The sequence below is a fragment of the Phoenix dactylifera genome, chromosome 1 (genome assembly GCF_009389715.1).
Source record: "Phoenix dactylifera cultivar Barhee BC4 chromosome 1, palm_55x_up_171113_PBpolish2nd_filt_p, whole genome shotgun sequence".
NCBI lineage: Eukaryota > Viridiplantae > Streptophyta > Magnoliopsida > Arecales > Arecaceae > Phoenix > Phoenix dactylifera.
Window position 1 is genome coordinate 20,124,282 of NC_052392.1, and position 67,809 is coordinate 20,192,090.

A 67,809-nucleotide genomic window follows, 5' to 3' on the forward strand; every position below is an offset into this window, starting at 1 on the left:
ATTTCCTTACTCCCTCTTCTCTATTATTCACATTTTAGGTGATGGGCTTGATTCTCTTTTTCTTTTTTGTTGTTTTTGTGGGGCGACAGAGACACACACCAAGAGAAAAAGAGAGATCTCAACGTCTTTGGATGTTAATTTTTTAGACAATTAATTAGCCAATTATCGATGGAAGCTTAGAAGAGTCCAAAGAAGTGCTGATTCAGCTCTGCATTAGCCGACAAATTAACATTGGATGTCAGTATTAGATGGCATGATCACAAAAATGACATGCTCTTGCCGGCATTATCAGATGTAAGTCACATGGAAAACGCTGGTGACCTAACTGGTTAATTTTACGCACAAACCAGCTTGCCATGTTATCCTCCATATCATGTCATGTAGTGCGTGTCATCTATGTTGTTGATGATGCATGCCATACTCAGGAAAAGTTATGTTGGCCCGGTTTGCAAATCCATACTAATGTTGGACCAATCAATGAATTACAATTTTAGGTGAGGAAGGACACATGAACGCCTAAGTCAGAATAGATGATGGAGGTGTGCCCGAATGATTTTGTCGTCGTCATGAGGCGTCCCTAGGTTGGTCCCAATGCCATATCTGCCTGTGTTTCTTGCAAGGATCCGTGATAAGATTTGGTGCGCTAGCCATAACTATACTATATCCTGGTCCAAGAGAAAAAAGAGACAATGTAACTTTCCACTATGCCACGTGAGGACCATTTGAGGTTGTGTTCGACACGCAGAGAGAACAATGAAACAAGAAGAAAAACAAAAAAAAAAAACAATAGCACATAATATTTATGTGATTTAGTCTATTGATCTATGTTTACAGGCAGAGGCAATGCAAAATTTCACTATAAAAGTGGAAGATTATAGAGCATTAGATTTTTTTCAAAAACCCTAGTCCCTTAATACACCCGATATCTAGAACACTCAATTGCTCTCTCTCTCTCTCTCTCTCTCTCTCTCTCTTTCTCTCTCTCTCTTGAGGATTACAAGATATATATATATATATGTGTGAGATCCATGCGGGCGTGTGTTTAGTCCCACATTGGTTATTCGCTGGATAGATCTTGGGTATTTATACAGGATCAAGGAACCCAAATAGTAACTTTCGGCTAGCCTTTTTGGGTGAGATCCTGGATTGTTACAAATGGTATCAGAGCGGACCCGGCCGATAATCTATGTGGACTAGGGGACACTGCAGCACGGATCCATTGGGGCTAACCATGAGCCGATGGTATTTGTGATTAGATTTGAATGGATTTAAACCTTTAGCCTGACGAGGACGTCAGGGTTTGAATGGGGGGAGTATGTGAGGATCCGTGCGGGCGTGTGTTTAGTCTCACATCGGTTATTCGCTGGATAGATCTTGGGTATTTATACAGGATCAAGAAACCTAAATAGTAACTTCCGGCTAGTCTTTTTGGGTGAGATCCTGGATTGTTACAATATGTATAATAGAGTAAGTACATTTCAACTCGAATTAGTATCCTACAATAACTAGCTTCACTTGCTCCACTTTGCTCCAAAAAAAAGATTTCTTTTTGCCTCTCTAAAGCTTGTAAACTTAAGGTATACTCAACAATTGTTCTATTGCCCACATAAGTACATGGAAGTTAATATAGAGAAAGCTAGGGCCTCACATGAAAGGACTCCTATGTTTTAATCAGAATTTTGATGAGTTTTGCAATTTTTACATATAATTTTTTGAAAAATAGTATATTATCATGTCAAGATGTAATGTATCTTTTGTGAAGCATTGAATATATTAAATGTTTGGCATAAGCATGATTTAAATTAGAACCCCAGTTTTTAAAGGAAAAATTAGAATCTCTATTATCTTATAATTAGAGAAAGAATTGCATGCCGATCACCATGCATTTATAACTAGTTAACTGCTGTCCGCTAGTGTTGGACATATGCAATACCCCTGACTTTGAAAAGAGTTGGAGACAATGAGGAAAGTGTGAATGGTAGCCTTTCCATTTTGCGAAAATATAATTAAATATTAATAGATAGAATCAAGGCTTGGAGATATATATAAAAAAGAAGAAGTTTTCATTATAATAGCAAGATAATTGGAGAGATTTAAGTAGTTCCTGATCATGTTTCAATTACAATCAAAGTTAGTTCCTGATCCCAAATGCTGGTCTTCAGAGATTTAAGTAGAAGTTGGTGGCAGTTAGTAAAAGAATCCAGATGGGTCATGGGCAGAGTGCACTGCACCAATTTCGCAGTGGTTGGTACTGTGGGAAATGGAGGTCACAACACTTGGTCTGCCCGGCAAACGCAGTGTCCCGTTGACTTTCGTTCAATTGAGCGGTTGCTTTCTATGCTTTTTTTTTTTTTTTTTTGGGGTGCAATAATACTATTGAAAGCACGGGAGAGAAGCAAATGGTGTGACATTATTAATCGGGAAAGTCAATGGGTGGGAAGCTCCTCTTCTTCTATTGGAGGCTCTGTTGCTGGTAACGAAATGGCACGTCTCAAACAAATCGGCCACCTGCCACGTAAGGACATTTAGATATAATTACAAAGTTTAGACAAAAAATTAGAGTGCAGTACCTCTCTTTCACCTCCTAGATTCCATGTAGCGATGGGGAAAAGCTCCACAGAGTAGAAGATGATTAGACTCATGAACTACTTTATCTATATAAAAATATTGGAATACTCCCTATTGTTGATTGGTCTCATATATAGCCTTTTATCCTTTAATTCTTTTTAGCTGAATCAAGTTCACTACTGAGCTCGTAGATTAGTCCAATTGAAAAGCAATACAGACAAAATGACCCCATGTTCTTTTCTTTTTAATTCGTGTTTAATCATGCTGCCTTCTGGTTGGACTGGTTTACCAGCTCGGCAGTGAATTTAATCCAACTAAAATAATTTCACCATACTCGGTGGTATTGGTCGGACTACTGAGGCCCAATCGATGAATAAATGAATGCAACATAGTTTCTAATATTGCCGACCCTGTTTGCAAGGTTTTAGTGATTTCTATTTTCCTCTTTTGGGGTGTAATCTCCCTATCACCCCTTGTTGTCCACTTCAAATTTGCTATGGAAGTCCATTAAAAAAGGGAACCTTCTTTTTCAACAAAGGAGAGGTTATATTCGGTGGAACTCGCAGGGAGGTTCCACCAAGCGTACGCGGGGTGGCCGCGGAGGATCAAAATGCTGTTCGGTTCTGTGCTCCCCCTTTTCTTTGTCAAAGGAATTTGGGATGGCTTGCATTTATGCTAACAGAATATGGAGATTAATCTGCATTCATTTATTTGTTCTTTTTTTTTCCTCTGCTTGTCTTGGCCACGACAAATACAGAATAGTCGCTGTGAAGGTGAAGGGTGATTGGATTCGATAATGACCGGTATAACTTCCTCCTAAACTTAGCTTGCACGGCTCCACTTCCCACTAAGGAGCTCCTTTTTGCACAAGATTTGCCGTGGTATTACTATATTCTCCTCCTTTATCCGTTAAATTCCCTCTAAGGGAAGCAAAGATTACATCCTTAATCCTGGGTTTTACGAGTCTGTTTATATACGCAGCATTCAAAAATCCAAAATCACTGAGGTGAGGACCAAGAGGTGAAGTTGAACCTCGTAAAGTTTGTAAAGTCCAGAGCCTGGTGATTTGAGATCATGACTCTAGGTTGATTACGGCAGGCGGAAGACGCATTTGTAATATAGCCGCTATTGGAATAGAATTCAGAGTAGCATGGAAGGAAGTTATCTATGCGAGAAGAATCTTCGGAACAGACTGCATCATCTTGAAGGGCCACCCTCTACTTAGGGACATCTAGAGCCTGGTGGTTGGTTACAGCTCATTTCAGGTTGTCCATGCGTTTCGAGAGGCGAACACGGCATCAGGCTAGGTCAACTTCTTTGCTGCTAATCACTCGGAAGAAATTTTATAGACAAAGACTGATTATCCCCTACCTTTATGTACTCTTTTTTTTTTTGACGCTGATGGTAGAACTCACATCAGATTGACGTGAGCTTCCATAGTACAAAAAAAAAAAAAAAAAAGTTTGGGAAGTCCCAAGTCAAACTCTGAGCGCACGGTATTAGATTTGTCATAGGTTTGTAAATTGCAACTCTTGCATGTATACATAGAACTTGTGCTCTCCTGTGCGTATTTCTCTTATATCTTGATCCTTGAATTTTGTAACATATTTCTTCCCTTTGTGATCATGTCTGTGTGCCCAATTATTTGATTAGGGTAGTGGGCTACGTCTTTTTCAGTACTATGGACAAGCTTATACATATATAAGGAAATAAATCAAAGTATGGAAGCCTAGTCGTGTCATGGCCCACATGTAAGTGTTTATCAAGTTATTCTAGCTATATTTCATACATATATCAGCATCATTATTTCTTTGCGTGCGCGCTTATGTTGTCCTCAACATCAACCAGGCCAGACCAAACTTGCTAAAAATGTCTAATCAAGAAGATGGAAAAATCCTAATATAGCATCAGGATCTAGGTGCATCGATACAATATCACTCCTATTTCTAGCTTTAATCTAGTGATATAACTTAAAAAAATCGTAGATTATCTAACATTCATTACTACTCAGTTCGACATGAGAATTCGTGTGGATATGTGTTTAGTCCCATATTAATTTTCACTAGAAAGATTTTGAGTATTTATACGAGACTAAAAAATCCAAAAAAATATCTTTTGGCTAGCCATTTTGGATGGGTCCTAAATTGTTAAAGATGGTATCAGAGTGGATTTGGCTTATAACTCATATGAACTAGAAGATACTGTAGCACATGCTTATTAAGACTAACTACAAACCGATCGTGGTGTTTGTGATTGGATTTGAATCGTTAGCCCAATAAAAATGTTAGGGTTTAAATAAGAAAAGTATGTGAGAATTCGTGCGGGCGTGTGTTTAGTCCTACATCGATTACTCGCTGGGAAGATCTTGAGTAGTTATGTAGAACTAAAGAACTTAAAAAATATCTTTTGACTGGCCATTTTGGATAAGATAAGTGGAGATCCATTTTGAATGAGATATTAAGTTATTATAGTAGAGATCAGTGATTGGTTGAGTACAGGTGGTGCCTGACTAACACCACCACTGAACCCACCGTGACACCACCGATCAATCGTGACATATCGGATAAACTAGAAATTGATCAGATGATTAGAACTCTTCCACTCGCTAGTCACTCAAGGTAAATTAAAGATTTCCTTGTTATGTTATGGTAAATTGGAATTTCACCGCCAATCAAATTTATCTTAATCAGTTGGCCCTTTTCTTAGCTTAGAAGTTACCGTGTTCGGCTCATGACGATGGCATTTTCATTTTATTTATTAATTTTTTCTTAAAAAAAAAACTCCAACCCAAGTTCCGTCAACTCTATGGCCACGCGTCATATGCATGTATTTACCTAATCTTCTGACTTTCGCAACGACTGCCTCCTATCAGATAAGTCCACCCTGTAATTTATTTTACCCACGCCACTCACTGCGGTTGGGATTATCTCTCGAGTCCACCCACGTACTCTCGCGAGTTCAAATTTAGCAGGAACTTAATTTCAGGTACCATTTCCTCCCTTCCTACGATAGCCATCGGATTGTAATCGGATGGCCTGGGCATTGAGCCAACGGCCCCACCATGAGCTTCCCCAGAAACAAGGACGTCAGCTGTCGGCGAAGGACGCTTATGTGGGTCGCTGTTTGCGTTTCCCGTGGGTCAACGTTGTCCCCCAACGTGGCAGCATCTCAATGACCCAAAACCCCCTCCTACTGTACGAATTCCTCGCTACCTACCTCCTCGTGATCGGCTGCACTGATCTCGACAACAATTTCACCATATTATGCGGGGAGAACCGCATTACATGAGTTTTGATTCAAGCATCTGCGCATGTGTACCGAAACTGGTTCTCGAGAAGCTGTATGCTGTGCAGTGCCCTACGGTGGATCGAATGCTACGGCATCAAGATAACGGAGTTCTTTATTGCCCGTATTTATAGGGAACCATGTGATCTCGTAAACGGCAACTGCATGATGTCAAAAGATGTCCTTTTAATTTAAAAAATATTTTACCCCCCCATTCCGATCTAATTTCATACCAATTCCTATGCAGTTTTAACAACAAATAAATTATAATTTTTAGTTTTAAAATTTATTTTTAGAAAAAAAAACTTTTCAAAATAACTAAAACAACAGCCATCTAAGAATATAAACAAATATATATTATCTTTTTACCGATCAAAACTAATTTCAACAAATTAATTTTATTAATATTGTTAATTTAATTAGATATAAGTATAGATTTATAAAATATTGGATATAAATACAACAGAGATGAATCTCAAAAAATATAGGTACAATATGTAGATCCAGAGGTAAATTACTAGCGAGCTGGATATGGTTGATTAGTCCTAGAAGAGCATCCTCAGGGAAAAAAAAAACAAGAGAAAACAAAATTGAGTGCATTTTTCTTCCAAGCTATAGCTTCGCAGGATGCCAAACTCCAAGGAGGCCCACGTATTGTATAATAAGCGTACTGGCTTTGGCGCTTACAGACACGTCCCCCACCGCTTATCCGTACACTGTTTTTATTCGGCAAGTATTCGATGCTCCTGGACACAAACTTTGCGGCACATGTACTGATGATCACAGAGAGGGACCAGCCCAAATAGATCATGTTTGCTTCCGTCTCAGACTCTTATATGATGGTTGAGATGCCAAGAAATCGACTTACATATCTTGATGTTCAGAATTAGTAGGAAAAATATATAAAAATTTATTGAAATTGTATTGTTCAACATGTTAAGATAATGCCAATCAATTAAAATATATTGGTATTGAGCACGCGCCATTGTTTGAAAACAACTTCCTCTTAATCTTTTGATTCCAACAGCAGGAGGTTAATTTTGTTCTTTTTTTATTATTATTTTTGACCCGGCATGCGGGTTGTGGATGTTTTGATGATTCCATCATTTTGATTGATTTGATTGATCTATGTGAATTAATACTTAATAATATATTTAGATTTTTTATTATGTTTACAGCATAAGATTTGATTATCATTTTCGATTTTTATCATCGCTATCATAATCTAGATAAAAAACAATTACTATGCATGCTCTCTAAAAACACCTCCTACGTCTTGGTATGTGATAGATAGGTTTCATCTTACATGACATAATCATCCATGTGCTCAAGGCAATTTTTGTTAATGAGAACAAAAGGGACTGAGGTGGCAATATTTGACTTGCAACAAATCTATGGATGATCTATGAGACATGGAAACTGAGGCTCTCAAATAGTAATTTTTAATTATACATTAAGTAGGATATATATCATCTCTATGAAAATCTGTGGGAGTGAAGATTAACAACAAAAAGCTTAATTGAAATTCCATCTTGATCAATTTTGGACTTGTTTGGTTTGTGGGAATAGGAGGGGGAAAAGTATGGTCAACGAGAACCTAGAGAAATGCCTCATATTTGATTAGATTTCAATGAAGAGAAATGAAAAAATAGCTTCCTCATGGAAATAAGGTTTTTCATATTTTATTTAGAAGAAAATTCTATATGAGACATGAGAAAGTCTTTCTCATAGGTTGGAAATTTGAATCTTATTCTAAAAATGCCCTTAAATTTTTAAATAGAATGGGGTAAGGTTTTTTTCTTTATTAAGAACATGATATGTATTTTATACAATTTTTTAGCCTCAACCAAATATGTACAACTTTAAAATATGCTGTTGTTTCACGTCTAATCAAATATACAAAAACTACTTTTTCAAGCATTAGTTTTGTACGAAATTTTTTTTTGTGAGTTAATTCTTGCGAACTAAATGAATTTATATATTGCTTATATTTGGACCTGGTCCGGATCCCAAAAAATGGTCCGATAAAGTGAAATCCATTTCTCCCTAATGCTAATCTTAACTAAAACATAAGGGTAATTTTTTTTTTCTTTTTCTTCTCTTCGTTATCTTTTCAATTCTATCTTCACACGGATCCCGCTGGATAATCCGGATTCCTTATCTCACGACAGTTACCCGACAGCCCGGTGTGGCCTACCGTCCCCCCTCCATATGTTTTTAACTCCGCCCGCCCTCCGAGAGTTAGCCTCCGAGATCAACCGCCTCTCGGCCGAGGGCACTTTCGTCACTCCGCCAAAAATCTCCCATTATAAAACCCCGTCCCCTCCCGTCCAATGAACTTTAGCCGCGAAGCCCTCCACGATAAAAGATAGAACTCGAGAGAGAATCTCTCTCCGATTCCGGCCACCATATCCCCTCCTAATCCCTAGCGCTCTCGGCGCTATTTCCCGTCTTATTTTCTTCGTCGCCGGCTTCTGAGGTTACCACCGGCACACCTCCTCGCCGGAGGTGAGGGTTCGTTGGGTTGGCTTCTCTCCCCCACCCTTCTCCTGGTGCTTGATGGGATTTTCTCTCTTCCCGATGAAGACGTCGACGCGACTCCTGTGGAGTACCAGCTTCTTTCGCCACAAGACCGTGGTGTTCTTCTAAAACAGCCCGATCGATCGAAGAGAAGACTATATATAGCTTGATATATATTACAAGAAGATAAATCAGTGTGTACGTAGTACAGGGGGAGAGGGAGGTCCCTCCGGCGATCGTTCAGATCTGAGAATCAGACATGGATTCCGGCCGTCTGATCTTTGATTCCCCTTCTTCTCATCATGGTCAGATGCTTTTTCTGGGCGGCGGCAATCCGATCTTTCGAGGTACCAGTTTCCCTTCCGATCTAAATTACCTACAAATCTACTTGATCTAGTCCTGATCTATAACGGATTAAACGTTATTGATGGGGTTTATGATTTGGGGAGTGATGAAGGGGCGAGATCGGTGCTGGGGATGGATGAGGGGGCGAACAAGCGGCGGCCCTTCTTCACCTCCCCCGACGAGCTCCTGGAAGAAGAGTACTACGACGAGCAGCTGCCGGAGAAGAAGCGCCGCCTCACCCCCGAGCAGGTAAGCCTTCCATCCGATCCCCACCGTCCACCGTTCTCTTGGATTCTCGATCTCATATCGCTAGAGAAAGAAAACAAAGCTAAAAAACTATTCTCATCATCTGCAACGAACTCCTTTTTAGATCTACTACTGCTACTACTACTTTCAGTTTAAGGCAATTATTTTTGGACGCTCTTGAAACCTCAGCCGTCTGATCTCGTGTGCTGTCGCCCACGTGATAATTGCCGTCTCAGCGTGACACGTGTCCGCATAGAAATTATAAAATGCAATCCGAGCCGCATCCCTCGGTGCCATCTACGTGCTATTCTTCGTAGAATTTGCCGGTCCGCCGTGGATCACTTCCTGCTGGCATCAGCGCACGAACCAGGGCCGGCGTGGGCGGTGACGCTGCCAGAAAATTACATTTAATATTTCTATTTTCGAGTCAGTCGTGTTGACTTTAGAAATACTTATTATTTATAAAATAATGAAAATAAGTGCAATCTTATTTACGTTTCATTTAATTATTGCCTCTTTTTTTTCCTCGTGAATAATGGTTTGCTAATTATGATGATAAAAATAACAATGTTTTGGACGGTGGTGTGGGGAAAACGATAAAAACATTAACAGGTGCACCTGTTGGAGAGGAGCTTCGAGGCGGAGAACAAGCTGGAGCCGGAGCGGAAGAGCGAGCTGGCGCGGAAGCTGGGCCTGCAGCCCAGGCAGGTGGCGGTGTGGTTCCAGAACCGCCGCGCCCGCTGGAAGACCAAGCAGCTCGAGCGCGACTTCGACCGTCTCAAATCCTCCTACGATTCCCTCCTTGCCGACCACGACTCTCTCCTCAAAGACAACGACCGCCTCCGTTCCCAGGTATATCCATCTCTCTTCTTCTCGGCTCCCTGCGTCTCTCTTGGCGGTAACTATACCGTTCTCACTTATGATCACCCCTTCCCTCCTTATCGTTTCTTCCTACCAATAAAATACCATGTCCTATGTTTTAATTTATTTACATTTATTAATAAAATAAGACCCACCACAGCCGACCATCACGGCACCGCACGAGGTCCACCACTCCGCAGGGTTATTTCCGTTATTCCTCCTAACGTGATGGTACTTATTGCGTGCCGCTGTAACAATCCCGCATCTCCATCGCCGTCATGGCGGATGTTCAAAATGACTCATATGCCCTTTACTACTTACCATGCGTGGAAAGTGATGGGAGCGGAATTGGGACTTGAGCCGCCCGTTTTGCCTTCTTTTTGGGAAAACTGAAGGCATTTGTTCTTACCGCACTATAAGAAAGCGACCGTTAAAAGGGAATAGCAGTCTCGTACCGTACACGGGCTCTCTCCGAGATCCCATCACCCCCCGGTGAGCAAGACCTAGCTGACCAATTAGCCGTGCAGGTGATCTCGCTGACGGAGAAGCTCCAGGCGAAGGAGCTGGAGGCCGCGGGGGCAGCCGCGGGGCTGAAGCCGGACGATCAGGCGGCGTCCAGCGCGGATCACGCGGCCCTGAACGTCCATCAGCTGAAGTCGGAGGACCGGCTTAGCACGGGGAGCAGGGGGAGTGCAGTGGTGGACGGGGACGGGCCCCCGCACCTGGTCGACAGCAGCGGCGAGTCCTTCTTCCCCGAGAGCTACCCCTGCGTGGGACCCGTCGACGGCAGCGTCCAGTCAGAGGAGGACGACGGCAGTGACGAAGGCTGCAACTACTATCCCGACGGCATGTTCGCGGAGCACCGCCACCCCGACGAGGAGGCGGCCCAGCTCGACTGGTGGGTTTGGGGCTGAACGGGAACAACAATTGGAGATGGCCCCCCGTCTTCTTCTTGTTTCCTCTCTCCTTCTTCTCGCTGCTATCATCGTCGCCGCCGCCACTATCCAGTATTATTAAGCGTCGTCTATATGAGTTAGTATTACTGCTGGATGTGAAAGTTATTGTCCAACTATGATGGTACGTTATGTATATCATAAGTGAATGGCTGGAATAGTGACTGAATAAAAGTGCTTAAGGAACGACCTATGCATTTTGATTTTAATTTGTTTTTGGAATGATGTGATTGTCGATGGAATTATGATTTGTCTCCTGGGATGTTGGATATACATTGCTTCTTTTTCTTTCGTAGGTCTGATTGATAAATACATGACAAGAAAGAAGAAAAATCAGATAGCTAATCTTCTTAGTTTCATATACTGAGGTAAATTGACTGTGTAATTCTCTTTATTGAGATTTCTATTTCAATAAAGTATTTCCCTAGATGTTCTGCTAAACTGCCATTCGGAGAAAGGTTGCTATTTTGTTGAGGGGATGATCACGATGCTTGTTGATTGGGTTATTAGTTGATCTCGCACCAATTTGATGTTGGCCTGTCTTCTCTAATATCATAATTAGTGAATATTTGATTGTTTTTTAATTTCATCCTTTCATATCGTCTTGATGGACTGATTCTATAGCATGTTCTTCATTTGTTAAGAAAAGCCTTCTTGAAATTTCTTGCTATCAATTATTTCCCGTGCATTTTTTGTACAAGTTATTATTAACAACTTGCATTTGTCTCTTCAAAAAATCTAAAATGTTATGCTTCCAACAAAAGTGGGCAAACTAATTGGCGACCAGTCGAAGAAATTAACTAGTATAGACCTAAAAATCCATATATTTTGTAATTTACATGCATGTGAATTCTTCTATTAGTTCATGGTGTGAGATAAAGCTTATTTTCATGTCTCAAGGCAATCAGCTTCAACGAAAAGTAATGGATGTAACTTTTCTCTTGCATCTCAATCTAGCAGATTGTACATTATTAGTGCAAGAGAAAGTAATAAGAATTAAGTATTAAATGCGCAGCTTATCTGCTGCTTCAGTTCTCTTAATGAAGGTGATTAGGCAATCATTTTTCAACAAAATTGTTTTTGTGTTATACGAAGCACTTCTCATTTTCAGAACACTAGATCCCAGATGATTTGGTCTGGATCGTATCTAAATTTATATTTGACAAGTTGGACATTGCCCTAGATGGATTTAAATTTAATTTTACCACACATACAATAAATAATAATGGGCGGCAAAGGTCAAGGTTTAGGCTTAGGCCCCTTGTACCATGCGTGCGTGGAGCGACGGGCACATCCACGAGGCTTCAGCTGATAGGTCGGAAGTGGATGGCTTTTGATAGTGGGATAAGCACAATTTGGCCTATATAGTTCCAACGGGCTTCCCCTCCTTTAGCGATGGTGACATTTGACGCTGGTTCGTGTGGATCTACTCTTTTGTTTTTTGTTTTTTTGTTTTTGGATAAGATGTGGTTTTACTGCTGGTGATCAGCTCGTGATGGTGGGTTTCCTTTTAGTGGCTTTTCGTGAGCTTAATTATATTGTTGGATAAGATCAAACACCTCAGTGTTTTAGCTTCTGGAGATGGTTCGCAAGGGGAGGAAGCGTGATTGGAGATGAAGACAGAGGGAGATGGATGGGTCCATGGCCCATGGGGCATCGAGGAGGCGCCGTGGTGGTTGGGAGGGCTATTATTTCCAATCCGGAAGGGGAACCGGTCTGCATGAACGTAGGGCCTGACGGAGGACAACATGGCCATCTACCGAAAGAGACATCACAACTAGGATGAGGTATCAAAAAATATTTAAGACCCTCAAGAAATAGCTGATGGTTCTCCCATATTTCGTTCTTTTCAAAAAAAAAAAAAAAAAAAAAACTTACCATATCCTTCTCCTTGATACTTTGTAATAAAAATTATAAAATGAGTTTTGTTTCATACCTTTCTTTCTTTCTTTCTTTTTTCTTTTTTTTGCCTACCTTTCTCTCTGGTAAATTAGGAAAAGCAAGGTAGTGTCTAGTTAATCTTAAAAAATAAAGAATTCTATCATATACTTCAATAGAACGGTAATCATGCCATTCTGGATAAGTAGTTAATCTGCTAAACTGGTAAACTGCATGGAGTTACCATTTTAACTCATTTGAACCGTTTTGATTGTCATTAATTTATTTCTCTTTACCTAGGTAAAAAACTTTAGGTATTTAATCGATCTAGAGCTAGGAAAGAAGTAGAAATAGTTCGGCATAAAATAAAGAGTTTTTTTTGGCATGAGTATCCTTCTAAAAATTTAAATTTGCATGAATACCTTTTTAAAAGTTATATACCTTCATAAAACATTATTTTTGCACAAATGCACCTAGTATAGCAGTTCTTTTAACACCGTTAATAAAAAAACCATATTTATTTTTATTGAAAATAAAATAAAAAATTAAATTTAATTTTTTGTCCTCCACTGCGATCGCCTTATAAATATTTTTTTTGCATATTTATTCATTAAAGGTATTTTAGTCGTTTTAATTTGAAACCGCTAATTTTTTAACGACATTAGCTGGCGTGGGCACATATGCAAAAATAAGGATAAAAAAGGCTAGAATAACAAAACAAATATTTTACGAGGGTATACATGCAAATATCAATTTTAGGAGGATATTTATGTAAAATCCAATATTTAGGAGGGTATTCATGCAAAAAAAATCTAAAATAAATCGGTCAAAATATTATTGTGGAATCCCATCCAATGGACGCTTGAGTTGCCACAAGAAGCATGTGGTGCAAGTGCCGACGTAAGTAGAGCATATCTCACCGTGCCTTCCAAGCCATTATAAGCCTCAATTTTGTATTTGAATGTACAAAAAATAATCCTTGGCAGTGCACTTCGCCGATCATTTTCACGACCTTTTCCTTGCAAGAACCCTTGTGGAAATATTGCCATTAAAAATGTCAAATGGGGTAGGGGTGAGTAGAGCATATACAAGAAATGGGCAGACATGAGCTTGACACATTCACTAAGAATAGTTAGGCCTCAGCATACACAAAAATGGTGTAGGGTTGTGTGCACCGCGTGCAGCATGAACATGTTGGACAAATTCTTGGTGAAGTGCTTCATCGGGTGCTTAAGGAAAGGGACTAGGGCTTTCGTACGAATCCACTGTTGGATCGCACATCTGCTTTGAGATTTATGCAGATGGTGAAAGAAAGAGTTCAGATTGCTTTGAGATCTATGAGGAACATGATCTAACGGTCAGCGTCGCGAAAGAAGATCAATCATTTTTTTGCGTAAAAGATATAACCCGAACCTAAGGAGAAGCAGGTCAAAGCTCTGCTGGCTTTGGTCTAATACTGCTAGGTCCTTGAAACGAGCTCCCCATACTATTCTCTAATAAACAATGTCGTCAGTTGCCATGCGTGGAGTCAGTTGGCCATGTTGGATTTTGAATGAGTTTTAAAGTTTTAAAAAGTTATTAATAAAAAAGATTTGTAACCTACAAAGTTTTAAAAGAATTGTTGTAATCTCTAGGTGTTTCAAATTCCATTTGGAAGTTTTAAAACTTTTCATTATGTCTTGTTATGACCTTAATGAGGCCATAAGTAGCCAACCATTGTGGTTGGGTTACAAAAAGTCTATATATATATATATAGGAGTCATTCCTTGCACCAAAAAAAAAAAAAGGAATACACACTAAGTCTTCTTCTTGCTCTCATATTCTCTCTCTACCACCATTTCCTCTTATACAATTACATATATTATTTTATATTTTGGGCAACCGATATAGACTAGGTAATTTGTCTACCATATGCGTGCAATATAGATTAGGTCTGCTATGAGCTGTACGAGTTGTATCTTGGAGTCGTGCTGACTGCCAATACATGCACGTGGGAAGGCAACAACAGCTTTAGAACAGTGCATCTGTTGGCGTGCCTCTCAAACCTCACATGCCAGATAATTTCTTACTACTATTTTATTACAATTGTTAAATTTTTTTTAATGTAATTTAAATATTGTATTAAGCACCTTACTAGATTAACATGCCACACATGGGCGAGTGTTTCTTTGGTCTCTGGTTAGAGGGACGATGCTGGCTCTCCAAACAGGAAGTTGTAAGCCGGGTCAGGCCCTTCAGGTTTGACAAATTTTCACAAACACATGATACGTAGAGGAGAAACTGTGGTAAGATTTCATAGCCGCTGGTCCGTTCAGTTTTCGGTCTTCTTGGGCTCGACTGTTTCTAACTCTGATTGCCGTTCGATCAGTTCATCGCGGTTGCACACGAGTGTAGCGCTTTTGGGCACGTCCTCAACTTTTCTTTAATTCGCATGCCCTCTTTCGTCTCGTCGAGCATTCGAAAATTTTGTACAATTATTTTTAAACCAGTGGGCAAACAATATCGAAAGCATCTGCAACTTTTCTTATAAGACCATTTTATCTAGATGTTGGAGTTAGTTTTCCACAATATTTGTGCCCATGAAACGTGAGAGTACACCAACTTGCATGTACGCTAACATGATAGAAACCAAGGCTTTAAATCTTAATGTATCATCTATCATATCTCGGCTGATATGATAAATAGAATAAATAAAATCGTAAAACTATCTTTTTCTACGTTATCAAAACAACCATCTCAATTATCTCTTTGGAATGTCAAACAAACGGCTTGTGAATATCTATCATACGAATAGAACCTTATACAAAGACCGAGTCAAATCAAAGGTTCTATACTTGTCTCGTTGAAGTCGACTCCAAGCTAGATAGAAACAGGAAGTAAACCCTTCTATAACTTGGAAAATAGCATGAGACTTGTAACAACCCAAAATCTCATCCAAAATGGCTAACCGGAAGATATTATTTGAATTTCTTGATCCTATATAAGTACCCAAGATTTATCCAACGAATAACCGATGTGAGACTAAACATACGCCTGCACGAGTTTTCACATACTCCTCCCGTTCAAGCCCTGACGTCCTCGTCACGCTAAGGGTTCAAGTCCATTCAAATCTGATTACAAATACCATGATCAGCTCGTGGTCAGTCCCAATGGATCCGTGTTGCAGTGTCCCTTAATCCACATAGATTATGGGCTAGGTCCGCTCTGATATCATTTGTAACAATCTAAAACCTCACCCAAAATGGCTAGTCGAAAGTTATTATTTGGATTCCTTAAGCCGGCATAAGTACCTAAGATCTACCAGCAAATAACCGATATAGGACTAAACACGCACCCGCACGAATCGTCGCAGGACTCCTGAAGCATCACCATCGAAATGAATGGAAATCGAGTTGATACGCAAAAGACTAACGAGGAAATTAGTGTCCACCCACCCCCGAATTACATATGCCTGCGATGTGATAGACCAAGCTGCTCATTACGCTTTAGTTTTGTAAACAGCTTAAGGAGCCGGGCGAAACGAGATCACGCAGATAATTTGCCGTCCGGGGGGCAGATCCATGGCTGTTAGCACCATGATTAGCAGTTCTACCTACTGGGTGGTTTGCCCAGTAGGTCAAACTTTGAAGCAAGAGAGGTTCAAGGAGTTCTAAATATCCAATAATGAGGGATGGTAGCTGGATCAGCTAGGCCTCCACCATTGCGTGGGAATGAAGATGTCTTTCATCATGACCTCTGATTCTGAATTTGTCATGGCTTTATTTGCCTAGGCCTAGCTTGAACATATAATTGAAAGTTGTAGTATAACTTCTTCTAGTTCTCAATAAAAATAACAATATATATGTACATCAAAATAAGGCTGAGTATGTCTTAATTTGTGTTTCACTAAAGTATTCTTAATCTTTTTTCGAGCAGAAGTACGCTTAATCCTATCTCTATCTCATAACTACATAATACCATACCATGGTTCATTTGACAAAATTTTGATTAATTAACTAGAAGATAAATATATTCTTTGTCCTATTTAATTACTTTATTAATCCGGTCCAATTCCTTTTAAGCTAGAGGGGATAAAAAAGATAAGATTGCCATTATTTATTTATTTTTCCTTCCTTTCACTTAGATTTCTTCTATTGTGCCTATTTTTTCCTAAACTCTCCGTTCTTTCAAATAAAGGAAAGGGTGATCCTTGTTAGATCTCTCCTGTTTCTATTTAATCTTCTTTTTCTTCCTTATTTTCTCTTTTTTTCTTCTATTCATGAAGTTTTCTTTCCATCTTAGTGATAACATACGATGGTGTTCTATCTAAATAAGATAAAAAAAGAGAAGGCTAAAAATTCGAGCTATAAAATTTTCCAATTCTAACATAAGATTTTTGTTATATCAAATAATTCTGTAGGAAATAAAAAAAAATACATTTTGAAGTAAGATAATTATTGGATGAGGTCTAACCCATATTAGATGTACATACGTATGATAGATTGATATGCATATCATAAGCTATCTTATAATAGAACCAATTATTCTCATGATTGAATTCATTATCTTCATGCATAAGAATAACAAATTATCCGATAGAAATTTTTTTTTTTTTAAAAAGGGTAAATAGCAACCCTTATAGTATATATACAACTACAAGAGTCTGAGCTCAAAATATCCTGAAACCATTCAAAAATAGGAGAAATAAAATTCTAAAATATTATTCTCAAATGATCAGCACTCGAGATTCCAGAATGAACGAGAAGCACCACTTTCCAGAATCATCATAGGGGTCCAGGTTCATGTTTATCTAAGAAATTGCTTCTCTCTCTGGTCATCGGAAATTAGGCCACGGGAAAGCTGCACTCGAGCACCCAATGTTGACTCGCCTGAAATAGGCTCGAACAAGCGACTTATCCCGGGTATGTTTCATTTCCAAACTTTTTCCCCGTAGTAGTTTTTACGGGAACAAAAATGCTACGTAATTTGCAAACCGATCCTTCTACAGTTTTTTTTTTTTTTTCCCCCCTTAAGAAGCAGCCAAATACTGGCAGGAGAAGAGGCATTAATGGCTTGCGATCCCATCCCTTTCTCAGCTGCTTCGCCATTTCTTCCTTCCTACTCACAGAATTTCCTTTCCCCACCACCATTCACCACCCACTCCTCGCGCTCACCCACCCCCCTTCATCACTCCATTCATCAATTTGGCCATCCTTCCCCGATCCACCCACACCCTCTTAGGTGGTCATCAATCGCCTCCTCTGGATCCTCCATTAGATAGTCCTTCCAATTCTCCTCAGAGAAGAATCTTGTCTGAATTGCTCCTTTGTGTCTCCTGAAATCCTTCTGCTCAAAGTATTGTCTTATACGTGCATGCCGAGCAGAACCCAGTGGGAATTTGGATGGATTTGGGAGGAGAGAAGGGATGTCTTGCTGCGCCCAATCCTGTCTAGGAGCGGGAGCCTTTTCTTTCTGGGATGAAATTACGGAAGGCGGGTGGATAGAAGAAAGCCGGCTGGAATGACTAATAAGCTTCTCGCCATCGCGACGCAGATCATGGTGATAGCGATCGTGGTCTCCGTCGTGCTGCTCTTCGTCGGCGTCGGAATTCTGGTGCTGATCCACGCCTGCATCGTCGGGAGGGCCTTCCGAGGCCTCAGCGCCGCTGCAAGACCCGACCGGAGCGACGCCGCGGGCAATGGCCTGTCGGCCGACGACTTGGAGAAGCTGCCTTGCTATGATTTCGAGCCCGGGGAGAAGGGGTGCAGCCCAATTGAATGCGCCGTGTGTTTGGAGAGCTTCAAGATGGGAGATAGGTGTAGGTTGTTACCTGTTTGTAAGCATAGCTTTCATGCCCAGTGTGTGGATTCTTGGCTGTTGAGGTCCCCAATCTGTCCGATGTGCCGGACCAGTGCTGATCGCCGGAAGGGCTGCGTCGACACAAGAGAGGGCGCAGTGGCAATGGTGGGGATTTCGGTGAGTGCTGATCCATTGCCTGTTCATGCTTCAACTTCAGAATAGATGTTTGGGAGTTTTATGTGAATGCTCTAAGTCCGAAAGCTGGTTGATGGATGATGATGATTAATAATTTCTTGGTTTTTTGTACTTAATTAGCAGAGGGTTTGATTCCTGATTACATGCATAGCAAATTGTAGATTCACGCATAGTCTTTTGAAAGCATATCACTTGCTTGCTAGTTTTCCACAATTGTCTTATACGATCATGTGTTTGTAACTAATCCTTTATTGAATTCTGTTCTGAGTTATGCATTGGATTTCTTTTGTCCTGGTTGCTGGAAACTTTACTGACTGGTTCTCTATGGATGTTTTCTTCTCTTAACTCATGTATTCATTATCTTGACATTAAAGGAGGGTCTATGGCCTATGTTTTCATTAAAATGCTCCAACAGATGTGAATTTATTCTAGGATTTCGCTGTTCTCGTGCAATTGCTTGGAAGATTGCATGCATTCCATTTTGTTCAGGATAGGAAATTTATGTGCATACATTTTATGTAAAATCAACCAGTTGAAAACAGCACACTATTATCTTCTCAAAATAAAAATAAAAAAGAAAGCACCATGCTTTTATTTGCTCATTTGCTTGTAATTCAAGCTAAAGGTTGAGCAAGATGTTGACAATTTTTCAAGCACATGCCTCTTTTGGATTCCCTGATCTTTTCAGGAAAGTCCGGCTGAGTTTATACAGTACGTTGTTGGGGAATTATGTATCTTTCTGCCGCGGTAGTCTACTGTTGCTTGAGTGTATATTCTGTTCTCGTATCATTTTTTCCCTTTTTTTGGTCAGAGTAGTCTTATCAGTTTAAGTTGTAACATGAATTGACTCTCTCTTAACACTCTGGCTTTCTATTCTCAGTTGATTGTCAGCTGATTACAGTGTTATCTACTTGAACTTACAAATGGGTCATATCTCCTGTGCCAGAATATTTTTAATTTTTTTTCATATCCCTCTATGCTTACATCAGTTCCCGTCCCTTTTTATTTTTGTCGAGCGGCTATCAGTTTAGACATAAGTTAAAACATTTGATGTTGGTAAACCATTATACATATGGAACATCAATTTCCCAAATTATAATAAAAATATATCCTTGATATATGGCAGGTAATGCCACAGTTTACCATGTAGACTTTTGGGTTCTACACTGGACCATTCAGAATGATATTCTGAAATATAAGAATCAAGCAGCCAAACTGTAGGGCTGACGTTTTATTTTATTTTATTTTTTTAAAAGAAAGATACTATAGCTATGTTATTCGAGTAATCCAACTCTCTTTTATTATGATTTGTATCTATACATTTTGTGGCAATCGAATATTCCCATTCTCATCCTTATATTCCTAGTATGCTGCTCTTATTTTCAGAACTTGTATATTGCATATAAATTTATCAATTGTGGGAACTGAGAATATCCTCAAGCAAGAAACGCTATTGGCTATCTAGTGTGCTTCTATTTTTGTTTTGGTACATATCTAGAGTGCTTCTATGGATAGGCAAAGGACTTGAGGGGTAATTTGGGGTTTAAGAAAGGTATGTATTTTATCCATGATATACAGACTTTGTGCTTGTCAGTGAGTCATGAATTAGCTAAAGTTCTTCGACAGCTTACCCTAATATGGACACCGTGCTTATTCCAATGTGATAAACTCATTAAATTTCAAAGAGAAGATTGGATTGATTGGAGTTGAAAATGGATAGGTATTCCTCTGGTGTCATTTTGAGGCCGAGAGATGCAAATGGACCAAAGGATCTGTATTTGATCATTGAAGACCATGATGCCCAATGGGATTTTACTTGGGTTAGGACATAATTCAGATTATGGAGACTTGGAAGATAGAATAGGTTTGGCGTCAAAGGATCAAGGTCATTTATTCTACTACACTTCTGAAATGCAGAGGAAAGCGGTCATTTTTAGATGGCATGACATAAGAACCCTTGCCTAGAATGTTAGTGCACTGGAGATGGGAAAAATATACAAGTGGTGAAGGAATGGTGGTCTTAAGAATTTGGCTAGAATTTTGGACTTGTAGGCAAGAATACTATGTTTTCCCCACATTCACCACTTATTCTTTTGGCAAAGTTTGTTCCCTCTACTGGTGATATTTATCTTAAATAATCTTTCTACAAGTTTATATAATCTATTGCATCTGAGTGACATAAGAAACTAGCATTGTCCCAATTTGGGGTGGCTACGGTATATATGGTCCACAAATGTTATTAGTTATAACTTTGTTCCGTTAATTTGATAGGATTTTCTGATTAGAAAAAGAGGACACAAAGTGAGAATTGAACCCTATGGAAACAGGAGGGAAAAAAGAACTGCAAAGCATGGCTTGATAACCGAAATATTGGGCTCCATAGGGTTGCTGAACCTCAAAAGGCTGTCATGGAACAGAACAGGGGAAAACTGTGGGTGCACTCATGGATTTATTGTAGCCATTCTTTAAAAGGAAGAACCACTCTATTACGAAGCCATAAAAATGCGACAATAATTACTTATCACATTCCTTATGTTATGTACTATGATTAAATATATTACATCATTTTGTTTATTATTTAAAACAATAAGTTGAGGCAATCGAATGCATTACTGGTATGGTTGCATGATGAAAGGTAAATAACTTGTATAGAAGAAGAGGAAATGGCACAGAGCATGTGATTCTTCACAAGTAATGATACAATAGTCTTGACATATGAGATACTTGTATTTTGATTAATTCATCGATATATATCATATAACCCTACCCATGTTGGTTACCAAGAGTTGTGGAACATATCACAGAGTCCCCTCAAAAGGGATAAAATTTACCTGCTTTTCAGTTTTCTAGTTGAATCTTAGTTAGATGTCTTCTGAGTTGCCCTTGAATTGTTTGTTCATTTGTGTATGCATGTCTGTGATACTGTACTCTTATTTAAGCAAACTTTTTTTTTCTACTCTTTATTTTTTGAAGTTCTATGGAACTCTTGAGAGGTGGTGAAAACCATCTTCAAGAAACAAAGCAATTGGTTGTGACAAAAAGTTTTGAGTTTGAAAAGAGAGACTGGAAGAGTCATTGCCATGTGCATTTAAGGTAACATCCAAGATCAGTATTTATGTCAACGTATATGCTTATCTTATTGTTCCACATGGAGCATTTTCTGATTACATCCTGTTGATGTATAATTATCTCAATCTCTTGGAAGTATTAAACATTCTTGTTGAATTGATCTTACCATTGAGCTCTAGATTTAACACACAGTTAGACAAGCTGGCTTCAATCATGTGATTCAAATCATTGATGGTAGTGTAATGTATGCCAAACCAAATTTTATGTGCAGTCAGATTCCTACAAAATTAACCCACAAACAGGTTTGAACTGACCATGAAATGACATATCCCAAATCAAAATAAATGTGTATCGCCTGATTCTGGATTCAAATAACCTCATCGGTTCTGTCATTGGTCAAATCTGATTCTGGTTTTCCATAAGTAAACCATTCTTAAATGAAACAAATATCTACCCAATCCTCAGTTGTAAGGTCTTTTAGTTGTTCTCATTTCCAAGTACCCATGCAATGACCAAATGAGTTCCTATGATCTGCAACATGGTAAGTTCTAATATTGTCAGATGTAACTGAATAATAATATGATAAATTTTTGGAAGAATACGATATTAACTGCCATGCCTTCTCAAAGTGCATTTTTTCACCATGATTAAATCTTTTTTGGTTGTTACTTTGTAGCTAATTCTAAAACTGAACATCAGTAGTTGCTTCATAATGCATGAGTTGCAGCTGCAGTTTTAAAGATTCTTTCTTGTTCAGTCACATGTGGTTCATATTCACATAGTTGGCAAGAGCTTTCTCATGAGAACAGAAGTATTTATAACAACTTTGCCGAGCTTGAATCTTAAGAATTTGATTAGTTGCCAATGGGAAAATAAGTTCAAGAGTACACCAGAAAATTGGCGTTGCACTCTGTTATTGGTATTTTTGGTTTATTGCTTTATCTGCATCATTACTTATCCTAAGATGCCATTATGTCTTTTTATCTCTGATTCATCAAAAAAATGATCCCAGTGGTGAAAGTAAATCCATGGAAGCACAGCATAATTGTCTAACAATCTATTCATGAAATTTTTTTGTGGGGCAATTATGTGGAATAAGACTCAAGTAGCCAACCGTAGCCATCCAATTGATACTGTAACCATATAATAACCGATACCCTAATTTTTGGGCTGTGCGGGTCTGGCCATAATTCGCTAATTTTGACAGCTTTTTTGTTTCAGTTAGAGATATATCTATCTATGCAACCTCATTGTGGTTAAAACTTTACAGTCTGATATGTTGGTTCTCTTCTTAACATCCTCTTTTGTTAGATAAAGGATGCTAGTATCATATTATTACCTGCTACAATAAGTTCTGACCGCAACATTTTAGTTGAAATCTGATATCAGGCATCCCTCGAAGGATAAATGTAATTTGGATAATTATGAATCTGAAATACTACTGCAGTTTTCATAAAACTGAAATAGGCGCGTAGAAGTAGCTGAGGATCGATGTACATTATGTCCTCTTACTTTCACCGGCATGTTTGCAGAAAACAGGTTCTACATTCTTACATCTGACAAAGAACTAAAGAAGTCAGGTAATTAAAGCTTAGTGGCTCAAAACATCTTCCTTGAACTAATGAAGTATTTTATGCTTTGCATTTTTTAGTAGATGGTTCTGAGACATGATAGCATTATGAAATGATCTTCCAACCCAATGGTGCAATCCTAATTTTGTTTGCATCTAGATTGACATCTTCATGCAACTCCTGCATTCCTCTACTTGTGTCTTTTCTAGGAGAAGCTAGGTCAGCTCAAAGTTGGTGCCACTTAAATGAGTTTTTTTTTTTTAAGAAAAAAGCAAAATCATCACGCAATTAAGGTAATGAAATGGGGAACAAGGTGCAACCTGATTTAACTCTATGGTGCAATCCTTTTTTTTTTTTTTTTTTTTGCATTGAGATGGACATCTTCAAGCAATTCTTGCATCTCTCTACTTGCTTCTTTTCTAGCTAAAGCTAGGTCACCCCAAAGTTGATGCCGCTTAAATAAGTTTTTTTTTTTTTTTTTCCATCAAGGAAATGACATGGGGAGCAAGGCTGGGAGTAAGCCACCATAGAAGGAATAATAGTCGGTGCTTTCAGGCGCCCTTCAGAGAGGAAGCAGTCATGTTCTCCAACCGATCCCCGTTTCCTCAAATTATCGACGGCGAGCGACTTATTCCGCATTAACTACCAGAGAAAAATCCTGACTTTGAGCTACAAATGCTTGGCATCTGTTAAAAAATCTAAACAAAGAGTTCATGGATAAGAACGGTTTCGATTCCCATTTCCAATAGCATAATAGAATGGGTCCTAGGCAAAACAAAATGCTGTGCAGGTCAAGAACCTGATTTCTATAAGAAATTCAGTCTAATTCTGCTGAAATTTCCAAACAGACTCTTAATGAGTTTCATTTGAAACTACCATTTGGGTAGCGGAAGCTCCCCATTCTTTCTTCTTCTTTTTTTCTTTTTTATTGTCTTTTTTTAATCCCTTCCCTTCATCAGTTTTGGCAGCAGATTTGCAATGGTTCTAGTGGATGTTTTGGTTCAAGAGCTCTGGTGACTTGCCGGTTCCTTTTGTGCATTAAAGATCCGAAACCTTTCTGTTTCAAAAAAAAAAAAAAAAAAATCTGAATCCTTTACCGTGTCATAGCAAGTGCAGTCAAATGATCATCTACGCTCACTTTCTAATCAAATCGAGCCTTGTACAAACGGTTTCAAGGGGGAAGAAAAACATTTCAGTAATTTTCACTTTTCCCCTTACTAAGAAATATAATTGTAGTAATTTAGCTTACGCGCAATAATCTTGTCACCGGGTGCCATCTTAGCCGCTTGGATCCCTTTCCCAGGTGCACAGGACTATGGTTTGAAACTCGGTTATGGGCACGCCCACTGTATTCCTAAAGAAAAAAGAGAGAAGGGAGGGGCAGGGGCTTGGTTGGTCAGTTTTGCCTAGGAATAAAGAAATTGCTGGTTCACACAATACACCCCCAACCGCTAGCTACCACCTTAATTTCTTTGTTGGAGAGCCAAACAGCAGATTGATTGTACTCCCTAAAAACATGCAAAATATGAATAGATTCATGAGTAATTAGTAGCATTTGTAGCAAAATTGGATGCATGATAGAAGTTATTTGTCCATTTTCCCATGCAAGTGATAAAGGTTCGTGGATCGCCCTCAATGAACAAGTGACTAGAATGGCATGTTTGTATTACCAGTACTCTTTGACTCTCTCTCATGCTGCCGTTAGCTTTGATATGTTGGTAGATTAGGTTTGAAGGAGCTTAACACGAGAATGACGGGGACTAAAAGGACTTTTGGTCCATGAGATAAAACCATCTGTACCTTTAACATTCTTTAGATCATGAGGACCATCGAGAAAGTGAGGATTTGGAGTGACCCATTTGAGGAGGAGAAAAGGAAGAAGGGCAAGGTGCCTTGTGATGCCTCAAGTCGGCTATCCTTTGAAGCTCATGCGCAGGAACAGCAGCTTAACGGAGGGTGTCGAAGCACTCCTTGGAGATTCTAACCATCACTCAGAAAAGGCTAACCATTAAGAATTAAGTTGTTAAGAACAATTCAAATCAAAGGATCCCATGGAAGACATTTGGTGGAGATTTAACACCCATAGCTGGTGACAGAGCACATGGAAGGAAGCGCGGATGGTGGTCATTAATTTCCCAAGCATATGTGCCTCCATTTCCTTATAGTGGACTCCCCTGCTGAAGCTTTCCAATCAGATACAGTGAATTGTGGCATCAACTCTGAGGCAGGTAAACTTCAGCCTTTCTGATAGCACACACTTCATCAATCATCTGCTTCAGCTCTTGCCAAGATGATCCACCTTCCATCGCCATCCTAGCCGCCTGTGCCAAGCTCTTCACGTTCTCCGCTGCCTCCTTGCCTTTCTCTCCGAGCATCAACTCCCTCACCATCCGCTCCACATCCTCCCTCCTCACCAACCCATCACGAGTGCCGTCGCTCGCCCGAATCCTCAATCCAATCCTCAGCTCATCCGCCACAAACTTGGCATTGGTGGGTTGCTCGGCTATCATGGGCCACGCCAAGAGGGGCACGCCGGCACTAATCCCCTCGATCACCGAGTTCCACCCGCAGTGGCTCACGAACCCTCTGACGCTCTCGATCTCGTGCCTCAGAATCTCCAGTTGGTCCGCCCACTCCCTCACCACCCTCCCCCTCTCGGCCACCCTCTCCTCCAACCCCTCCCCCAGATCCACCCCCTTGGCCCGAACCACCCACAAGAAGTCCAGACCGGACCGCTCCAACCCGGCCGCGATCTCCTTCAACTGTGGCACCGAGATCTCCGCCTGCGACCCGAACGCGACGAACACCACCGGCCGGTTCATGGCCGATCTGGAGTCCAGCCATTCCATCCACTCGGAGCGCCGCTCGGCGGGTTCGGCCTTCGGCCGGGCCAGGCAGAGCGGTCCGACGCACCAGACTTTGGGTCCGATGTTGTCGTTCCAGTGGTCAACGTAGGCCGGCTCCAGTTCATAGAAGCTGTTCGCAACCATTCCATAGCTCTCGTTTGTGGCTTTCGTTACTTCTACGTCAAACACGTACATAGGATGCTGCGGGTTGGGGTCATCGAAGGGCTTGCCGACGTCCGCTTTGGTGAGTCGGAGGTGCGGGAAGCCGGGGACCATGAAGGGCTGGCGATCGTTGTCGAGACCTGTTTGCAGTATGCCTCGGGCACAGATGGTTTTGATGAGAATGGCAAAGTTAGCACACCCATAGAACGAGATCCTTGGAATCCCAAATTTTAATGCAGACTCGTTGGTCCATGGGAGAAAGGGACCGGAGATCAGGAGGCTGATAGCTGGAAGAAGGTTCCCGAGGGCTTGCTCGAAGTGCGACTTGAGTAGTCTCTGACAGGGGCGGCCCAATACATTTGGAGGCCTAAGGCGAATCCAATAGATGAGGCCTTTTTTTTAATAATAAAATTTTAAATAAGTATAAAATATTTTTTAAAAATGATATAAAAATAGATAGTAATCAAGTATAATATTTCAATAAAGATACACGAATCTAATAAAAATAGATAAGAAGTCTTTTCAATTTAATATAATTTTTGAATAAAAATATAGAAAAATAATTAACCTAAAAAAAGAGCCATGAAACTGATTAAATAACTGAGATAATGCTTAATAATACTTTTATTCTGTCAAGTAAGAGCAGAATAGGAAAAGATCATCCTATGGCACTCTTTATGGGAATTATGGTAAAGCAAGAGCAGAATTTGTCCAGGCCTTTTTTAAAAAAGAAAGTAGGGGCATTATGGAAAATTCACTCGATCTAATTAATAAAAATCCCATCCCACCATCTCTCTTTCAAAGTGAGTACCCTTACTTGGTGAGTACCGAAGCAGCTACTGCAGCATCACAGCACAGCAGCCATTCAACACCCCCCCCCCCTCCCCCCTCTTCCCTCCTTTTCTCTCTCTACCCTCCAAGAAGTCCATCTCCAATCCCCCTATCTTTCTTCCCGATGGCCCAGGTGGATCAGGAGTATTGTGAGGGAAGGAAAACCAAGACCAAAACCAAAAAAGAGAAGGGATGAAAGATAAGAGTGGCTTCAGGCGGGTATCAAAACAACCAAATCCCTCCTCTCTCTCTCTCCCTCTCTCTCCCCCTCCACCCAAAACAAAACTACTGTCCCCAACTTCCCAAATTGCTCCTCTGCAGGCCAGAAAACTCTCCACCTCCCTTCCATCAAGGGAGAAGACTCGTAGCCAGCTCCTGTTTCCGTTTTAAAAGGGGCCTTTGCTTCCTTTTGATCACGGTGCCAAAAACTTCCCCCTCTCTCTCTCAATTTCTTTTCTCCCTTCACCTCCCGGGGCCTTCCATTGGCCCGGGGCCTTAGGCGACCGCCTCGATCGCCTAAGGCTCGGGCCGGCTCTGGTCTCAGAGCGTCGATGAAAGGCATGAGGAGGGACATGTCGGGAAGGCGATCGGTTCTCTCGATGCTAGGGGGGAGGGTCGGGACGTTCTCCGGGAAGGGGAGCTCGACGACGGAAGCATCGGTGCCGGCGAGGGAGTCGCGGATGAAGGGAGCGTTGAGAGGGGTGGTGAAGAAGGTGAGGGTGGCGAGGCGGCGGCGGCGGCGGCGGAAGAGGTGGGCTAGATGGATGACAGGGATGGTGTGGCCTTTGGACATGAAGGGAAAAATCGCTACGTGAGGGAGGGCTGAAGAAGAAATTGATGCCATGTTTCACTTACCCTTACGGAGCAGGCAGTGCAGACGGCTTAGCATTTATGCACCATGAAGGGAACTGTAGCTAGAATTAAATTGATGCCATCTTCACCAACTTGGGCCGTTCGACTTCGACTGGTGACCTACCAATAAAAAAATAAAAATAACAAAAAAAATCTCCCAAGCCAACCTCTAAAATGTCCGACGCAGTTAATGGTTGTTGCTAGTTGGCACTACATCTTCAATATCTCTATTATGAGGGCAGCTTAGGCTGATATGTGTCAAGCCCGGCATATTCTGCGAGCCAACACATTTCTACTTGAGGGTGACTCAGCTACATTGAGAAGTTTTGGTTCCAGTATCTCCGGTCATGGGAGATTGTGAGGGAGGTGTGGGGGATACCGGTGGGGGATGCCATATACAGAGTGTCACGCATATTGGAGTTGACCTGGAGACGGCTGCGGAGATGGAATCGGAAGGACGTGGGGAACATCTTTAGGAAAGTAGAGGACGTGGAGGAGGCCATTGCCAAATTACAGTCTGAGGAGGCTAGTAGGGGTGGTCTATCGACAGGGGAGTTGGGGAGACTCAGGTCGTTTCTGTCTATGCATGATTCTCTGCTTCGTCAGCAGGAGACCTTTTGGAGACAAAAGGCGAGAGTGCAGTGGATTCTGGAGGGGGATCGAAATACAAAATTCTTTCATCAGTCGACAATTATCCGGAGGCAGCAGAATAGGATCCGAGTGATCAGGGGGCATGATGGTCAGTTGTCGGAGGACCCTGACACGATTAGGGCAGTGCTGGAGCAGTTCTTCAGAGCTAGATGGACTGAGCAGATCGAGGGTGAGATCTCACCAGACCTTCCATTGTCTTTGGCTGTGTTGTCGGAGGAGAAGAATGCAGTATTGACCAGCCCAGTGTCGGAGAGGGAGATCCAGGAGGTAGTGTGGTCCCTCGAAGGGGACAAGGTGCCAGGGCCGGATGGCTTTTCACCTGTATTTTTCAAGAGGTACTAGAGGTTGGTAGGGCAGGATGTGACGGAGGCCATTCAGCAGTTCCTTAGCTCGGGAGTGATGTCGGTAGACTAGAAGAGAACCCATGTCACCTTGATTCCGAAGTGGCAGGACGCCTCCGAGCCAGGCCATTTTCACCCGATTAGTCTGTGTTCCATCTTGTACAAGGCTACGGCGAAGATATTGGTTATCAAATTGAGAGACATCCTCCCGAAGCTGATCAGTCTAGAGCAGGGAGCATTTGTGGGTGGACGGAGTATTTGTGATGATGTTCTTATTGCTCAGAAATTCATGTTTGATCTCAACAGGGCCACGACCAGGAGGAGTATGATGGGGATAAAGCTAGATATGGAGAGGACATATGATAGGATGAGCTAGGACTTTGTACGACGTGCTTTGCAGGATTTTGGCTTTCATGAGACATAGATCAGATGGGTGCTGGGTTGTGTTAGGGCTCCATCCTTCGCCATCCTAGTGAACGGTACGCCTTCGCATTTCTTTAAGTCCTCTGGTGGGCTGCGCCAGGGATGTCCTCTGTCTCCTCTTTTCTTTATTATTTGTGCAGATGCGTTGTTCAGAGCACTTCAGCATGTAGTTAACACCCAGGAGCTGGAAATCTATAGGCCAGTACAGGAGGCCACCCCGATTTCTCACTTATTTTTCGCTGACGATTGTTTGTTGTTTGCTCGAGCGATGAGGCAGGCTGCTCGGACTATCAGGAGGATTCTTTGGGGCTATTGTGTGGCATCTAGGCAACAGGTCAATCTAGATAAGTCAGCAGTTTGTTTTAGCCCGAAGACAAAACCATGAGTGAAGGCCGCCATTATGGAGGTTCTAGGAGTAGGTGAGTAGGAGGGCACACGTACATATTTGGGGATTTCGGTATCGGGACGACGCCTCCGTAGTGGGGATTGCTCCTCTCTTGAGCTTAGCATCAGACACAAACTAGAGGGATGGCAGATGCAGACACTTTCCATGATCGACAGGGTTATCTTGGTGCGGTCGGTTCTTACATCAGTTCCAATTTACTTAATGACCAATTCCATACTTTTAAGTGAAGCCATTGAGGACACTTGAGCATATCTTCTGGAGCTTCATTTGGGGGAGACGGGACGGCAGAGGAGGAGTCCACCTGATAGCTTAGGAGGTAGTGTGTCAGCCGACTAGCACTGGCGGGTTGGGGGTGCCATCATTAGTGGCTATGCAGGAGGCCCTTGGAGCGAGACATGTAGCCAGATTTATGCTAGAGCCTAAGAGCATGTGGTCCTCACTGTTGAGGGCCAAGTATGGGGCCATCCCAGAGGTGGCGAGCACTTGGGCGCGACGCCACTACTCACTGATTTGGAGGGAGATATGCGCTAGAGCTCCGCGGGTGCTCTCGGCGATTAGATGGGCTATAGGCGGCAGGCGGTCAGTTGATGTACTGGAGGATAGGTGGGTGACAGAGATGCCTATTAGTCGACTGCCGACCATGGTGGACACAGGTAGGTTGGCCGGACTTCGGTTCTATGACCTGCTTGTTCCTGAGGAGGGTAGATGGAGGGAGGGGGTGATCCATGAGGCCTTCGGAGAGCATCTGGCAGAGAGGATCCTCGATCTTCCTATTCCATCCCGGGAGGAGTCTAATAGCACTACCCATATAGTGACGGAAAAATAGTGACGGCCCATTATCAGTCACTATTTGTGACGGATTAGTGACAGACAGAAATTTGGTCACCGTGGCGTGAACTTAGTGACAGATTAGTGACCGACCGGTCACAAAATACGCGGGTAGGGTGGGCGCCAAAACTTAGTGACCACCGTAGTGACGGGATATCTGTCACAAAACTGGTAACCGAAATTGCAACGAGACAGTGACAAATTCACCCGTCACAAAAATTGCAACCCAAATGTTTATAAATTTTTAAAAGATTATTTTTGATAGTGACGGATTATTGATAGAAATTTTCATCACCAAATTTAATTTCTAATTCCAAAAATATTAAAAATAATATTTTTGAATAATTTTAAATAAAAAAAAGAAAAAAAGATAAAAGGAGGAAATCTAAAATGAACTAAGTGTGCCGCGCTTAATTTCTAATCCCCCCCCCCCGACCCGCCTGCCCGCCCGGCGCCAACACCAAAATTCTAATCCCCCTAAACCTTAGCCCCTGCAGCCGCCCCTCAACCCCCCCACACCACACCCACACCCCCCCCCCCGGGCGATCCCTAACCCCTCCTCCTCCCCCCAACCCAAATCCAACAAATCCCTAACCGGAAGGCTGTCCACGGCAGGGATGACCGTCCGGATTTCCTAACCCCTTCTCCTCCTCCCTACGCCGACGAGAGCTACCTGATCTTCTTCGAGTCTCCTCGAATACGGATTCTCGCTTCGAGAGCTCACGTCCGAGGCCAGCATCGCGGGATTTTGTTCTGTATCTCTCGTGAAATGCTCGAGATCGGGGCGGTCTTTCTGATAAGATCTCTTCGCCTTGGATTTTTAATGAAATGCTTGAGATATTGCTTGAGGTACCCGTGCTTGTCCCTTTGTTACTATTTTTATATTTTTTTCTGGGTGATTTCGATGTCTGGTTCATATAAAATGGTGGAACATAAGCTTAATTTATTGGGGTTTTTTTTTCTTGTGATGCGATTTGTGGATATACAACAGAGATTTGGATGATTCTGTGGTTTTTGATGTAATGGGGTAATTTTTTTGGTTGAAGAAAAAGGTCTCCGCCACTTCCAGGAGGCTGCAATTTGTGGATATACAGCAGAGATTTTTGTTTAGCGCTATAGTTCATACTTCTAGGGTTTTCCGACCTCATAATTTGTTCTTTATTTGTTTGTTTTTCTTTGGATTTTGTGCACAGGTGTTGATTCCGATACCAAAACCTACTGGTTTCACTGGTGCCGATCCTTACAAGATGTAAGTCTAATTGAATTTTCGTGTTTTTCTTAATTTGTCTAACATGTCATTTGAATATGCTTCTCTTTAGTCAATTTACTGTATCTGTGTAAGAATTGATGGCTGTATAATTTTCTCTCTTTATAATTGATTCTAAACATTTCATTGCTTTGTTGGAAAAATAATCTCAGCACAAGATAGATAAGCCCTGAATCATGTAAAACATATATCTAACAGCATCATGTACATCAATGAAACTTAATTTCTTTTTCTTCCAGATAGGCTACATTTGGGTATTTAAAGTTATTTACATAGGAGCTAGACTCTCTTCTATGAAATAAAATATATTGATTCTGCTGATTCATTTAGCTATAAATTTCCCTCACAGGCAAATTCAATCTTTGTTATTGATCTTCTTACTGGTATACAGATGCACTCATTTTAATTTAATTTTTAGATCTTCCAGAAGTTTGCTAAATTATATAACAATGCCTTTGAGAAAATCAAGATCGAGTGCTGTTGAGAAAGCCTTGTCTCCTGAAGAACAGCAAGCAAAGGTAAACATACTCATTTTAACCAACTAAATGCTTCTATTTATGCCTCTTAAGTTTTATGCATGACATCTTCATTCCGAATTTTGGTTATCACTTGAAGCATCTTATAGTGTTCACTTGAAAAGCATCTTATAGTTTTCACTTGAAGAGCATCTTAAGCTCCTTCCTTTTTCTGAGAAAGCATGTTAAGATCTTTATGGAATATTATGTCTCACAACATTGTTAAGGGGTTCCTGTTGTATCATGCTTATCATATATAGGTAATGTTGATGCCTTTTCCAAGCAGATAAATGAAGTTCGAAGGATGATTGGTCCATTGTCGGAAGCACTGCCAGACTTCTGTTCAGATGCTTCAATATCAAGGTACCTCTGGTCAAGAAACTGGAATGCAGAAAAGGCAAGTAAAATGCTGAAAGAGACTGTGAAATGGAGATTGAAATACAAGCCAGAAGCCATTCGCTGGGTATGGGTAGAGTTCTTTATGTTCTTGAAGAACTATAGTTTAACACAAGTTGGTCACTGACCAATCAAATTATTTCTGAATTTTAACTCCTCACAAATATAAGAAGAGGCTAGATTTATTAAAACATTAAATCAAAAGGACACAATGACCATTTGCCCACATTTGGCAAGAGCGAAACAAACATTGACAGAACGCAAAGATTAAGTGATCTACCTCCTTCATTTAGTTTATTAGTGTGCCATCATTCAACTGTAAGAAGGAAGAATCTGCATCAAATTTTTATATCTCCAAAGCCCTTATTTTGAAAGAAAGTGCAGATAAGTTGCTATTTATCAACTGCATAGGATTTTTAGAGTCCACTCATTCTTGATATTTTGGTAAAGCCTACATGATTACAAGTTTGTTTGTAGCTTTCTGTTTCCTGATGTAATTTCTTGTTGACTACTAGGAAGATGTTGCCCATGAAGCTGCTACTAGAAAGATTTACCGGGCTGATTACTTTGACAAATATGGAAGATCTGTTCTTGTTATGAGGCTTGGATTTCAGGTGGGAGGGAAATATAAGAGAAAATTGTGAATATTTAATAGATTTCTTCATCATCTGACTCTCAGGTTTCTGCATGACATGAAAGCCATATTGTGACTTTTTGCTTTTAATTTTGTATACGTGGTGGTTTTCTCCTTGAAAAAAGAATGAATGAAAAAACAAAGCCGTGTGGGCCACGTTCATTAGCGTTTCATCGTTCGAGTGTTACTTTATAATTGTACCAGTAGGTTGTGGTGATAATTTTCAAAAACAAAAGTTCTGAACTGGTGGACCAAAATTTTTTCTGTGTCTTTCATTTTTGGGATTATAGGTCTTGCTCGCATGTTATGTTTCAACAAGAAGGAACATGTCAGAGATAACGACCTTTTATATATTACTGTCTTAGGGATTGGGAACCATTTAGTGAGATTATCAGGCTTGTAATTGTTGGTTCTTTTGTTTTGTTTTGTTTTTCCAGTTCCAGTTTTGTAATTTCAACCTACTTATATTAATTCAAAAGGTTTCACTATTTTTGTCTTCCCATCTTCTTTTTTTTTGGTGCTGCAGAAGGAAGGGAAGCTCTCGTCAACTTAGTCTGCAGTGAGGAAGGCAGAGGATGTGGTGAGCAGCATGCTGGCCAAGGGTTTTGTCCTAAGCAAGGATGCCCTCAAGAGAGCCAGGTCCTTTGACGAACGGCACCATTTTATGTCCGACGCCTCAGCTATGGCTTTAGTCCCCTGGAGGATCTCACTGGAATTATTGGGCAAACATCATCCTCTTCTACCTCTACAAGTCAAGCTCCAGAGCTGTACTCGCGTGAAGACTTTCTAGGTATTTTTGAGCACTAAAAGAAAAAATGGCAAGAGGAGGTTCTTCAAAAGATGAGAGAAGAGATTGGCTTTGGACCATGGCAGAACGGGGGGGGGGGGGGGGGGGTAATGGTGATTCTGGTTCTGCTGGTCATGCTTCATTATAATTGCTTTTGCCTTAAATGATAGGTCTTTGCATTTCTAGGAGGAATGAAATCTCTGTTATGACATACTTTTTGTACTTTGATTTTGATGGATTTAGGACATGTTGATGCCTATTTTGAATGACATGTTAAAAAACTTTTGCGTAACGTTGAATGCCTTTGCTATTAATGATATTATTATTATTATTATGAGCCAATCAATGTACCAAATGTACCAGGTTATTGGAATGTGATCAGTGACTAAATTTGGTTACTGAATTGTTTACCAAGTATTGTGACGAGCAGCCATAAATTTAGTGACAGAATTTTGGTTACTAAAAATTGATTCTGCTCAGTGAGTTGTGATAAATTAGTGACGGTAACCTTGTCACTAGATCAGTGACGGAATTAATAATAAATTTAGTGACAAAATTTGTCACCATATTTGTGACGACTAAATTTGTCACTGAAGGTTGTGACAGATCAGTGACCAAATTTGTGACTGAATTCTGTGACAAAATCAATGATCAAGTTACCTTCGTCACTAACTCAATAACTAGTTAGTGACGGAAAATACATAATTTCTTAAATATTTAATTTTTGGATTTGTAATGGTTTAGTGACGGTGATTCTGTCACGGAGTTTAGTGACGGGAATCGCCGCCGTCACTGAGAATTTAGTGACGCTGAGCTTGACATGGTATAGTGACGGAAATTTCCATCACTATACGCGTGTTTTCTGGTAGTGTAGATTAGTATGGGGGCTGACAGGGCGATCTCTAGTACGAGCTAAGGACCTCTATGCATTATTTAGTGGGGAGCTAGCTCGACAGATGGATGGAGGTTGGATTTGGAGGATGCGGATCCACCCTCAGATAACCCTATTCATAGGGAAGGTGGCTTAGGGCTACCTACCGACCAGAAGGATGTTAGCAGGGTGAGGAATTCTGATCATGCTGTTTTGTGAGATTTGCCTGGACGTCGAGGAGACCGTTACCCATGCTATTCTTAGTTGTCCCAAGGCAGCACAGATTTGGGAGCTTGCTTTTGACCTTCTTCTCTAGGCATTGGAGTCGACAGAGGATCTGCTACATTACTTGAGAGAGGCCATGAGGAGACCAGGCACAGTTGAGGAGGGTATCAGGGGGGTATACCTGGCCTATCATATATAGTTGGACAGGAATGCCCGTCTTTTTGAGAGCAATGAAGCGACCCCGAGGGCAGTGGTGGACAGGGCTTTGCGTCATGTTATTGAGATCACCGGGGTAGTTACGTTGAGTTCCTCTGGGATGTCTAAAGACATCTGGGACATCCATTCCGCTTCTTTAGCATCCATGTTTACCTTTTTTCTTAGGTGCTCCCACCCCTTGGTCATCTCAAAGTAATCTTTGATGGCGGCGTGTTGGTGGATGGAGTATATGGAGGTGTGAAATTTGTGATCAAAGACCACCATAGTAGTCTGGCGGTGGCAGGTGGCCGTTGCACCCCCGGATTGACAGTCATTGAGGCGGAGCTTCGGGCAGCATAGGAGGGCATCTCCTATGTGAGGAGAGTACTGGACATTGATAGGATATACCTCGAGGGGGATTCCACTATGGTGATTGATTGGATATTGGAAGCTAATCAATACGGGAACAATCACCCACTGATTCGTGAGACTTGCAGACTGGTTAGAGGTTTGGCTTTCTTTCAGACAGTGCATGTATCTTGGAAGGCGAACAAAGCTGCAGATTGGGTCGTCTCCTACATGGCTCGACACTCTGAAGAGATTTTTTGAACTAGTGTCACTGCGATTCCTATTCCCTTGTACCATTTTATTGCTTCTGACTTGGTAGGCTGTAATCATGTAAGAGCAATGTGAATACCGTTTTTACCAAAAAAAAAGGAACAAACTTGACTTATGGTTTGAAATCTACAAAACAAAAAATAAATAAATACGTACAGAAACTACTAAAGGGCCAAAGTGTCATAAGATATATTTAGATTTGTGCATATGGATGAGTGACGGGGGATGGAACACTTGGAGATTCGTGCAAACAGATAGTTGATAGAGAATAGAACACTTCGAGATCTGTACATATGGAGGAATAATAAAGACCAAATTACTTTGAGATATATGCAAACAAATAAATGATAGAGGATAAAAGGTACTTTGAGATATGTGCAGGTAGATGGATTATAGAGAATAGAATACTTTGAGAATTATCTAGATAGATGGACAACGAAGGATGGAATGCTTTGAAATTTGTACAGGTAAATGAATGATAAAGAATAGAGTTCTTTGAGATCTATGCATATGGATGAATGATAGAAAATGAAGCACTTTGAGTTTTGTGTAAACAGATGGACAACAAAGGATGAAGGGCTTTGGGTTCTGTGCAGATGGATGAATGATAAAGGACGAAGCGCTTTGACATCTGTGAAGATGGATGGATGAAACATGATGGAGTACTTTTAGATTTACTCAAGTGGATGGATGAGAGGATGAAGCGTTTTAAAATTTGTATGCAGGTGGATGCTTGATAGAGAATAGAGTGCTTTAAGATCTATGCAAGAGGAGGATGATATAAGATAGAACGCTTTGAGATTTGACCATGTGAAGTGTGACAAATGTAGCACTTTGAGATCTGTGCAGTTGAATGAATGATAGAGGATGGAGCGCTTTAAGATTTGTTCAAATAGATAAATCATAAAGAATAGAGAATTTGAGATTTCATAAAAGCCATGACTCGACCTCTCTAAATTAAGGGTATTTTAGTTTTTTCTCTTATTCCATTAGTGGTGTTAGGTCTAGATAGATAGCTAGGTCATATTGCAACGGAAACGAAATTTTGGTGGCCAATTGAAACTTCTCAATTTTTGAGATCTAAGTGCAACCGGTCCAAACTTAACCAGATATCTCTTTAATTTTTCCTTTCTTTTATATTTTTTTCGTATAACCGCTATTATATTCAACCTAGCACATGGTTTTGCTAAATATGGAATAATCATGGGCTATAGCAGCCTGTCCTCTGCAGCCTAATTTGTACATCTATAAGTTAGGAGATTTTGCAGATTTTGATAGACCAACAAAAAATCTTGATAAAATTCTCTTTTAATAAATGTCCTAACCTAATATATTTTTTGTGGAATATTTTAAATCATTTATAAAAAATAAATATTATTTGTTTTTGATTGAAAAAAGATTTTTTTGGGAAGATTTGATTGGTGCACTACAGCACAAAAATATATCAAACAACTAGTCTAGATGCGATGGAAAGGTTATTAACAGCTAAACCCCATTCTCTGTACGTTGTCTCTCTATATGGTAAGAGTTCTACAGGTGAACGCTATGTTGTAAAGAGTTTCTAAGCAAAGGAAGCTAATTAAGTAGATTAATAAGACATTGCCTTTGACATCTGCATTGCATTTTTGTAACTTGCACAATCCCCTGAATCAGTGACACGATCTAATTATTAGCTACTAAAAATAAAAAGGAAAGAATGGCGTTAACTATTTTTACAAGTATGGCAGATTCCGATCCACACGAAATTCATCGTTTTAACAATACTCCCTATAAACCACATCGACAAGCTCTACGGTACCAATATTTGCACCGATTTCTCCAATAGCCAAGGTTATAGCAGCTAAGCATGTCTTCTCCTCTTCCTCACGTAGCCTTCTTTCCCTTCATGTCCAAAGGCCACATCATACCTCTCATCCATCTAGCCCACCTCCTCCACCGCCGCTGCCTCGCCACCTTCACCTTCTTCACCACCCCTCTCAACGCCCCCTTCATCCGAGACTCCCTCGCCGGCACCGATGCATCCATCGTCGAGCTCCCATTCCCGGAGAACGCACCGGGCCTCCCCCCGGGCATCGAGAGCACCGATCGCCTTCCCGACATGTCGCTCTTCCTCACCTTCTACAACGCCACCAAGCAACTCCGCCCGCACTTCGAGCAAGCTCTTGCGAGCCTACCGACCGCCGTCAGCTTCTTGATCTCCGATGGGTTCCTCGGCTGGTCCACCGAGTCGGCTGCCAAGCTGGGGATCCCGAGGGTGGCGTCCTATGGGATGGGCTGCCATGCCATGGCCATCCAGTACTACATCCGTCGAGAAAAGCCACATCGCGGTCTCGCCTCCGATGACCAGCCTTTCACTGTCTCCGGCTTTCCGAATCTCCGGCTCACCTTGGATGACCTAACCCAGTTCTCTTACGACCCACATCCTGCGGATGAGGTATATAAGTTTGTCGAAGAAATCCAGCCCCCACCGGATACCCGAGCAGTCGTAGACAATAGCTTCTACGAACTGGAGCCGGGCTACGTTGATCACTGGAACAGCCACATTGGACCCAAAGCTTGGTGCATCGGCCTGCTCTGCTTGGCCCAGCAGAAGACTCGGTCCAACAACCGGACCGAGTTGCTCCAGTGGCTGGACTCCAGGGTGGCCATGAACCGGCCGGTCGTGTACGTAGCGTTCGGAAGTCAGGCGGAGATCTCCGAGCTGCAGCTGAAGGAGATCGCTATTGGATTAGAGCGGTCCGGGGTGGACTTCTTGTGGGTGGTGAGGGCCAAGGGAGTAGAGTTGGGGGAAGGGTTCGAGGAGAGGGTGGCGGAGAGAGGAAAGGTGGTGAGGGAGTGGGTGGACCAGTTGGAGATTCTACAGCATGAGAGCATTAGAGCGTTTGTGAGCCATTGTGGCTGGAACTCGGTGACGGAGGGGATTAGTGCCGGCGTGCCGATTTTGGCTTGGCCAATGATGGCCGAGCAACGGCTCAATGCGAGGTTTCTGGTGCAGGATCTCGGCATCGGGCTGAGGGTGCGAGCCAGCGATGGCACGCGCGAGGGGTTGGTGAGGGGGGAAGATATAGCGAAGTTAGTAAGAGAATTGGTGGACGGCGAGAAGGGGAAGGAGGCAGCGAAGAAGGCGAAGGATTTAGCCCGTGCAGCAAGGATGGCGATGGAGGAGGGCGGTTCGTCATGGCGCGCATTAGAGCAGATGATTGCAGAGGTGAGTCAGAAGACAACCACTGGATTGGCACCTGGTCTAGCTTGATATCTGCCTGGTTTTGTTCCACCCATTGTGGAAGAAATTTGTCTAGAGCCTATACTCCTATCATTTTCAGAACAAGATTTTCTGTTGTGGCTGTTTTGTCCTGTCCCCATTTAGCTTTTTAGATATATATGAAAAAAAATATTCAAGCAACTCGGTAGAAATCACCTAAAAAGTAGGGGCTGGATACATGTTTAGGTAAAAAACTTTCAATTTGAATCCATGTACTGATTAAACTTGTTAAAAATTTAGATCTGAATTAATCCAACTTTTTTTTATTAAATTGGAAACTAATCTAGCCCAACAAAGATTGATTGGTTCAGGCATTGCACCTTACCATAGGCTACTTAAAGAAGGAAAGCCATTGGTGAAACATCTATGTGACTTTTTTGAAATTATAGTAGCATTGCATTTTTTTTGAAATTATGTGATTGATTAATTAATGTGTAAACAAGGAAATCGGAAGGGGTTTATAGTGATCACATTGCTGTGATTTAATGAAACAATTATGTGTCCCAAAATCGAGATTCCAAAGGCAAAAGACGGTCCAGCTTCTGGACGTAATCCACGGGTATGGCCGTATGGCTATCATGTGACGAACAAAAAAAGGACATGCTAATTGAATCCATTCAATAAGTGACTACTAGCAATCTAGCATGTTCCCTATAGAAGATATTATCACAGATAATCAATGCAGAAGTTGCTTTTGATGCACACCGAAATCAATTCGCTCCATCAAATAATATAAGTCAGTTTTCAATTCTCAACTATGAGCTATTTAAATCGAGTAGAGCCCGACATGCACTAGCTCAAAGATCTTCTGTGAAAGAATGAAACACTTTAGTTTTTTTTGAATGCATGGTTGGTGAAATCTAGACAGGTTTCAGTTTTGATAGCTATTATCTGAAACTCTGAGATTAAATAATCTCATGAGAGAATACTTAAAATATATCAAATCAATGGATAAAGAAATTGTTATTTTTTTTAATATTTTTTGAGAAGAAGGGAGAAAAATCTTTAACAATTTATACACTATCCAGGAACCATGTATTTCTTGTCAGGCTAACCGCTAACCCACCTATAGGCTGTAATACATGGTCCTGATGTTGAAGTATTTGGGCACGCGTCACCGAACGGGGACAGGAGTCCATCTTTTGCGCGAACGAAGGATTCGCGTTCCTCCTGGGCGAATCCACAGTTGGATCATCAGCTGGTCGTTTTGAGATCTGTGCCGACGGAAGAGTGCCGGAGCTCGGTGCGATACGAGAAATGTGCGGCGGGTGATCCGACGGTATTTCGAAGGACAATCCTTCAAGATGAATTTTGATGGCAGTGTGGCGGCAGATGGGAGGTCTGAAGGGGTTGGTTTTGTGATCAGAGACCACCGTGGCAGATTGGTTGCAGCGGGGGGCCGTCATATACCAGGTCTTACTGTAGTTGGGGCAGAGCTTCGAGCTATTTTGCTATTTTCTAAATTTTTCTGCTTTGGCATTTAAGTTCCATTTAAGTTAACAATTTAGATAGCATTCTATTATGGGTGAAAGTGTTGGATAAAAATAAACCTCAAGGAATAAACATAGATTTTTCAAACTATTAGATGTAATTATATTTTATCTCTAATCTTAAAATTTTTTTTGTAATTTACTCATTACTTAAAAGGCAATTTTGACTTTTTACATGAAATAAACGAATTCACTAATACCGCTAATTTAACTAGGTGTAAGGATAGGTTTTACAAACTATTGGGTGTAAGTTAATAAATATAAACATCAAAGAAGTTTTTGTAATTTACTTTTTTTAAAAAAAGTGTCATTAAATTTTTAAATAAAATGAGGTAAGAACATTTTCCGCATAATAGATATTTTATAATTTTTGTAGAAAATTAAATATTCAACTAAACATAAGCTATTCTATAATATACTATCTTTTTTTCATGGTCAACCAAATATACAAAAAGTATTTTTTCTGAAACATCAGCATTTTGAAAAAAAAATTATTTTAGTAAAAAAAATTCTTTCCAAAACAAATAAGTCAAAGGTAAAAGAACCTTTTTATGTACTTATTCCAGCCAAAAATTGAAGATTAATGCTGCACAGCCGAACCTTGAAGGTTAACGCTACAAGTCCAACTCTAGTGCTGAAAGAAATGCTGTCACAGATGGCCTGCCTGTGGCATTCATGATGATATTATGGTATAAAACAATAATGTCATTGTATCACGTGGTTGTGATTGGCTAACGATATGAATTTTTTTTAAAAAAAAAAAATTAACATGGCCAGTGATACAAAGCTTTTGTTTAAGAGAAACATGGGAAATCACTTGCAAATCATCTCCCAGTTCATTGATCTTATATGAAATCAGGATTGGCTGGGCTGCACCAACCCTCTTGTAATAACATTAATTCATGACTAACACATTAGGCTATTGAACTGAGCAGTGATATGGTAGAATATCATAGCGATGCTCATTTAATTTTGAGGTTACCCCCTAGCACTATTATTGATGGAGATTTTTAAAAGAAATAACATGTATACCAAAGCAAAAAAAAAAAAACATGTATTGTAATTTCCATTATCTAATAAGGAAGGACAACAAAATAGTGGTGCATATTTTTAAAGATGATGTGTTTTGTTATTCGTAGAATAGAATATTATTTATTTGAGTAACACAAGATTCTTTTATGTAAACCGATCAGGGAGAAGGGTCTAGGTGCTCTTATTTTTCGTTAGTGAATTATACAATTGAGTTATGAAATCTTTATTTATATTAGTGAGGTCTTTTTTTATTCCTCTACTAGTTAAAAGAAGTTATAACATTTTTGAGATAGACATAGTTAGTAGAAATGAGTATAAAAAAACTAAAACTTAAAAGAAAATGAATTTCAACTTCAACATCGGTTTTGCCTTTGGCTGTATAGCCTAAGTCTTCTCAAATTGAGATATATACTCGTTAAAAATTTTTCTCAAAAGAAAATTTTTACATAGCTCTATAATCCTGAACACTTGGTGCACTATATCCTCGCGGCGTTATACGATGTTATAGAGCTCAAAATGTTACTTCATTTCCAAAAAAATTCTGCAGTCCTCCGCGCCTGGCCAATGGAGGGCGAGTGTTTATGAAGGGAAGCTGAAGGGCAAAACCAGAAGTAACATAAAACAAGGGGGCGCTTGCAAACAACTTGACCATTTCAACTGTAAGGTGGGTTGCAAAGCAGGGTGGAAAGTGCCACAAAGTAGGTTCTTATGATTCATTTTGGATTGTCATTGTTGAGGTAGCTAATATCGCCAACCAAGTTTCAATAATGGAAATATAACAGCCATTATTTACCTCGTAATATATAATTTCAATTTTTGAATTAAACTAATAATTGTAGTATGATTATTTTTATAAGTTATAATAAAAATAATAGATAATAACATAAAAATAATAACATATTTTCCACATCAGAATCCACTTAACGAAAATATTATTTTTCAAGTTGTACACACGTACTTCTTAATTAACACTAGTTAATCTATTACAATAGCCATTATACTTTTCTTCGTTATTATACACACACACACACACACAAAGCATAATTGAGAGAGTCCTAAACCATTACAAACCTCGATTGTCACCTAACTCTATTGTTTCTAAAATAAGAAATTATATCCTAATTAAGCATTATTCCCTTCATTTTCATTTTAAATATTGCATTATGTAACTCATAATTTATTGTTTTAGCAATAACAAAATAGATATGGCAATTTCACCACCTACTTCCACTAAGAGGAAGATCAGATATGGGTTGTCAAAGCACTCCACTGCCATTCCTCTTGGTGACTATAATTTATTGCTTGGTGTGATGATAAAAGACCTACGATGACAAGCACAATGGCGTTTTGGGTACCAAAGCAACCACTTTGTACAAATATATATATAAGTTAGGTCGGTCCTATTCCATCCCTCCTAAAATCCGAGGACGATAACTAGATAATGATTTTTTTTACATCATTATAATTATGAGACTGCTGTCACAAATATTCAATGCATATAAATCTCTTGAGATATAATGTGTATTCTAAATTGATAAAGATAAGCGCTACAAAAGTGGATAACATCTACGAAACACTAGAATAACAGATATCTCATACAAAGAAAAATGTATATGATATAAAACGCTATATTATGCAACCTATTGGTCCAAGATAACATGGAAAGTATAGTGAGGCCACCAAGATGGTAGTCTGGTAGTAAAGGAGCGATAATTCCATCCGAGTTGTCCGGGTTCGAAACGTACGGACGTCGATGGATATGCTTTCAATCTATCTGTACCGAGATGGCGCTAGGATGACATACCTCCACGTGAGGCGGTGAGCTCATGGGTCGGGGAAGGCACGCGAAACCTGCGACCTGTATCGAACATTTTCTGAGAAAAGGGGGGCTCAGTAGGGGCTGCTACGCGGGTGGGCTGGTCCCTCTCCCACTCCTATTTTCTACCCAAGAAAAAAAAAAACATGGTGAGAGAATATAAATGGAGAAGAAGGGAGAGAGAACACAATAATGCTAATAATTTTCTTCAATTATATTTTGTCTATCTGTACGTAGCCGGACATGGTTTTCCTTATGTAACCTCGCATGGTTTTCTGCAGCCGCACGTGAAGATCCTAAACGGGCCGTGCAAGCTCTAAGCTAGCCGCCGTAAGGTCCACTCAATGAAAAATGCCAAGCATGAAGGATAATGTACTAGGTGGTGTTTGTGAAGTTCATAGCCATAGGCAGGAGTTTAGGAGTTGTAAACTTTGATTTTTGTGAAGTGTTGTTTGTGAGGATTGTTTATTAATTAAGTTATTGCATAATGTCATCAGACGAAATTCCATTAGAGCATGACAAAAGTAGGGCTGCAAATTGATTGGGCTATCCCACAATCCGACCTGATTAGACCTGGTCCTAGCTAAATTTTAAGACCCGTACGTAGGTCAAGCCTGGGACAAAAGTTGGATTCGATCTGAAAACTGTTTTGAAGCTTAGTTTTTCATTTATATTGATCCAACCCGACCCAGCCTATATATCATCCAAGATTAATTTGGATCAACAAAAGATAGGCATAACCTAACCTAGACCTGGTCCAAATTGTAAGCATGAATAGTATAAAATTCCTTCTCCTTCACTTTAAATGTGTTTTCTAATTTGCCAAACAAACTCTTATTTAAACTAATCCCCCTCTCTTCATCTTGGAAACCATCTCTCCTTTCATCTATTTTTACTTAATCAGCATTCGTTGTTTGTTTTGGTAGATTATTATTTGTAATATTCTCAACTATATCAATATTTATTTTTGAAACTATAGCCTGCAAACTTGTATCTCAAGAGTGACCATTTTCTTGGTTTAAATTTAAGAATGAATAAAGATTTATATTCAAGTTAGTTTTTTGAGTTTTATTTAAAAAACTTAATGGGTTTATATTTAACAATCAATTATTATTCTTGGAGCTGCAAAAGGTTAGATAAATGCTTGAACTAAATTGCAAACCCAACTCAAATTGGTCCCCATTCAGTTCCAAATATTATGGTTTGGGTCCAAGTCATGCTTGACCTCAATCCAACCTGAATTACATTCTTTTCTATAGGCTCAACTCGAGCGAGCACGATCAGCCGGTAAGTTGAGTCTGGTTCCAAAATGGAGACCCAAATACAAACCAAAGCATGCCTCAGCCAGGCCTAGACCCATTTGCAGCCCTAGTACCTGCGGTTCATGTTTGGATTGGAAACATGAAACATTGAAACTGGTGGTTTAGCAAGTAACGGGGCTGGACGGAACATCAAACAATGTGAAGGGTCCGTATCCAACGGAAGGTTTGGCTTTAAATCACATTAAAATGGCTCCTTCCAACGGTTCGAAGATTGCACTTTGCTACCGCCAAGGCGGTAGCTCAGTTGGAACGGAGCTCGGCTTCTAACCAAGTGGTTCCAGGTTCGAAACGCGCGGGCGTCGATTAAATGTGGGGACCGGATGCCCCTAGCCTGGACACGGGGTCTAGAAGTGCTACTGGTCGGCTGGCTGCTTTGGTGGTGCCAGGTGTGACGTACTCACACGGAGGTCTCGGGTCGGGGCCCAGAGGGGTAACCGAGCCGAGGTCACGGGTGGGGAGGGTATGAGTAATATATGGCTGGGGTCTGGTGAGCTGGGCCTATACCAAACGGCCATTCTGCCCGAATCGAACATAGTCCTGGCGGGAGCGGGGCCCGGTTGGGGTTGCTACGCGGGGTGGGCTTGTCCCTCCCCCCCTACTCCCATTTTCTTTCATCAAAAAAAAAAAAAAAAAAAAAAAAAAAAAAAGATTGCACTTTGCTCTATTGTTACTTGAAAGGATCCGAAAAAGTTTATAAAGATAACACCAGAATGCAAGGATTATTGAGGCCTAATTGGTTCATGGCTTCCAAATGTCGATCTCGGCATGGCACCTAACAATGATGTGTTGGTGGAATTTAAGACAATCATGATGTCGCCACCCATCTTTTTTAAAAGGAGAGTCTCATAAGCTTAATTGATGTCATAGATAGCAACCTATCTCGGCCAAATAGCAGTTAAGTGAAATCATAAGACAAATAATTAAGCTCTCCTCACGAGTCACTGGGACAAGTGAGAAGTTCTACATTATTATTAGGCAGACATGGCACGTCGCATCAGAAACAAGCTTGGGATTTTCAAGACACAAGTCCAAAACCACATATACTCAGATAGCAGTCAAGCTTATTAGAGGTCATGCATCATCATCTCCCTGGTGTCTCAGAAAATAAATAGCAAGAAGACCATGATGTTAGGAGATTCACAACCATGCAGGGTTCTTCAATGGAGTCACAACTGCCTTAACCTGTAGGTAGTTTTTGAGGCTATCGATGCCCTTTTCTCTTCCTTGCCCACTCATCTTGTAGCCACCAAAAGGAATCGCAGCATCGAAGACATCAAAGCAATTGATCCATACTGTTCCAGCTCTCAGGGCACGCGTCAAGGTGTTGGCAGTGTCCAAGTTGTTGGTGAAAACTCCAGCAGCCAGCCCGTAACGAGTGGTGTTTGCCCTCCGTATCACCTCATTAAGATCACTGTCATCAACATGAAATATGATCATTACCCACCAAAGTGCAATCAAGCAGCAGCCCTACTCCAAAGCTACTTTAAAGATCATTTCCTCAAGGCTAGCATCTAAGAGTGGTTGTCAGTATGTTCTTAGCATGCAGTCTCTCAGATGTTACTTAGCCCTTTATGCTTAAAGCCTGCGGACCTTCTATAGGGTATGGAGGAAAAGATAAATCAGGCACTTATCATGACAAAAAAAAAAAGAGGAAATACAGAACTAGGCTCAACTTATACACTTCCACAAAACATGCAATGTTATACAATTGAAGTAGAGAGCCTCTTTGTAATATTTTATTTTCTGATTTTGTGGGATGCACTTATACTAGAGCTATATGAATCCATCTTCCGTCTTATTGAGAGAAAAAAAAAAAAAGGCATACTTGGAGAATTGTTACCCACCTGAATTTTAAGATGGATTGAACAGGCCCAAAGATCTCCTCTTGTGCTATTTGCATTCCATCCTAAAAGGCATCGTGCAATGGGTTTATGTCAAAAATGAATATACGCTATCCTGGAAATTTTAGTGGTACAAGTGAACCATACCTTCACATCTGAGAAGATGGTAGGCTGAATGAAGTAACCCTTGCTGCCTAATCTGTCGCCTCCTGCTTGAAGAGTGGCCCCACTGTCAATGCCAGATTTGATGTAGCGCAGGATCTTGTTGAACTGATCCTCATCTATCTGTGATATTTAAAAACCACAATATATCATCATTATCACCTTTCTGAAGTCCTACAGGTACATTATTTTATTTGAAGCAGTTAGGCTGATCAAAGGCAAGAAGGGAGCCTGGTTTTTCTGAAAACGTCAAGGAAGATGTCCACTAGTTTTCTGCAAGCATTCTATATAAAATGTCTCCACTTCTGTCACTATAGTTTTCTTCATGTTAAATATAACATTTCATTAATAAGGTTATTTAATAAGGTAGACCAAGCTTTTTCCAAATGAATTCTTGTCCTTTCTGCAGACTTTGATCAAATGAAGCTCGTGTTTTTGGTTGTCTCTATTTCAACACCAGAACGATGCTAATTGCTATTTACTAATCCTTTGATCATAAAAACTTTGTGGAAATTTGTAATCATTATAAGCTCTTCAAAAAATTTGAGTGATAGCCAATAGGAAGAGAAGAAAATTACTTAGATGTTTATATATGAAAAAGCATCCAAGTGTACAAGGCCCCCGCCATTGCGAGGTTTGGGAAAGGTCAAATATATGTAGTCTTACCCCCATGTCTATGTTTCAAGTAAGGGTGGCAAAATACGACCCGACCCGCCAACCCGACCCGTGTTCGACCCGCCATAAACAGGTTTGGATTTGGCTTAAACAGGTTCGGGTCGTAAACAAGTTGACCCATTTAACATGTTTATTAATTGGGTCGGATATAGGTTTTCAATGTCTGACCCGTTTAACCCGTATAACCTGTTTAATAGATGGGCCTTATTGGGCCTGATTTTATCCCACATAAAATAAATGGAGGTTTCAAGAGGACCAAGATCCAATGGCTGGGAGATCACAGATGAAAACTAACTAAAAGAAATTAAGAAACCCTAGAGCCCTCGGGCTCTTTCCCTCCTCCATCTCTCCCTCTCTTCCCCCGGCTGCCGAGCCGCCGAAGATCTCCCTCCGGCTGTCGCCCCTCCGACCGTCGCCCCTCTGTCGAAGACCGGAGCCGGCTATTGCCTCCCCCTGCCGAGGCCTTCGATAATGCCAAGGAGGTCGGTGAGGAGGGACTCGACGACGACGACGGCGCCACCAGCGTCGAGGTCGAAGGAGGGGGCCAAGGCTCGGAGGGGTCGTCGGAGAAGCGGAAAAGGAAGTGGTGGCCGCGGAGGGAGACGCGGGGGTCGACGGCCCAGGGCTTGCCGCGGTTGGGGTCGTGGGACCTTCCGACTTCCGAGGCAGGGCGGGAGGTGGGCGGCGGCCGCCGGCGGCGAACGGTGGGGGAGGCGGCGTCTTTGGGGCTGGAAGGGTGAGGAAGAGGAAGGAGGTCTCGCCATCTTGGAGGAGACGGGTGAGGTTTTACCAAAAAAAAAAAGGAGACGGGTGAGGCCGTGAGGGGAGAACGAGGAGGGGAGGGGGTTGGGTCTTAAACAGGGCTTCCGGGAGGTGGGCGGCGGCCGCCGGCGGCGAACGGAGGGGGAGGCGGCGTCTTTGGGGCTGGAACGGTGAGGAAGAGGAAGGAGGTCTTGCCGTTTTGGAGGAGATGGGTGAGGTTTTACCGGAAAAAAAAATGGAGACGGGTGAGGTTGTGAGGGGAGAACGGGGAGGGGAGAGGGTTGGATCTTAAACGGTTTCTTGACCCGTTTACCTGTTTATTAAGCAGGTAACTCGACCCGTTTATTAAACAGGTTAAATGGGTCGGGTCGGGTTACCTGTTTAATAAACAGGTCGGGTTCAGGTTGTAATTTCTGACCTGTTTAATAAACAGGTCAGATTCAGGTTTATGATTTTTTTGACCTGACCTGTATCTGACCCGACCCAACCCGATTGCCACCCCTAGTTTCAAGCCCGTGACACAATGAAGCAACCTTTCGGTTTTGCCAAGGCCCTCCCCTTTTTATATATGATAATCCGGACATGAATGAAGAAGAGAAAGATTTAAACATACCTGAGGACCTTGTTCAACACCCTTTCTGAAGGGGTCACCAACAACACGCTTCAAAGCACGAGCTTTTGCTTTCTCCACAAACTCATCATACACCTTTTCATGCACAAATGTACGAGACCCAGCACAGCAGCACTGTCCCTGTACAAAAGCATCAAAATTGTCCTCATAACATCATTCTCCAAGAATATTTCCATGTTTTTAGGTGTAAACATTAAATGCAATTTATTGAACAAACCTGATTAAAGAACAAAGCAAAATGTGCAAGTTCCACTGCATGGTCCACATCGGCATCATCCATTATGATCATAGGGGACTTGCCTCCAAGCTCTAATGTCACTGGCTTAAGATTGCTTCTTGCAGCCAATTCAAGTACGATCTTGCCAGTATCAGTTGATCCGGTAAAAGCAAGCTGAAAATAAGAAAAAAAATGCGAAATTAGAAGATATAAGAGGCATTAGAAAAGGACCAAGTTTTTCACATTAACTGCAATAGAACTATCTTATCATGTATTGGTAGTATTCCCTCCACAATCATCAAAGCGATGCATTTACTATATGACTACCACATGTTATCTGCTGCAACGGAAATAAGAACTTGATGATAAGCATTTCAACCCATCAATCTCCAGCTACCAAGAATCATGCCTTTGTTCTAGTGTTCTAACTTTTTGAGCTATTTATTACCAATTTTCAAAAAAAAAAAGTACAATTAGGAAAATTCTACAGGTAGCCACAAGTGCTATTGCATCATTTATTTCTCAAGTCACTCTTAACAACTCCTAGCTAAGCTGGAAAATTTAGATAGTCCCTATTCTATTCCTTAAAAAGATGCTAACAGGTTCATATGAGCATCTGAGGTAACTTGATTTCCATTTTGAGAATTTTCTGCTAGAAGCTAGTCAAAATGGTTGTCTTAGAATTTCCCCTAAAAAATAAAAAGACTATCTTTGCGCATTTTTGGTGGAAACACCTGAAGCCTATACAAAGCCATTGAGGTCACCATAGAACAGAGGCAAAGTTCCAATTGTTTGCAATACCATACTCTTGAACAGTGCATAAACAGCACACTGCTGCTAGGAAGTCGATGCCTGTAGTATTTCCAGTTTCCAACTTTCAATTTTAGATCTAATCTATAAGTTGATGCCCGAAGGCTTATCATGGATAAAGATAGGATTTAAATTTTACGAGCATAGAAGCATGCAAGTCTTATTATGCAAAATCATTTAGTACTGCTATATTCCAAAATTTAGTAGGTTTCCATTAATATGTCACTTTCAATGTCCTGATCAACCGAGATATGTTAACAGTATGCAGACTATTTTGATTTGAATGGAATGCTTGGAATGGCATGATAAATAAAGTGCAATGAAAACATTTTAATAGCTATTAAACAGTGGAGTGTGATATAAGAGACTATACATCTCACACCAATCATAATGTAGAAATTAGCTCCATGTGCCATACTAATGACGAAAACCATTATAAATAAATGCTTTATTGTAATTTCACATTACTGATAAATTCTATATATTGGCAAAAGAATAAGTTCTTGGAATACCTTGTCAACTTCCATGTGACTCGCAAGAGCTGCACCAGCAGTTGGACCAAATCCAGGGATTACATTTATAGCACCCTCGGGAAGCCCAGCCTATAACATGACAAGCATTTGCAGCATAAGATTAATTCAACATAATCAAGTCCATAACTAATCCATGCACACTATAACTACATGAAGAGGACTAGTATTGGATTCCTCATACATGTTCTCATTAAGGCATTTGTTGCCCCCTCTCTTCTAAGAATTACTGAGGATGTCCTTCATTTGAATATTTTGCCAATATAAAGACAAGATGTATCATTGGATAAGTAACATTGAGTCCATTAAAAAGATGCATCGATCTCACAAATTCTTTAATTATAGACCTATACGCCTTATTCAAACATCAAGACTCCTACTTAAAGCTAAACAGTCTCATATCAATGTCAACTAGTTCAGGCTGAATTTATGGCCTCAAGGAGAAGGGGACCCACTCCCACTCTAAGCCTTATTAGCAGATCTTGAAGAAGAGAAGTCAAATATCCAATTCTAGCTGTTCGAAGAAAGTAAGATCCAATTACTGCACCAACCTCATGCAACAGTTTGGAGACGTAAAGAGCAGATAGAGGAGTTTGCTCTGCAGCCTTCAATACTATGGTGTTCCCACATGCTAGTGCTGGGCCAACCTTCCAAGCATACATAAGAAGTGGAAAGTTCCATGGGATAATCTGCCCTGCAACACCAATTGGCTCATGCAGGACTTGCACATGATGCGGACCATCAGCTGGCACAACAAGTCCATGTATCTTGTCTGCCCAACCTGCAGGAATCATTCAGTCAACTAAAAAGTTCAGAAACAATAAAGCATTATCCTATTGTCACCATCAGCTTTGATGCCTTTTTACCAGCATAATATCTCATTAGACGAGCGAACATTGGAATTTCTACATTGGCAGCCTGTTCATAAGGCTTCCCGTTATCCCAAGTCTCAAGTGCTGCAATCTCATCATTATGTTTCTCAATCAAATCCGCGAACCGCAGAAGTATGCGTGACCTTTCCTGAACCAAAGAATTGCAAGAGAACATGACAATCTGAGTGAACTTAATGAATGACACTAGGATGAAATTATATGAGATTGGTTTGGCCTTGAGATACTAGATAGAAACAAGTAGTTTCAGAGCATTACGTAGCCAGTCATCCTAGGCCACGGTCCTTGATCAAATGCTTTGCGGGCAGCAGCAACGGCACGGTTGACATCTTCGACATCTCCTTCAGCAACATGGGCAATCACTTCCCCAGTCCTAGGATCTAATGTTGGAAATGTCCTACCTGCAAGCAGCGGAATTTCCAAATGTTAGTTCGTTATACGATCCGCCAAGGAACAAAGTGATCATAGCAGATTTGATATTCCAATGACCAGAAGATACTTCGTCTACTTTAACAAAAGAAGAAGCTTTTATGATAACAAAGCAATGTACCTGATGCCGCATCCACAAATTGCCCATTGATCAGAAGCTGTGTGTATTGTACTTGAACTGGTGGCGTGATCGGTTCTTCAACGGCAACTGCGGTGCTAAACCTATGAAGAACCCCAAATTCGGAGGCACGTGTTCCATCTGAAGATGAGTATCCCAGAATGCAACCAGATTCAGTCAAGAAACAGAAAAGCACTCCATTAGAATCGCTTAATTATGATGCATACTGAAATGAAACAGAAAATTCTAAAGCAGGGGAAGCCATAGACCAAAAGAACAAAGAAATTTCAGCTAGTTCTCTGAATTTAAAGCACATATAGGATAACGTAAAATAAATGCTGATTAGTAAGTGATTTTCTTTCTATTCTTACTTATTTAAAGCGCTTATTATTTCCTTTTTGAGGAAGAAGAGAAAGAAGAGATTAAGCCTGTTGGCCTTTACCAACTACTATGAAAATGAGACGGTTTATTTATAAATAGGAGCCATGAGGAACAACATGGAATCATCCTGATGTTTCGAAGCCCAACAGATTTTGCCTTCCAATTTGCATCTACTGGCAGCGAGCAAAATCTGTACAAAATCTTTTTTAAAAAAAACTAAATCTTCTGAGTTTATCATAACATTTCTGTCTGATATATGTCTCTAGCTTCCCAAAGTAACGAGATGAAACGAAAACAAAAAAAAAAAAAGAAACTTTTCTCGAGAAGAATGAGTCCATAAAAAACCAAGAGGATAATTTATTCCTCCTTTTAAATTGATTTCCTCCAAGATCGGATGCCGTGATGGAAAGAACCATCTATGGAATGAAATGGTCCGACACCCAATGGGAAATGTGAAGATCAAACGTCGAATGATGCAGATGTTTCAGTTTCTGATTACAGTCACTCAAACAGGGCCAAACCGGACGCAGGGGATTTGACTGGCGAGAACGAGCAAAAGTTTTTTCCATCCGATCTGCATCGGAAGCTGCATACCCAAAGAAACTACAAAAATTGGAGAGATATAACTTTTGTCGATTTCCAGAATCACGGGAAGCGAAAACAAATAAGTAAACTTTCTTGAAGTATAAAACAGAGGAACCTTTCGATCAAAAAACCGGTCCCAAAATCACAGATGAACATAAAAAAACCGACCCCTTTTTTTCCCGAATGGAGTAACTAAAAAATCAAGAATCAACAAAAAAGAGTCGTCCAGAAGGAGCTTTTTTCTCCAGAAAAAAGGGGGAAAAAGGACCAAAGACGGCAGTTGCAAGTACAGACCGTCCCAAGAACAAATTTTGGCGGCACCCGATCAAAGAAAACAACTAAAAATCCACTTCTAAACAAGAAAAACGAGAAATTAGACGGAAACAACACGAATCGAAAAGGATCACAGTAGAACAGGGGATCACCTCCGCGAAACAGGGAGGTGAGAGAACGAGGAGAAGAAGCGGAGAGAGATCGCGAAAGGAGGGAGGACGCAAGTCTTCGCGCAGCCGCCATGGCCTTAATTGACGAGATCTTCACCCACCTCTTAGTACTGCTCCGGTAGTGAACGATCTCTGTGATTCTCTGTGCTCGGATAACAGGGGCCAGTTATTTATTATATCGAGGCTGGCCCTCCATCGGCGAGGAAGGGCATAATAGGTAATAAATATAATTGACAAGGCCATTTGCCAACGTCTTTTCTTGGATGAGGACAATTAGAAAGCTGTCCAAAAAATAATAAAATAATCGCCATGAGGCTAAGAACGGGTCATAATTAATATTTCAAAGGCAATAAAAAAAATAAACATTTTGTAACTTTTATTAATTGTAAGGGTTTATCCACACAAATAATTCATGCCATCTCCGTCCAACTTATGCCGTTCGGTGGAGGGCGCGCCCTGCTTTCAGATATTTAGGTCAGAAAGGGTGATGGAGTGGCATTTCAGATCGGGTATATTTTCAGACAGATAAACAAAGCTGCGGACTGTATTCCCTGTTATGTAGCCAACTATTTCGAAAATATTCTACGAGATAGAAAATAAGAGCTATTTAGAGCATTTCGAAGCTTATTATTTTTTAATTTTATTAGATATATTTATAATAAAAGTATATGAATTATTCATTCCAGCAAAAGAAAAAAAAAAAAAAAAAGCAGCCATGTAATTGTATGGCGCGAGATGTTTTCCATGGTTGTTGGACAAAAGTGGAGTAATGAAGAGCCAGAGAGCTCCTTCAAGAGTCGCATTCAAGGAGCAAGATATCCTTTGAGAGTTTGTTTCACAGTACACGTGCAATGTTCATCGGAGCTAACAGTACGTAAGAAACAAACAGAAGCAATGCATGTATATCCAAAATATGACCTAGATGAAGTGAGAGAAAGAGAGAAAGGCGGAGGAAAGAGAGAAAAAAAATGAAAAAAAAAATGGAAAAAAAAAAGAGATAAAAAACGGCTGGAAAGGCAAACCATCGAAGAAAAAGAGTCATGCATTGATCCTGCGGCTTCAATTGAGCTTTTAAATTGATTCGAGTTCCTTCTTCTTCTTCTTTTTTTTTTTTTTTTTTTTTGGTAAACCGGGAGATTTATATAACACGTGTACGGATACACCCAATAAAGTCGGAAAACAAAACATCCCGGAGCTCCCGGGGCAGCTCCCCGTCCCCTGCCCATAGGGTACTACTGGCATGGTTAGCCACATACGTGGCCACCCAATCCGCAGCTCCGTTAGCTTCTCTAAACACATGCTTCGCCTGGACCACCCCTCTGTCCCTCATCATCAACCAGATATCGCGGATCAAGGGATGGTCGGCAACACCGGCTCTCAGACCCCCCTGGATCCAACTAATGACCGTAGCCGAGTCACCCTCCAAGATGACTGATCTAGCTGAGATCACACGCTGAGCGTGTCGAAGACCCGCCCAGGCAGCTCTCAGTTCCGCTCCAGGAACCGTGCAGTCAAATAACTGACAGCCTCCCGCCGCCACTACCCTAGAGGTCGGGTTCTGAATAACGAAACCCGCTCCACCTATCGTGCCACCATCCAGCACTGACCCATCAAAATTGACTTTGAGGAAGCTTGGGGGTGGGGGCTCCCAGGTGAAAAACACCATGTGAGAAGCTGCCGAGGCAGAAGGGGAACCCTAGATATCTCGAGCTATCAAAAGTCCATCTAAGGAGGAAGCACGACTAATCTCTGCCGCCTGCGCCCGGGCGCTCTCCGCCACGAGCCTTGGCGACTTGCTCTGCTCACCAAAGGTTCGAGCATTCCTTGCCAGCCATATCTGGTATGATGTGCAGGTCGCTCTAACCGCCTCTTGGCGTGTCAATGGGTTACCCGACCACCAACGGATAGTTCGTAAGAACTGGTCCCCTCGGGTCCAACCCTTCCATAGCAGCCCCGCCGCACACCACACCGCCCTCGCCCATGTGCACTGAAACAGTGCATGGTCCACCGACTCATCGGCTCCGCATGCCCCGCACTTCGGGGGCATCCTCAAGCCCCGTTCGCTCAGTACTGCTCTTGTCGGAAGCCGAACCCAGACGACTTTCCATAAGAACAGTGCGACCCTCGGATGGAGGCCTAGGCGCCAGACCCTGGCACACTCCGGTCCTGGCTCATGCTCTGGCCGGAGCACACGGGAGAGGTCCCCCACCCTCACTCCAGTCCTGCACGACATGCTCCACACCTGGGTATTCGGACCCGCATACCCCGGAATCGGAAGGGACCGAACCCTCTCGGCCAGGTGTGCCCCAAACATGTGACCCAACCTAGTCACATCCCAGGCAGCCCTGCCCGGGACAAGGAGGTCACAGACCCGCAGTCCCTCCACTGTCTCAATATCAACCATAGTCGGCCAGAGTCTCAAGGGTAGGGCACCCACCCATGGGTCACCAACCACATCAATACTCTGCCCATCGCCTATCAACCATCTAGTATTCTCCTCGACCGTGGGAAGATATCTAGCGATCTCTCGCCACATGAATGAACAGCGACGCCCACTGCGAATCGCCCCTACAGTGCCGATTCGGCCATATCTTGTAGCCATGGTCTGACTCCAGAAACCCTATGGCTCCAGCGTGAATCGAGCTGCATGTCGGGCAATCAGCGCCTCATGTCGCTCCACAAGAGACAAAAATCTGAGGCCACCCTCACTCACTAGTAGGCAGACACTCTCCCATGCCACTAGATGCATCCCGTGACCCCCTTCATATGACCCCCACAGGAAGCTCTGAAGTAGCCGCTCAATCCTCATTAGCACTATTTTCGGAACCACTGTGTTGGCCATGAAGTGGACCGGCATGGAAGCTAGCACTGACCTAATCAGCGTCAATCTACCCATCATGGAGAGTGAAGATGCCCTCCAACCCTCCAGTCTGCTCTGAATCCTCTGTACCAGACCCGAACACTCCGCCACCCGTAACCTCCGACCCGTGATGGGTACTCCCAGATAACTCCAGGTCCCGTCCTGATCCGGCATCCCAAGTAACCCCCGAATATCCTGTCTGACCCTATGCTCAGTGCTAGGGCTGAAGGAAATTGTTGACTTCTGAAGGTTTACCTTCTGTCCCGACATTGCGCAGTACTCCGCTAATACTCTCCTAAGTACTCGTGCATCCTCTACCTGCGCCCTAGCCAGGAGTAGACAATCGTCTGCGAATAGTAGATGCGATATAGACCGAGACCCTGGGGCGGGAACAAACGCCTCCAGCTCCCGGTTAGCACAAACACCCCGCAGAGCCCGAGACAGGACATCTGAACAGATGATGAACAAATATGGGGATAAAGGACATCCCTGTCTAAGCCCCATAGTAGACCTAAAGAAGGGGGAGGGCGTGCCGTTGATCAAGATGGAGAATCTCGACCCCCGAACGCACCCCAACACCCACTCAATCCAGGTCTCATGAAACCCGAAGCACTCTAAAGCGCGTCGCAAGAAACTCCACCAAATTCTGTCATAAGCCCGTTCCATGTCTAGCTTGACAGCCATCATGCTTCGTCGCTTAGAGGCCCGTCGAAGATCCCACATCATTTCTTGGGCCAGCATGACGTTATCAGAGATATTTCTACCCCCCACAAAAGCACCTTGCTCCTGGCAAATGAGGCCTGGCAGCAGATGCTTCATCCTGCCCACCATTATCCTTGCCACCACCTTATAAAGGGTTGTGCACAAGCTGATGGGCCTGAAATGGCTGGGCTCCCTCGCATCCTGGCGTTTCGGTATCAGCGTGACATAGGTAGCTCTCCAATCATCAGGCATCACTGCCTGACTGAAGAAATACCGCACTACCTCCACCATTGCAACCTGAATGACGCCCCAATATCTCCTAAAAAAGAAAGGTGGAAAGCCGTCCGGCCCTGGGGCCTTGTCCCCTGCCAGGGCCCAGACCGCCTCCTGCACTTCCTCTTCTGTCACATGTCGAACCAGGAGTACATTCTCCGACATTCCGATTTGCGTATCTGCCCTCGGGAGCTAGCCGACATCCCCAGGATCTCTATCCTCCATCCATCTGGACCGAAAGAAATCTAGCAATACCTGACTAACCTCTGCCTCCCCCTCCACCTACCGACCAGTCCCATCTCGCAGGGAACGAATCATGCTCCTCTGCCTCCTAATGACCGTCGTCCGGTGGAAGAAACTGGTATTCCGATCTCCCTCTCTAATCCACTGGATCCTGGACTTCTGTCTCCAGAAGATCTCATGCTGGCGTAGCAACGAGTGATGATCAGCAAGTAGCCCCCGTAGACTTATCATATCTGCCTCCGGGAGCTCACCCTCCTGATCTTCTCTGATTTGAAGATTGCTAATGGCGACCTCTACCACTTCCATCTTCCTAAAAATATCTCCCACAACCTCGCGGTTCCAACGGCGGAGCCGCCTCTTAGTTAATTCCAACTTTCGTGATACCCTCTGCATGGCATTGCCGTGCACCGGCAAGGACCATGCCTCCCGAACAATATCCCAGGATTAAGGGTAAGACAACCACACCTTCTCAAAACGGAAAGGGCTGTGATGGTCGGGTCTCTGACCGGAGAGGGATCTCTGGTCGGGGTCTCTCCCCTACCTGGGGCGGGGAACCAAACCAGAATACTATAGATGATCCCCGTGCTGGGTCCTCGGTGGTGTCCATCAGCCCAGGCACACTCAGTGCTCCTGGTGACCCGAGCATCTCTCGTCCTATAGTCTCCGGCTCCATCACGTCATGCCTACTCGTCGGGTCCATCCCCTCGCCCGTGAGGCCAAACTGGAAGGGACCAAGCCCTGAGAGAGCGAACCCGGGGTCAGCCAGCTCACGAACAGGCTCGCTCGGAGCCAATTGCCCGCGGGGCCCAACAAGCATGGGCGGCCCGCCAGGCGCGCGCGGCCCACCAGCCCCGCACGCGATCGACCCTTTGGGCGCGCGGATCATCCTGGGAACGCGCGCCCCCATGGGCGCCTTCGGCACCCGTATGACGCGCGCGCGTGCACGTGCCGTGCGCATCACACGCAGCGCACGTGCGCGCGCCGAACCTATGCCAAACAGGCCTATCGGGCCCTTGTCGGCTCGCGGCCCATCGTCCCTGGGCCGCTTGCCAGACGGGCCCGTGGCCCCACCCGCGTAGCTCGGTGGGCCGGGTAGCACAACCGGGCCGGCCCGATGCACCGCCGGCCCAGCCTCACTTGGCCCGCCGTCCGAGTCGACCAGGCCAACTCTGGGTTGAAAGGACGAGTCGACTCGGTTGCTGCCGCGGTGGGAGTCCGGTGCTCCGTCGCCCGCCCCCTCCATCGGCGTGCGTTTCAGCGGCGAATGGCGGCGGGCGATCTTGGTTGGTTTCTGCCAACCGTCAAGGTCCGGAGGAGGTATGACCGGAGGGCTGGCCCGGTCTTCCGGAGACAGCGGCCAAGGCGAGGGCACCTTGGCCTTCGGCTCGGCCGTCTTCCCCGATTGCGGCGGCGGCGGCCCTCTCGGGAGCCGGGGTCGGTTCGCCACTAACCAAGGACCATAGATCAGCCCTTGATCGACCTCCCCGGTTCCCATCTCCGACCCTACTTGAGAAGCCCCCAAATCCACCCCTACCTCCTCCGACTGCTCCGGCACCGACTAACGGCACGCCATCACCGAGTGGCCAATCCTGCCACATCCAGTGCAGTAATCGGCGATATTCTCGAAGACGAATGGCTGCCACCGCACCCTCGTCTTCCCCCGAATCAGAACCCCCGGAAGAAGGGGCTCGGTGGCATCGATCGCCACCTTCACCTGAGCGAAACCCATGGCTCACCGTTGTTCGGTCACCCCGTCAACGGCGAGCGGCCGCCCCGCTTGGGTTGCTATTTCTAGTATGGTCACGGCCGACCAATATTCCGGCGGGAGCCGGGGTAACCGGAGCCATACAACGGCCGTTTTCACGGCGACCTCCCCCGGCACAAACTCCGGCACCCACAGCTCCATGGGAGAAGCTGCCCCGCCACCACCCATGGGCCACCATTGAGTGCTCGGTCTCGGTCGGCCGTCGACCCAAACCTCAAGGCTAGGTGGTCGTTGGCGAGCGACACCACCTCCACCTTCCCTACCAGTTTCCCTCGGGTGGCCACATCCTTGGCCACCCACTCGGCCGGCACCCGGCGGCCGAGGCTACGGGCCACCACCGAGAGGCCTTCCCACTCCCTGCGAGCGGCTTCGATGGGCGCCTCCGACGGCTCCAAGACCGTCGGAAAGCGTCGACTCAACCGAGCCACGTCCACGTCCGAGGGTCAGTGAGTCACCCACGGCCTCAGCCTTGCCGGAGCCCTGGATGTCTCCCCCCGTTCCGCAGGAGTTTTACCTTTACCTTTGCCCTTACCTTCGAGTTCCCATTTGTATATAAACATTGGTCCCATTTGCTTCTTATAAATTGGCAATTGAATCATGATAAATTGCTTCCTATAAATAACTGATTCCAGTCGTGCCAAATTTTCCTGTTAAACCAATAACTTACCAAGAAAGATAACTGAGCAAATTATTCTTAGTTGCCCGTCAAGGTAGGCTTCAATTTTCGTATCATCAAAAGTATTTACTTTACTATTATAAGAAAATTCTCCAAGTGCCTCTGTCTATGCGGCTATTTTATTTTTTGTGCCTCTAATTTTCAACAGTCACCACGAGTCGACGGTTCAAACTTTTCCTCTAGCATTATTTTTTTTTTTTTTGTTGTTGTTGTTTTCTGAAAAAGCATGCAGCATCCTCATATGCATATATCTCCAATACTCCTTTAGCATGAGACTTCAGCTTATCCAAGTCTGTTGATCTGCCATCTTCCAACTATAAGGGTGATATATTGATATGGTTATAACCTATGAGGAAAGTTTTCCTGTACATTCTCAGGAGATCTAAAGACACTGTTCTTTTTTCCACTATTCACAGAAGAGTGCCTGGCTACAAACAAGCTCACAAAGTCACAATAACTTCAAAAACCAGCACATGAAAGCAGTCGTTGAGGTTAGCAAGCCATCACCATCTTGTTGCCGTTCGATGCGCCAACTCCCATGTTGTTTACTTTCAAAATGGAAGTCATTTCTTTTCATGAAAGCAAGCACAAAGTCTTATGAAGGATTTGGAAATCAAGGTCTAAAATTGCTGTATTCTTTCATTTGCTGGCTTTCTTTTTGGGGGTTTGAGTGATTTATAAGCCTTCGGTTGGAAGTTTCCAAATTTCTGCCAAACAATTTTACATATCAAAGATTTGGTTATTAATTTACCAAAAAATAATTAAAAAAAAATTACTACTTTAAAACCGAAGGAATATGAATACTAGGGATCATGGATGAGAGAGCAAGAGTTTCTATTATTGCATTATATAGTAAAAGTTTCTTTACAAATTGTGTGAGGACCTGTGCAGACATATGTTTGGTCTCACATCAGTTATTAACTGAGTAGATCTTGGTTACTTATGCAGGATCAAAGAACTCGAATAATACCTTTTGGCTAGCTTTTTTGGTAAAGTCATAAGTTATTATAAATGGTATCGGAGCGAACCTAACTCATGACTTATGTAGACTAGGGGACATCTATATTTGAGCTAACCACAAGCTGATCGTAAATTCGTAATGCCTGTGATTGAATTTGAATAAATTTGGATTCTTAGCCTGGCGAAATGAACTAAGAAATCCTAAAAAAACTTTCCGATTAGCCATTTTGAATGAAGTTCTGAGTTGTTACAAATTGTCTTCTCTTGCTTTACGAATAACAATCGTATGATGGAGGTGTTATTAATTTATACATTGAACTCCTTTTTTTTTATAAGGTTTTATTAACGGAAATTATTACTTTTGGTAGCTCTCTGTTTCATAGCTATAAATTTAAATAAGCCGATGAGGTCTTTTGGAAAGCAATGACGTGACTATATTATCAAGCCTTTCGTGTTCTTTTTTGCGAGGAAGTCATATTAGTCGTATTTCTACTAAGAATTGTCATCTAAGAACTCTCAATTTTTTCCTACGTTATTAAATTTGACCGTTGTGCTGATTGTTTGTCCTAGTTGTGCTCAATGACTCATCTCCTCGTCGCCTGGCAGAACTAAAACGTGGGCAACGGCACGAAATGTTTGAACGGATGGTGGGAGTTTGAATCTTTTACCGTTCGTTTATTCAATTGCTTATCTTGCAGAATAGCAATCAATAAATTATAGTTATAAATAGGTTGCCTGCACAAGCTGAGTTTTGATGCAAAAATTACTATCATTGATAAGAGCCCTATGCAATATATAAGGTGCCTTTTTCTCTTATTTTTTAATTATTTTTGAAATATAATTTAATAACATAATAGATTATAATAAATAAAAAAATTTATAATCAAATTTCTGTTATACATTAAGAAGTGAACTTTAATAATGGCCAAATAGGCACTCTTGTTATTAATATTGGTATTAGTAGTTACACATCGAACAAAAAATTCTACACAAGTTGAACCCCATGCAGAAAGTCATGTCATTAATACCGGTGTTTACGTGGCGAATGGAGAACTATACTCAAGTTGAACTTAATAAACTTTAATGACCAAAAAAAATTACCACGTAGGGGTGCAAATAGGTCGGATTGGATCGGATCATGAGTGACCTTGACCCAACACAGTTCTTGTTCGGGTCCTAATATTGGATTCAAATCCAACCCAATAGAAAATCAAATCGAGTTCACCGCCACAATTTTTGACCCAACAAATCATTCGGGTCAGGTTGAGTCCATATATGACCCAGACCCAATCCAAAATATTCGGGTTCGATTCAGGTCTGGGTCGGGTCCATTCCAGTCAACCCATCCATGGCTGCAGGACTTATTTGCACTCCCGCGGGTTGCGGCCTGCAGATCCAAATAATTTTACAAATTTGGGTCGGGTTAAAAAAATCCAAAATTATCTAAATTTCAAATGGATCGGGTCGGGTCACAGGTCAACCCGATCTATTTACAGCCTTAATACCACCACTAGTATTAGCATTCCTTATATCGACAACCACATGGCTAAAGAAGATTTCTATACATAAGTCTATATAGAAAATCACATCATGGGATGCAAAGGATATGATCTTTTTCTCTTTTATTCTAACTATTCTTGAATGGTAATAAATTATAATAAATAAAAAAAAGTAATTGTCTCAATCTATTTAACTCGAATATTTTAAAAAAAATTACAAAAAATAAAAAAAATAGCGAAAGTAGGATGTAGGTCTCCTTTTCTTTCTTTATTGAACACAAACTAAGTTACATAATCTCCGTTTATACTTATAAGATCCATCTTTGTACAATTTAAGTTAAATTTCTTTTCTATTTAAAAGAGAACATAGCTTTAATAAAATAGATATGACTAGTGAAATAATCATAAAAAACCTAAAAATCTTGTATTAGATAGATCTCGACTTATATATTGATTTTGTCTGGAGTTGCTTTACCTAATTCTTTTTGAATTAGAAGATATGCATGCTCAATTTTTTTTTAAAAAAAATACTTTGATTTCAATACTTAAATGATAGAATTTGGCTCTGATTGTCTAGTACGCTACCCATTTAAAGGATGGCATCATACCATAGGGCTCAACAAATTACTTGATTAAAAAAAAAAACACCTCAAGCAAATATTGTATGAGTAAGCTATAGCCTCTAAAAATTTAGCAGCTTTTCATTATGGGCGATCTCACTTATGAATCATGTACAATCCATGTCGTGGTCAAAATGACTCACATCAACTATAAAAATATTTTTAAATTATATATATACACACACATAAGTATGTATATACATACATACATATATATATATATATATATATATAGATATATATAGATATATATACAAATGTACGTACGAACGTGTGTCGATGTGCGCGCGTGCGTAGATGCATGCACATATATACTTGATCAATATTTAGAGTGCTGGGTGATTTAACAGGATCATCTGGCATCATTAGGGAATATAAAATAGGGACCGGGTACGCATTCTTTTTTACTACTATTTTAATTTAACCGAGAGAGAGAGAGAGAGAGAGAGAGAGAGCGAGCTATCTAATAAGAGAAAAAATACTAAAACATTTTTTTGGTCTCTTCCTCGTAATACCGATTCATGTCTATGTGTGCATAAATATGGCTATTTTACACATGCTCATGTATCTACTTAATATTAAACATAAAATGGTAATTAGAGTAGAAAACCAGGGATAAAATTTCTAATCGATAAATGCAAACAGACAGTCATTTTTGGACAGACCTCAATTTTCTATGTGAAGTAAGAACAATTTTTCACAATGTTAATTTCTTTAAATTGCTAGAAAAAATTTTCCGACAACTTATTAATGGAATGTGCGGATGCCCGCAGAAGTTGGCCACGGAATATTTTATTATTTTTCAGATGTCCACGAAAAAAAAAAAGCCTCTCAAGATGTCTCAGGTTGAATACATAATTTCTTTTCCTCAATATTTTTATGCTATCCCCAATCCCCTTTGTTCAGCCAAAGTAATCTATTCAATGCATAAGATATATTTCCATCCAGACGAGTACGACCAATTTTAACTGGAGCGAGTTATCCTGAGTATATCTTGCATCTGTTGTTCATCTGATGCACATGCTATCCAATCCCTTCTTTTGCGGAAGGGCCCCATATTCGAATTTGCGGGAATGGGTGAGATGATCAGATGTCCATCATGGAGATATCCAGTATATCGCTTAAAAATGCTCTCAGATCTTTGACCGTGAAACTTGTTTGGTATAAAATAGCCCCAGCGCATCTTCTCCCAAATTCTTAAAGCACATTGGAAAAGATTTGGAAAATTAGAGAGACGTGGCGTGCACCGTGCACCGCGCACCCAGTTCCGACGACACTCGACAATAATATTTCGAAGACATGCGGGACCCACCCAGACGTGATGCCCACTTGCCTGAGCGTTATAAAAGTTGGGTGGACAAAGTTTTGTGCATATTTTAAATGGAAACGCGGAAGGCGGCCTTGGGTAAAATCCAAGATGAGCTGTGAAGAATATACGTTTCTCTGTGGGAAAATCAACAAGATATGTTTAACGTGATGGATTAGTGTTTCTTAAAATGCTAGTAAACGAGCATGGGCAAAGCACGGAAGATTGAACGTGTAAGATATCTATATTATAATAATCATGATTAATATTCTATCCTAGTACATATCAAGAATCTCAGGTTTTGAAAATTCTAAGAGGAAGCATGGATGGTACCAATCTAGCAATCGATTTTAGCTCTTTCTACTAATCAAATAAGAGAAAATTATAGTGACGCCCTAATCTTTAGATTTTTCATAGGGACACCAAGCAAACATATGACATTGGCCTACCATTTTCAAATGACCAAAATACCCTCATTCTTTTTTTTTTTTTATAAAAACGGCTACTCATGTCATATAGTTCGAATGTGAGTACAGCCCTTCAAATCACGGAAAAGTAAAAAGTACAACTGTGAAGGGACGTCTGCATCAGACGTCCACAGAATATCACCTGAGTGCCGAGCGACAAAGGAGGCGACCCAATCTGCTGCCCGGTTCGCCTCCCTAAACACATGTGCCTCCTGAAAGTCAACCATCATCTGAGCCATCCTACGGGACTCTCGGATGAGGGGATGGCCATCCCCAAACCGATCCACGCCCCAAATCCAATCAATCCCCACCGATGAATCACCCTCGAGATACACCCGCTCGGCCCCGAATATCTGCCTCGCATAGGATATACCCTCCCAGACTGCCTGCAGCTTTGCTCCAACCACTGTAAATCCAGGCGTGCGCCGCCCTCCTGCTACTATCATCCTGCCGAGATGGTCCCTGATCACAAATCCGACCCCTCCACACATACCATCTACCGACCTGCTGCCGTCAAAGTTCACCTTGAGATAGCCAAGGGGTGGGGGTGCCCAAGAAACAAAGGCAAACCGTGGCGCTGAAACAGCGTGATGAGCACCCCAGATGTCCCTGACCAGCCCAGAAGTGACTACCAAAGCCGCCCCGATAACCTCCCTCGCAAGCAACATCGCCCGGTCTACCACCATCCTCGGAGGCGCCCTCCTCCCCTCAAATATACCGGTATTCCTATCCAACCATATATGGTAGGACAGGTACGCCACAAAAATCTCTGCCTCAATAGATCTGGGGCGCCGCATGGAGTCTCTCAGCAGATGGATCAGATCCTGCGCCAACACCACCGAGGCCGGTAGCGGTATCGGTGAGCTCCTCCATATGTCTCGGGCCCTAGGGCACTGCAAAAGAACATGCTCCATAGTCTCCTCGATATCTGCACATTCCTCACAACATTGAGAGATCCTCATACCACGCCGAGCTAACAAACTCCTAGTCGGAAAGCAACCCCACGCCACCTTCCAGATGAAGAGTGCCACTCGCAGGTGAACCCGCATCCTCCATATCCACCGCCCCTCAATCTGTCGTACTGGCTCCCTACTGATCAATGCATGAAGATCCCTAGCTCACACCCGAGATCACCCCGTCGGTATCCATACTAGCCTATCCGCCTCCCCCCTAGGGGTCGCTCGGGCTAAGACCAACTCCGCCAACTGCTCCCCAAATACCTCCCGAACCAACTCCTCCCTCCATCGCCCCCCCTCAGCATCCAATAGGTCACTGACCCTCCACCCTGCTAATCTCGTCGAGTCCACCATGGTCGGCATACAGCAAAGTGGTACCTCAGTCACCCACCTATCCTCCATCACATCGATAGACTGACCGTCGCCAATAGCCCATCCGATCTCCGGAAGCACCACCGTAGCTCTGGCACATATCTCCCTCCACACCGGGGAATGACGACGTCCCACACGCACACCCGGTACGAAGGCGCCATACTTAGCCCTCATCAGCGAGGACCATAGACTCTCGGGCTCAAGCACAAATCTAGCCACATGTCTGGCTACTAACACCTCACGCCTCACTGCCAAGGCTTGAACCCCCAGACCACCACTACTAGTCGGCTGGCACACCACCTCCCACGCCATCAAGTGAACACCACCTCTACCACTGCTCCTCCCCCATATAAAGTCCCTAAACAACCGCTCCAGGGATCGCAGGAATCTCACCGGGACAATGGCATTGGAAAGCAGATAGATAGGGACCGATGTAAGAACCGAGCGCACCAAGGTGATCCTCCCTGCCATAGATAGTGTATGCATCTGCCACCCCGCTAATCTGCGTCTAATACAAAGCTCGCTAGGCAAACAATCCCCACTCCGCAACCGCCGGTCGGACAATGGGATGCCCAAATACGTCATCGTGCCCACCTGCTCACCCACCCCTAAAGTCTCCAATATCAAGTGCTCATAGCCAATCTAATCTTCGGGCTGAAAATGATGGCTGACTTGGTCAAGTTGACCCTCTGTCTTGATGCTGCACAGTAGTCCTGAAGAATCTGACCTATAACCCGGGCCGCCTGTCGCGTCGACCTGGCAAGAAGCAAATAATCATCGACGAAGAGCAAGTGAGATATCGCAGGGGCCCCAACCGCCGGTCTATAAGCCTCCAACTCCTGAGTGTCCACTGCCTGGCGTAGGGATCTAGACAAGGCATCTACACAAATAATAAACAATAGCGGGGATAGGGGGCAGCCCTGGCGCAACCCTCCAGATGACACAAAGAACCGGGATGGCGTACCATTCACCGGAATGGCAAAGGAAGGGATCCGAATGCAGCCCATAATCCATCTAATCCACGTCTCATGAAAGCCAAACCCCTGCAAGGACTGCTGCAGGAAATCCCATCTCATCCTGTCATAGGCCCGCTCCATATCAAGCTTGATCCCCATCAAGCTTCCCCTCATCGGGGCCCTACCGAGATCAAACATGAACTCCTGGGCAATAAGCACATTGTCAGATATGCTCCGCCCCTCCAGGAAAGCCCCCTGCTCTGGACCAATGAGTCTAGGGAGAACAACTCTCAACCTAGCGGCAATGATCTTCGCCGTAGCTTTGTACAAGGTCGTACAAAGGCTAATCGGGCGATAATGACTCGGCTCCGTAGCGTCCTGCCGTTTCGGAATCAAGGTAATAAAGGTCCGCTGCCAATCTGCCGCCATCACTGCCGTATCGAAAAACTGTTGTATGGCCGCCGTCACATCTCGTCCTACAATCATCCAGTATCTCTGGAAGAACAACGGAGGAAAGCCATCCGGCCCCGGAGCCTTGTCCCCCTCTAGGGACCACATCGTCTCTCTGATCTCCCTCTCCGACACCGGTCTAATCAGTGCAACAGTCTCATCCTCAGATACCCCTATCGAAGGCGATGGGA

At 42.3% G+C, this 67,809-nt stretch overlaps 5 protein-coding genes across 6 annotated transcripts; 3 read left to right on the forward strand and 2 right to left on the reverse strand.

Annotated features, from left to right (window-relative positions):
- The first annotated feature begins 8,178 nt into the window (after positions 1-8,178).
- On the forward strand, positions 8,179-11,000 carry LOC103701636 (homeobox-leucine zipper protein HOX16). Its single transcript, XM_008783776.4, has 4 exons — positions 8,179-8,720; positions 8,831-8,967; positions 9,577-9,816; positions 10,353-11,000. The coding sequence occupies exons 1-4, from the start codon at positions 8,633-8,635 to the stop codon at positions 10,737-10,739; spliced, it is 852 nt and encodes a 283-aa protein (XP_008781998.1). The 5' UTR covers positions 8,179-8,632; the 3' UTR covers positions 10,740-11,000.
- A 6,633-nt stretch (positions 11,001-17,633) lies between these two features.
- On the forward strand, positions 17,634-24,178 carry LOC103701635 (RING-H2 finger protein ATL74-like). 2 transcript variants are annotated; one of them, XM_039129194.1, is made up of 2 exons: positions 17,634-18,611; positions 23,759-24,178. In XM_039129194.1, exons 1-2 carry the CDS (start codon positions 18,156-18,158, stop codon positions 23,909-23,911), a joined length of 609 nt encoding a protein of 202 aa, XP_038985122.1. In that variant the 5' UTR covers positions 17,634-18,155; the 3' UTR covers positions 23,912-24,178. The 2 variants fall into 2 exon arrangements, with proteins under 2 accessions (XP_038985122.1, XP_038985126.1); XM_039129198.1 differs by lacking the exon at positions 23,759-24,178 and adding an exon at positions 21,603-23,628 and having other exon boundaries at positions 17,635-18,611.
- A 702-nt stretch (positions 24,179-24,880) lies between these two features.
- LOC103701719 (UDP-glycosyltransferase 90A1-like) lies at positions 24,881-27,952 on the reverse strand. The gene is made up of 2 exons (XM_039126224.1): positions 27,638-27,952; positions 24,881-26,613 (listed from the first exon to the last, which is right to left on the reverse strand). Exons 1-2 carry the CDS (start codon positions 27,950-27,952, stop codon positions 25,483-25,485), a joined length of 1,446 nt encoding a protein of 481 aa, XP_038982152.1. The 3' UTR covers positions 24,881-25,482.
- A 9,776-nt stretch (positions 27,953-37,728) lies between these two features.
- Positions 37,729-39,709, forward strand: LOC103701718 (UDP-glycosyltransferase 90A1-like). The gene has a single exon (XM_026802425.2). It carries the CDS (start codon positions 37,964-37,966, stop codon positions 39,368-39,370), a length of 1,407 nt encoding a protein of 468 aa, XP_026658226.1. The 5' UTR covers positions 37,729-37,963; the 3' UTR covers positions 39,371-39,709.
- Positions 39,710-45,934: 6,225 nt separating this feature from the next.
- LOC103701633 (aldehyde dehydrogenase family 2 member B7, mitochondrial) lies at positions 45,935-53,673 on the reverse strand. The gene is made up of 11 exons (XM_008783774.4): positions 53,496-53,673; positions 52,108-52,245; positions 51,816-51,958; positions 51,534-51,687; positions 51,219-51,448; positions 50,650-50,739; positions 49,328-49,501; positions 49,093-49,230; positions 47,028-47,165; positions 46,884-46,945; positions 45,935-46,450 (listed from the first exon to the last, which is right to left on the reverse strand). Exons 1-11 carry the CDS (start codon positions 53,584-53,586, stop codon positions 46,177-46,179), a joined length of 1,632 nt encoding a protein of 543 aa, XP_008781996.1. The 5' UTR covers positions 53,587-53,673; the 3' UTR covers positions 45,935-46,176.
- Between the last annotated feature and the right edge of the window lie 14,136 nt (positions 53,674-67,809).

Coding starts and splice junctions, on each gene's coding strand:
- LOC103701635 (XM_039129194.1), top strand. CDS start 18,156: ATGACTAATAAGCTTCTCGCCATCGCGACGCAGATCATGGTGATAGCG. Junction 18,612..23,758: donor TGGCAATGGTGGGGATTTCG/GTGAGTGCTGAT, acceptor TTTTCCATCAAG/GAAATGACATGGGGAGCAAG.
- LOC103701719 (XM_039126224.1), bottom strand. CDS start 27,952: ATGGCATCAATTTCTTCTTCAGCCCTCCCTCACGTAGCGATTTTTCCC. Junction 26,614..27,637: donor ACGCTCTGAGACCAGAGCCG/GCCCGAGCCTTA, acceptor CGCCCCTGTCAG/AGACTACTCAAGTCGCACTT.
- LOC103701633 (XM_008783774.4), bottom strand. CDS start 53,586: ATGGCGGCTGCGCGAAGACTTGCGTCCTCCCTCCTTTCGCGATCTCTC. Junction 49,231..49,327: donor TTGCTTTGTTCTTTAATCAG/GTTTGTTCAATA, acceptor GCTTTTGTACAG/GGACAGTGCTGCTGTGCTGG. Junction 46,451..46,883: donor CAATCCATCTTAAAATTCAG/GTGGGTAACAAT, acceptor TGTTGATGACAG/TGATCTTAATGAGGTGATAC.
- LOC103701636 (XM_008783776.4), top strand. CDS start 8,633: ATGGATTCCGGCCGTCTGATCTTTGATTCCCCTTCTTCTCATCATGGT. Junction 8,721..8,830: donor CGGCAATCCGATCTTTCGAG/GTACCAGTTTCC, acceptor GGAGTGATGAAG/GGGCGAGATCGGTGCTGGGG. Junction 9,817..10,352: donor ACGACCGCCTCCGTTCCCAG/GTATATCCATCT, acceptor TTAGCCGTGCAG/GTGATCTCGCTGACGGAGAA.
- LOC103701718 (XM_026802425.2), top strand. CDS start 37,964: ATGTCTTCTCCTCTTCCTCACGTAGCCTTCTTTCCCTTCATGTCCAAA.